At 41.8% G+C, this 72,089-nt stretch overlaps 2 protein-coding genes across 5 annotated transcripts; both read right to left on the bottom strand.

Moving 5' to 3' along the window:
- Positions 1-17,133: 17,133 nt before the first annotated feature.
- On the bottom strand, positions 17,134-19,823 carry OLFML3 (olfactomedin like 3; the record flags this gene model as incomplete). The annotated part of the gene is made up of 3 exons (XM_079698245.1): positions 17,134-18,409; positions 18,721-19,006; positions 19,710-19,823. The coding sequence occupies 3 exons, from the start codon at positions 19,821-19,823 to the stop codon at positions 17,589-17,591; spliced, it is 1,221 nt and encodes a 406-aa protein (XP_079554371.1). The 3' UTR covers positions 17,134-17,588.
- A 6,359-nt stretch (positions 19,824-26,182) lies between these two features.
- HIPK1 (homeodomain interacting protein kinase 1) lies at positions 26,183-61,349 on the bottom strand (the record flags this gene model as incomplete). Of its 4 annotated transcripts, none has more annotated exons than XM_079696985.1 (15): positions 26,183-26,671; positions 28,004-28,134; positions 29,815-30,056; positions 31,651-31,857; positions 32,350-32,532; positions 32,944-33,086; positions 35,718-35,852; positions 36,798-36,919; positions 40,720-40,945; positions 41,807-41,969; positions 42,328-42,512; positions 43,250-43,336; positions 44,117-44,236; positions 52,953-53,076; positions 60,274-61,349. In XM_079696985.1, the coding sequence occupies 15 exons, from the start codon at positions 61,347-61,349 to the stop codon at positions 26,183-26,185; spliced, it is 3,633 nt and encodes a 1,210-aa protein (XP_079553111.1). The 4 variants fall into 4 exon arrangements, with proteins under 4 accessions (XP_079553111.1, XP_079553112.1, XP_079553113.1 ...); XM_079696986.1 differs by having other exon boundaries at positions 32,944-33,083; XM_079696987.1 differs by having other exon boundaries at positions 41,909-41,969.
- Positions 61,350-72,089: the final 10,740 nt, after the last annotated feature.

Below are 72,089 nucleotides of genomic sequence, written 5' to 3'. Positions count from 1 at the left end.
GATGCTCTGTAGACTAGACAATGTCTTTTTCAACTCAGTGTCTCTAGTTCTTGGTACAATTCCTTGCACGTAGTAGCGGCTCAATTAAATTTTAGTTTTTAAAATGAGTGATCTCTTTCCTACCCTCTTCAATCCCAGCCCATTAAGCTAGAATTCATCTTTCCTCTGCTCTTCAGCACTTTCTTGCATTTGATTTTTAGCTGTTATCACAATCCAACCTTCATTAGTTATGTGTGTACAGCTGTTATAGCCCCTCCTGGGATATAAACTAACCGTTCAGGAACATTGGAATTAATTTTTGTTTAATTAATTAAACTTTCCACCCTCATCCCCACACTACCTAGAATGATGCCTCTCACAGGGAGATTCTAATAGAATTAAGAGCACAGGCTTTGGGATCGGACTGGCATTTGATTCTTGGCTTCCAGGCCTGTGTGGCCTTGTCCAGCCATTTTACCTCGAAGCTTTTTTCTCCTTTTTTGGAAAACGGGGATGAGGATGGGGATGCCTGTTTCATAGCGCTATTGAAGGAGTTAAATGAGCACAGGGCTTGCCGCTGATCAAGGGCTCAACAAAGGCAGCTGTGGTCATTAGAGGCCCTGTGCAGAATTTCTCAAATTTGTGTGAAGTTCTGTCCCTTTTAAAGGAGAAAAATTGTCCTAAGATCCCTTAGAACACATGTGCAAAGACATCGACTTAAAAATAAGTTGTATCTTTATAAATGGTGTCAGAACTTTTGTAAAGCTTACCATACCATAGAAAAGTCAAAATTCAAGCAATTGTTGGAGAACTTGCAGAAGCTCAGACTGTGTCCACAGACTCTAATGGAGGAGCCTTTGTTTACTTAGTGGCCTTGGGGCAGAACCAAAGGCAGAGGCCGGCGGAGCAGTTTCCCTCCAGAAGGCGTTCATCGTGCAGGTCTGCAGAGCTGGGAGCCCTTTGCTCTTCCTGTTGGGGGAGGGGGAGAAGGAGCCAGAAGGCCAGTGGTTTGTCCTTGGCGACTCTAGCCGGCTGTGGGGCTGGCCAGTGGGAATGAGTGACCTCCCACCAGAGCCCTGGAGCCAGCAGCACCTTGCAGAAGACTGAGTGGAGATGAACTCTGGACAGAGGCAGAAAGAAGTCCAGGGGAAATGATTTAACTCAGAAATCTTTTATCTGCAGCAGATGGGAAAAATCACCTCGTCAAGAGAGGGTCATCCAAGCCAAGAAGAACCACGGCAACTAAACAGAAAGCCAGACCCCTGTCCCCCACTCCTTCCTGGCCCCAGACCGGGCAGGGGCTGAGGAGCCTTTGGGGTCTGCTGCACTGCTGGTCTCTACAGGCACTTCCCAACCCCACGCCGCCCAGAGCACACTCCTCACCTCCCCTCTCCCCTAGCAGAAACCAGTTTCTGGGACTTACCCTGGCCACAGACCCAGCGTGGAAACATCCAGAGATTCTCAACTTGCATTTCAAAGAGATCTCGAGAGCTCCCTCCCCACCAGCAGCATATGGCAGCTTCTCCCACACAGTCAGACAGGCCTCAGCCTCTGTAGTAAACAGACCAACCACGCACCATTCCCCCTCCCCCAAACCTAAATAAAAGTCTACATGATCAAGACAGCGACTGGCAGACTCATTCTGCGAATGCAAACAGAGATCATTTTACATTCGGAATGAATCTGCAGAGGGCAGCGGCCTCTCCAGGCTCCTTTTTCTCAACCAGAAGAGGCTCTCAAGTTCCCAGCCTCCTTTTTCTCAATCAGAAGAGGCTCTCAAGTTCCCAGCCTCCTTTTTCTCAACCAGAAGAGGCTATCAAGTTTGGAATGCTTTTTTTCCTCCGCTCAGGAGACTTTGGAAGGAGTACAGATGTGAAGCCAAGCCTAGCTCCCTAAAACGTCCGCAGTAGCAACTCTGCAGGGGCAGACAGTGCCCTTGTCCTACAGCAACCGAATGTGACACAGCTCCTGGGAGCCCTCCTTCCGCCAGCTGTCAGATCGCCCGTGACAGCACTGGCAGAGGCAGGAAATACCAGGATCAGAACGCTGGAAATGTTCTGGATTAGTGGAAAACTAGCTCTGTTCCAAATCACTGTACTGTAGACCACGATCTGAACCTGAAAGAGAAACTCCGCTGTTGGCCCAGAGCCCAAAGGCCCAAGCAGAGCTCCCTTGTCTTCTATTTTCTTCCACCCTCCCTTTAACCCCCTCCCTCCTCTCTTCCCCACTGGAAATTGGAACAGTTTTCCAGAGGCCTATTTGTGATGTGTGCCAGAGGTCTAAGTCTGATTTCTAGGAACTATCCCAAGAAAATCATCTGTTTTGTTTTGTTTATATCTGTGTGTTCTCTTTGGAGTGTTATTTATAATAAACATAAAATGACCCAACAGTAAGGGACTGAGTAAATGACAGTATCCTTGTACACTAGAGTACCATAAAATCTGGGGGAAAAAATATGGGGAAAACTCCTGCTATGTTGGGAATTTTTTAAAAGCACTTTCCAAAACGTTATTTCCACATATTGTCAATGATATAAAGATAGAGGAAAACAAAAATATGTACAAAGGAGGACTGGAAAGCTATGCTGTCGTGTGGTAGGTATATGGATAATTTTTTTTCTTCTTTGTACTTCTCAATTTCTCCACAATTAACATGTATTATATTTTAATCAGGTGTAAAAAGCAATAAATTGTCCATCTTTCTAAAACACAGACACATAGTTTTACCTAATACACATATTTGTAGAGCAAACATCTTATCGTTTTTTCCTCTGAGAAAAGCCAGAGTTGGAAAGGGCAGAAGACACAGGGCAGGTGATGGATCAATGAAAGAATTACTGGTCGGTTGGTCTGGCTACATAATTTGTAAGGCCCAGTACGAAATGAAAGCGAGGGGGCTCCTTTTTCAAAATTAAGAATTTCAGGGCTTCCCTGGTGGCGCAGTGGTTGAGAGTCCGCCTGCTGATGCAGGGGACACGGGTTCGTGCCCCGGTCCGGGAGGATCCTACATGCCGCAGAGCGGCTGGGCCCGTGAGCCATGGCCGCTGAGCCTGCGCGTCCGGAGCCTGTGCTCTGCAACGGGAGAGGCCACAACAGTGAGAGGCCCGCGTACCGCAAAAAAAAAAAAAAAAAAAAAAAAGTTCCACTTTCTATTCTCAGTAGGGACTGTCATTAATTTCAGGGTAGAAGACGGCTTGGCATCTTTCTGGTATGCTTTTTCTTTTTATGAATTTATTTATTTATGTTTTATTTATTTGTTTGTTTGTTTGTTTGTTTGTTTTTGTGGTACACGGGCCTCTCACTGTTGTGGCCTCTCCCGTTGCGGAGCACAGGCTCCGGACGCGCAGGCTCAGCGGCCATGGCTCACAGGCCCAGCCGCTCCGCGGCATGTGGGATCCTCCCGGACCAGGGCACGAACCCGTGTCCCCTGCATCGGCAGGCGGACTCTCAACCACTGCGCCACCAGGGAAGCCCAAAAGTGGAATTTTTTAAAACAGCAATTTCTGATTGTTTTCTCTCCAGAATCATCAAGAACCCCTATTTGCACAGTTTCGTGGTCTTTTTCTGGTCCAACTCCCCCACTCCCCCCGCTTTTTTTCCCCAATCCCTTTATTTTGAGAGCAGAGAGGAAATTCATTAACAAATTCACTACAGAGCATTATTCATTCCACATGTCTCACTCAGAGGTTTTTAATATCAGGAGTTACAGTAAATCACCCCTGAGTTGTGATCCCATGAATCTAACGAGGTGCACAGAGCAGCATCCCTGCTAATGACCAAGCGAAGGCAAGGTTGGAAGAAAGCGTGTTGATTCCCCTTCTGGGGCGGTGGGGGGCGGGGGCGGGCGGCGGGCAAACTCATTGGATTAAATTATGTGCAAAGCAAATCTCTCCCTCTGCAATCAGTTGCAGCAGCCGCCTGCTGCAGAAATGCAAACAAATCAGATTCAAACCATAGCCAGACACCTGCCTGAGACAGAGCTTGTGAAAAATGGATGGGGAGCTGCTCAGGCAGAAAAGCACACACTAACTTCTTCCTCTAACTTCTCCAGGAGACTTCTCCAGGTCAGAGGTGGGTGGGGCAGGGCTCCAGTTCTACCCCTCGCCCCAGTGGCCAGAAGAACCCCTCTCATCTTCTAAGATATGGCACGTGGAGCTTTGACCCATGGCCAGCCATTCCAAGGCCTTTGAACGTCTTCCCTCATAACTTTTCTTCTTTTTTATCTTGCTGAAAACTGGAACAAAATCTGAATGTTGGAAAATATTATGAGGAGCATCTATTCCACTCCTCTAACACTTGCATCCTCCATAAAACCCCACCCAACATTTAACCAGACTTTGCTTGAACACCTCCAGAAACAGGGAGCTCACTACCACCACAGGTAACGCAAAACATACTGGCACAGGGCTGACTGTTCTTCCCTTTGTTAAGTGGAACTCCCTCTCTTTGTGTAACTTACCTCACCTCTATTGAGAGCCTTGTTCTACATTTTTGGGCTAGTTGGATAAAACGACTATTATGATGACCTTTCTGATATTTGAAGAGAGTGTTCTTACTTCCCATAGGTCTTCTTTTCAGTGGGTGTTAACCACACCCGTTCCCAGTGATCTTGGCCTGTGACAGCCTCTTGGAGGCTCAATTTTTTTGCTTGTAAAATGGAGATAATAACACCAACTTTTCAGGATTGTGGTTGGGATTAAAAAAGAACGCATGCAAAGCATCTCACAGGAGGCTAGCACACAGTAGGTGCCTAACAAATAGAAGCAGCTCTAATTATCCTCTTCACCTAGGACAGAAAAGAAGATTGCTTCTTGGACCTGACCACAGCAGAGCGGCCAGACTGTTTCCCCTCCTCTCCTGCTAACGCTGTGCTTTTATTCATTTGGCCTAAGGAGTATCATCTTTGGGGTCAGCCATACCACACACACAGCACCTACTAATATAAACCTTATATCAACCAAAACCCTGAAGTCTTTTTGCTTTAAGCCTATCATGCAATTAAAGATGGTTGTGGGGCTTCCCTGGTGGCGCAGTGGTTGAGAGTCCGCCTGCTGATGCAGGGGACGTGGGTTCGTGTCCTGGTCCGGGAGGATCCCACATGCCGCAGAGCGGCTGGGTCCATGAGCCATGGCCGCTGAGCCTGTGAGTCCGGAGCCTGTGCTCCGCAACGGGAGAGGCCACAACAGTGAGAGGCCCGCGTACCGCAAAAAAAAAAAGATGGTTGTGAAATAGGAAGATGCCTGTCAAGTGTGCATAGTAAGGGATCAAAAAAGTGCAGAGTTGTTAGCTGTTAGCAGTGGACAAACATCGTCCAGGAGGAGGAGGATAGGGGATGCTGGCCATGAGGCGACTCGCTGTGGACCCCGGCAGTTTCAGCTGGCCCTCACTTCCCAGCCATATATCTCCGCCATCTCTCACTGCCTTCATGCCAAATCCCCTTTAGCGCTGGCTATTTCCCCTCTTCTTCCTTCTCAAACTCGGAGCTACTTCCCAGCCCGTCACCCTCACCTTCCCAACAAGACAGGGATCCTTTCTAAAGCCAACTCTCTCCATGTCACTCGGTATCTCGTCTCCTTGCTCCTCTCCGAGAAGCCCTGTCCCCTCTCCTCCCCACACGTCTGTCCTCATCCTAAATAGGCTGGTTCTCTCTCCCCATCACACCGTCAGCCTCTGCCCAGACGCCTATCTTTCCCCTTCTGGAAACAAACACTGAGGAGAATCAGGAATGGAGCAGCCACACCACACACACTCCTCACTTTGAGGAGCCCTAGCGCCCGGTGAAACTGAAGACAGACGTACCATGATGCACAGCTTACCCCACTTCCGGGGTCTGTCGAGGACCCTCCCGCGTGGGCACAGGGAGGCCTGAGCAAGGATGCCCCACGCTGTGTGTAAGAGTGAGGAGTGGAAACAACCCTCAGGAGGGGAGGGTCATGGCTTATGAATATAGCGGTAGTTAAAATGAAGGAACCAGAGCTCTATGATCATCCTGGGCAGTCTCCAAAATAATGCTGGGGTTTAAAAAGATTGCATACATGTATTTATAGGAGATACCTTTTAGGTGAATTTTAAAACATACAAAAGAATTCTACAAGCTGCATTGGTACAGATATGTGCAATAAATATGCTGTTTTAAACACAAGGGGATACTCACTGAAGGACGGTAATCACCTGTGAGGAGGGAAAGAGGCCAGTGAGGATGAGAAAGGGGAGGGTTAGCCAAATCTGTAAGCTTACATGTCTTTTTTTTTTTTTTTTTTTTTTTAAAGAAAGAAAGAAAGGTCTACAGCAAGCATCAGAAATGTTAACATTTTAAGTCCGAGCGGTGGTTCGTGGTTGCCAATTATATTATTTTCTGTACATTCAAAATATTTCATAATTAAAAATACATTGAAGGGGCTTCCCTGGTGGCGCAGTGGTTGAGAGTCTGCCTGCCGATGCAGGGGACACGGGTTCGTGGCCCGGTCCGGGAAGATCCCACATGCCGCTGAGCGGCTGGATCCGTGAGCCATGGCCGCTGAGCCTGCGTGTCTGGAGCCTGTGCTCCACAACGAGAGGCCCGCATACCGCAAAAAAAAAAAAAAAAAAAAATACATTGAAAAAAAACCTTCCCTTCACCCTGCTTCTCTTTCTCCCTCCTGCCTCCTGCCCACCCCAGCTGCCTGTTGAGCACCCAGTTTCTTCAGTGAGCAGCCTTGTTTCATGGCCTCCCCTCCCCTCGCTGACTTGTGCTCCACGGCGAAAGCCTCCCAGCCCCGCTCCAGCTCTTTCCCTCGTCTTCCCAACCTCTCTGCGTGTTTGAGGGTCCTGCCTGCCCCCTCCTTCTTGGTCCATCCTCCTCTCTTGGATTTAGAGATGAGGACTTTTCCCAGTTCTACTCAGTCTCTCTCCTACACTGGCTTCTCTTCATTCTCCCAGCCCCTGAGTATGCAGTGATGCCGCCTTGAACCTCAGACCTTTTTCATCTGTGCTGTCTCCCTCGTCAGGCTCATCCACTTTCATGCCATCACCTCAGTGACAAAGGTCAAGGGCATGACCTTTGGTACAAGAGCCAGACAGACTTTGGTACAAGTTCTGGCTCTACCGCTTTCTAGGTGTGTGACCTTGGACAAATTGTGTATTTCAACCTCAGTTTCCTCATCTGTAAAATGGAGACATCAGTCCTAATCTGCAGGGTTGTTGTACTGTTAGATCAATAAATGTTAGCAATTACCTGCACAGCTTCAACAAGTTTACCTCAACTCAAAAGAGCTCCCTCAGCAATATGGCCTGATTGGGGTTTTTTAACTTTTATTTCCCTGTGCACCCTTAGAGGCAATTTATATTCTCATGAAACTAACCTAGTAGCTCTTTCCTGAATGCACTTGTACCTGACCATCTCTACACCTGGGGTCCTGCCAGTCCCCCTCCTGGAACACCCTCTCCGTCCAGCCCTTCCTCTGAGGCCACCTCAAATGCTACCACTTGATGGCGCCTCTTCAAAGCCCCCTCCTTGGAGTATGACCGCTTCCTCCTTGGAATTCTCATGAAGCACCCCTCTCTTAAGGCACTTATCCTAAACTCCTCAGGCAGTAGGTAGTAGAGGGAAACGCATGCCTGTCTTATCACCCTACCCTTGGCCGCCTCCCACTGCCCCACCCCAAATAAGTAGCCAGTTTCTGAGGCACAGAAGTCGTTACCATGTCTTCTCAGCCCCCAGCACAAAGCCTGGCTCTCATTAAATGCGTTGGGAATCATTGTTTTGAAGGCTGAAACCACTGCATTTGTGCCGTGTAGGGTGAGTGCCAAAGGCTCCGTAAACAGTGCTGCTGTTTATTATTTCTGTGGGTGGTAAGGCCTGGAGGTGAGTGCCCTGCAGAGGCTGCAGCCCAAGGCAAAGGTGAATTAGAGGGAGAATCCAGTGAGACTTGCTCCAGGGCACGCAAAGTTGGCAACAAGGTCCTGTTCCCAGGAGACCTGCAAAGAAAACTGTGTGCAAAAAAAAGGAGAACTGGCCTGGGTTCTGGCTGCTGGCCGTCCCATGAGGGAAGCTGCTGCTTCAGGGAGAGCTTACACCTGTGCAAACTCCCAGTGTCGGGGGCACTCACCTCTCAAGCTCATGGAGAACGAGCTCGGAAGGAGAGGACAGCCCTGGAACCTCCTTCCTCCCTTTGTGCCTTCCTGCCTTTTCCTCTCCCTGTTCTCCTCAAACATCTACTGAACCCAAGAAGTAGGTACCAAAGCTATAAAGAGGAAGTCACTGTCTCTGTTCTCAAGGGGCTGAATCCCCCCAGAAAGGGAGAGTTTCACAGTCTAGTCTGGGGAGATGGGTCCACTAACAAACAATGACATAGAGCGAGACATAATGACATGGGTGCTGGAGCCGGGAGAGACCCTGGGGCAAGGAGGTCAGTTGGGAGCCTCCTGCAGTGGTCCAGCTGAGTGACGATGACAGCGGTGGCAATGGTGTGCAGAGCGGTCCTGATGGGTGTCCCTCCAGCCAGGCTGAGGACCCTCCAGAAGTTGACCATCCCCCACTGCAAGAAAGGCTGGGTAGAAGGTCCTCCTATAGCACAAGCCCTACCGCACTGCAGTGTGGTTCCTGTTGATTCATCTTTTTAGCCACCAGTCCAGGAGCTGTGAAGACATGTGCATCACTGTCTTATTCACTGTTGTGAAGAAGCACTTAGCACACAGTAAATACTTCACCAATATCCATTACATTTTTCATTAATCAATTGTCTGTCCAAGTTGGCTTTGACATTGAAGGGTCCCCACCGATGCTACCTCTCACACGGGCTCCATTCAGACTTCAACATCCCTCAGTGACCTTCCCAGACGCAGATGTGCATCTCACCCCCAGATTTGCTTCCTGCTCTATAACTAGGCATTGGGTCTCATTCTACACAGTCATGGTGTTATGACTTTGCAGTCTGAACACCGTCTCTGACTTTGCATTTTCTGCTTGCTGATGACCACTCACAGTGATTCAATCCCATAACAGGGTCCAGGTTCCATAGGCATCATATCCCCTTTTTGAGTCTGATATACCTACAAGTTCCTTTTGTTTGTAATAATTAACTTTCCTAATGATGACTTTTCATTTGTGCAGCATCCCTTTGCTCCTTCTTGCTGGACGGGCTCCTCAGCCTGTCCCATTCCTTGGCTGCCCGAAACCCAGCACATACACAAGACACTCTACGTTGACTCTTAACTGAGTAATCTGAGCAGTGAGTACTTGTGTGGCTTTATGATTTACAAAACACTTTCACATGCATTATCTCATTTTAGTCATCACACTGCCCCTGTGAGGAAGACATGAATATTGTTGTTCTCTTACAGATGAGGAAACTGATATCACACAGGCAGAAAAGAGCTGAGCTACAACTTGAACCTCAGATGTCTGCTCTGTGCCCTGCCACTGCCCTCTCCTCAGGGAGAGGGTAAGCCAGGCTGATCTCTTCCAGACCATGAATCAGTAAGTGTTGAGCTGCCTCCCTTGCACTGATTAAAAACCCACAGAACATAAAATCCCAACTTGTGGCTGATCATTTGTCTGCAATTTACAGGCTTTCAAATGAATACTGAAGTCTGTTTAAATGAGATTACTCCTACCTCAATTTAAAAATCCAGTGATAGGGACTTTCCTGGCGGTCCAGGGGTTAGGACTCTGCGCTTTCACTGCTGTGGGCCCAAGTTCAATCCCTGATCGGGAACTAAAATTCTGCAAGCCGCGAGGTGCGGCCAAAAAAAAAAAAAAAAAAAAAAAAAAAAATCCACTGATAAAACAAACATTTCCCCTATGTCTCCCCTTACCTACTTAATTATTAAGCTAGTGTTTCTAGTTTATGTCTTTAAAGTTTCCCCTAGATATCTAAACAGTATACAACAGTAAAAAGTATTTCACGTCCATCAGGACTAAGGAGGGCTGGAAAGGACAGAAAGAGGAAGAGAAGGGAATTTCTAGGTCATAATCAGGAATGAGAGGAGAAATCCACATCTGTGTGTTTACCTCCCCTCTGCTGGGAGGGAAAAATGCTCAAGAATCCAGGTCATTGGGTAGAGATTCCAGGGGGTAGAAACCATTGAATCCTCAGTCACTGCCAGCATAAAACATGCACCTGCTTCACAAGTCACTGAGTAAACTGATCACACCATGCTAGAAGGCTCTGGAAGTATATGGCGAGTTAGAAAATACTTGCATGGGGCTTCCCTGGCGGCGCAGTGGTTGAGCGTCCGTCTGCCGATGCAGGGGACACGGGTTCGTGCCCCAGTCCGGGAAGATCCCACATGCCGCGGAGCGGCTGGGCCCGTGAGCCATGGCCGCTGAGCCTGCTCATCCGGACCCTGTGCTCCACAACGGGAGAGGCCACAACAGTGAGAGGCCCGCGTATCGCAAAAAAAAAAAAAAAAAAAAGAAAATACTTCCATGACTTGAGGGTCCTAGACCAGATGACATTAAGGCCTCTTCCAGATTAAAATAGGCTATGCTTCTAGTCTGTGGAATACTCTGCCACAGTCTTTGTGATGCCAGTAAAGGTACCTGGCCTGTGTGCCAACTTTACATCTTTCAAAGCCCTTTAACTCTTGTTCTGTCCCAGCCTGAGTGGACAGCCAACTGGAAACAGTAAGGGAGATTTCTCAGAATGGATCCAAAGGCTACAAGGTAAACTGACAGGTGACAGTGCGGGAGGAGAGAGGAGACACACAAAGAAGAGAAGCATCATAGCCACATCCTACACAACATAATTGGTTTTGAAGGCATCAGGGCACAGAGGCACAGTACAGTAATTGATGTTGATAACCCTGAGTCATCGAGAGGTTAAATCATAGACATGTCACTGCGAGCTGATTGCTCAGCTCATTTACAAAATATTTGTTGGACACCCAGTATGCGCCTAACTCTGTCTGTATCCCCAGGATAGAAAGATGAATAAGGTATGGTCCCTGCCCTCAAAAGGCTCTCTGGACTTCAATTTCTTCAATTGTAAAATGAGGGAGCTAAACTCAGTGATTCCTAAGATTCCTTCCTGGAGGTCCTAAAAGCTTTATGCATTACGACTTGAACTTCCACAGTCCTACGAGATGGTAATCCAGGTAATATAATCTTATTTTGCAGATGAGCACTGAGACTCAGAGAGGTTAGCATCTGACTCAAGGTCACACAGTTAATGAGGAGCAAAGCCAGGACACTCAGCCACATGAACCAGTCACACTGAAATACAAAGGTCTTCTTCCTCCCACCCCTGTGCTCTCTCCACACTGTCTTCCTTCCTCCAAAAGGGCAAGCAGACTAGATGGAGAACAGCTCATGCATTTGACAGCTGCCTGGATTTACAGGCCTGGAATACAATATTCAGCAGCCACAAAACAAAAATCATGTGCAACTGGACAGTAATAAATATCTGTAAGACCAAGTGCAACCAAAACGGCATCAAAGGATCTGGCAAAGTCAACAGCAAGATCAACAGCAAGATAAATCCAAAAAGTCAATAGTGATGGCTACTAGGGACACATGCTGAACAACTAGAATATCTCTGAGAGAGAAAACGTGGTAGAAGGAAAAAGGCAGCTTGGGAGCACTATATTTCAAAAAGAAAAGAAAAGAAAGAAAACCAAACACCAAACACACACACCACTGCTGGTGGAGTTGGTACGGGCACAGAGAAGAGGTGGGGATGTTCCCACACAGCCTGCTTTCTTCTCTCACCCCTGGCACAGGACACCTGTCAACCCCGCTGTTACTGATAATGTACAGATTATGTTGGGAAACAGGTGTCCTGCCTTCTTGTAGATAATGTACAAGTGGAGAGAGAAGGCTGCCAGCGAGCCACTGGATCAAGACAGAGGGTTGATCACCAAACAGAGATGATCAGCAGTGTACTGTCCAATATGAGACAGCAAGTCACAGGCCTGGGAATGAGTATGTCGTGAGCAACTTTATTGTTCTGGATGCTCTGCTAGGTATTTTACACACACTAGTCCACCCATCCCTCACAACAAGCCTTTGACGCTCAGACTCTCAGAGCATTGGTTTGCCCAGGATTACCTGGCCAGCGGGCGGCTGAGCAACGATTTGAACTCAGCTTGTGTTCAGAGCTCCAGTTCTCCCCGCTCCTCCACACAGCCTCCAAGACTAGGTTCTGGCCCCACTACACTTATTAGCTCTGCAACCTTAGACGAATCATTAAATCTCTTATAATCCTCGGGTTCCTGAGAATTGCCTGTCTCACAGAATTGTTGAAAGGATCCGAGGAGATAAAAAGCATGAAAAGACTCCTGCAATCAAGATGATATTGATAACAATAACAATACTTACTGAGCACCTACTATGTGCCAGACATTGGTTTACTGCTTTACAGGGATTACCTCGCTTAATTCTCACAGCAATCTGTGGAATTGGTATTCTCTACATCGTACATAGATGAAGAAACCGAGGCTCACAGAGAAGTAACTTGGTAGCAAGTGGCAGGGCCAGGGTGGAAACAGACTTAACTACTCCACAACCCCTGCTGTGAACCAGATGCTGAACAACAAAGGTCTTCCCACTGACTTCCTTCCGGAGTTTTATTGCCTTCCTCCCCCATGGCCACAGGGCTTAGCTGTGCTGACCTACTTTGAGACGTTCCCCTTAGATGTAGGAGCTAGAAATCGTCACTGTGGGAAGGCCAACACGTTCTGCAGTTGAAGAGAGACTGCTTTCTCTTTTTATCTGTAGCTTGTCTTTGTCCAGCTGAATTGAAAAATGCCACCAAGAACATTTACTGCTTGCTGGTCTGAGTTAGGCCCTGAGTTAGGAGACAAATCTGCCCAGAGTTCCAAGGGTTCACAGTCATCCTGGGGGAGCACGATACAAGTATTTATTGAGTCCCGTCTCTGAGCTAGGCTCTGGGTTAGGCTCTGGGGACACAAAGATGAGCAAGACACAACACACAGTGGTACCGGCTCCAACTGGGATGCACACAGGGTAAATCAGGGCCCAGAGGAAAGGCCCCTGACCCTGTCAGGTGGGATTGAGAACAGCCAGAAAAGCGTCCCAAAGGAAGTGGGGCTTGAGAACTACATTCAGATTGTCTGCACTGCCAAAGAGTTGGCATATACCATCTCTAATCCTCACAGCAACAATCCTGTTTGGCAGATATTATTACCTTATAGATAAGGTATTAAGTAACTTGCTTAAGGTATCAGAGCAGTAAGTAGCAGAGGCAGACTCTCACCCCAGGAGCTCTGACTCCAACCTTGCCAGACCCTAAAGTTATGTCAGGTTGCCTCAGAGAACACTGTGCTAAAAGCTACCATGGAGAAAGAAACGCCACACCATGAGGGGCCAGAACAGGAGAGGGTAAGTGAGCTGCGGTCTGTGGGGTGTCGCGGAGGATGAGTGGTGTGGCGAGCCGTGGTACAATGATTCAGGACAGGCCTGCACAGATTCTTCATTATTCTAGTGAGTCCTCTAGGTCATGGGCAGGGAGGAACACTCTAAAGGCTGAAGGCCATGCGCCCGGCCGTCCAGCGGATGGGGTGATTTTTTTGGTGGGAAGGTAAGGTGTAGATGAGGAGTCGGATTTGGGTTGTAGGAAACAGAAACCTACTCACATTAACTTGAGCAAAAAAATAAACACAAACCAACAAGAAAAGGGAGTATTTAGTTTAAGGATTCAGGCATTTTGTAGAACCCAAGGGCTAGCAATGTACTGGGACCACAGGAGAGCTGGTTTGAGATCAGACATGCACACTGGCCCTGATCAGTCACCCCTCACTCCTCTCCTGTCTCTGCTTCTGTCTGGTGTCTCCTCATTCTTTTCCCTCTGCAGTCTGGCTCTCACTGTCTCTCCGTAGCAGGGCAAAAGATGCTTCCAGACACTCTCTCAGACCTAACATCTCTGATCTGCAATTCTAAATCCCCAGGAGAGAGAATCTGATTTGTTCCCCTTGGGCCACACGGCTATGGATGGGAAGGAAGGCTGTCCATTCTCAGAGAAGGTGGAGCTGGGGAAGCTGGAGGTCATGACCCCAGAGGTCAGGCTGGAGTGTTCTGGAGATGTGTCCAACTCCAGATATTGTCAGACCCATGTTCTGGAGAGAGGGTGCTGAGAGGTCTTCGTTTTTACCTTCTCATTCTGCCCTTTAAAGGAATACACTGGCTTCCACATTTATAATTCTTCTGTGGAGTTATTAAATCCATAAATAAAGATTTAATCTTTTAAGCTCTGCATTGTGAGAGCAGAAGTTAAAGAGCAGGCAGAGGAAAGCTTACCAGCCTTGGTGGCCGGAGGTAGCAAAGGAAGACGCGTCCAGGCTGCTGGGGCAGAGGAGAAAGAGAGGCTGCAGCTGCAGAGAGGGGCGAAGGGCGGAAGGACGGCCCCTGCCCTCTGGCTGAAGGACGGAAACAGCCCTCCTGGAGCAGAGACCGCACTGCCGAGGCAGCCACAGAGAGGCTCAAGAGACCCATCCTGCAGGCTGGGAGAAATACCAGAACAGTCTCAAGAGCTCTCAAAATGGGCACGTTTTGACCTAAAGCAGGTAGAGAAATGTGGAGCAGTAGAAGGGGATGCTTCCAGGCGTCTCGGGGAAGGGCGCCTGTACAAGGAGAGGCATGAGAAGGAATCCAGAAAATCTGAGGCTGGAGGAGGAGGAAGAGGCAAAGGCCTCTGGTTCCTGTTTAGCTCAGAGCCCGATTCCAGAGGAAGCACTGACAGCTGAATCAACAACTTCGTTCCTTATATATCTCTGCCCTCTCCCTCCGCCACCATCTGGGGCTCTGACAACATTGGCTCTGGTTCCCTGATGAAAATGACAAGGTGAACACGTTCCTTTCTCTCAGGGGCAGACACAAAGACCAGCATCAGGGAGGAAAGGATATTGAGAACAAAACAGGAGGGCTGGGAAGTCAGGGTGGGGAGTTCTGAGGGCAGAGTAGGGGTAAAGGGAGCCCTCTCAACCCTGCCTTGTGACAGAGAGGGAGTGCCTGGACCAAAGGTCTGGCAGACAGCTGTCCCCACAGCAGCGGCCCTTCCTGCTTCTTGACGCTATTCCTACAACCCCATCCCTGGCTTTTACTGTCTTAGGGCCAGGTGTTGGGGGCACACGTGGAACTTCTCTTTGGACTCTTAGCGCCTTTTTACCCCATAGGGTCTCTGCTTCCCACTGTCTTCCCACTGTCAACTCAAACCAGAGGTCATACCTGTTTCTGTCAAGTGACATGTTATGGAGGGTCTGAGAAGGAGCAGTGAGGCTGCTTTTTGATGACAGGATTCAGCCACGGAGGCTCTCTCCTTGAGCAGCAGATAATTAAGCTTAATGAATTTGGACAGTTCACTGGATCTGCCCACACAGTTCCACTCACCTTCTAAAACGCTTCCAAAATAGCACTAGCTATTGTACACAAGCCAAAAAAAGAAAAAACAAAAAGGAAAAAGTAGTAAGTGACAAGGCCCCAGAGATTTCTGCCCTTTCAGAAAAGTCTGAGTGAACTTTTCCAAAGAAATTTTAAGCAAGAAAAAAAAAAAAAAAGCTGGGTCTTCCCTCGTTGAGGAACCAGGGAAAAAAAGATGCCACAAAGACAGGCACACACGTTGTGAGGTGGAAGGACCCGGTGTTGGGACTCACTCCTCACACTGACATCATCTACACACAGAGACTCCAAGCTATTCCCTCCTCAGGGTCGTCAACAAGCCGTTTCTGGCAACTGGTGCTGGATCAAGATGCCTGTACAGGCGGGGCCTCACCCTCTCACACAGTGGTGTCACACTAAGGAGACGAGCCCCCCCATGTGTGCACGTCCCCACACACCCCTCCTGGGGGTCTGGCCCCCTCTTGCCCAGGCCTCCACTGAGAACTCCCTCCCTCCTCCACGCCCTCCTCAGCGAACCACGCGCTGCTAGAGCTGAGCCAGATGTTCCGTGGGCAGACCCCTCTGTGGGCTGACAGGCGGTGATTACTGCTGCCAGCCCCATATTAGAGAGAACTGAATGGGAGCGAGCCTCCACCCGCCCAGGCTCCCCACAATAGCGCCTTTGTGAGGTGCTTCACTGCCTTTCATTTCCCCTGCGTCGCCAGCCTACGTCAGGAGCAGCTCTGCCTGGGGAGGGAAGAGAAGAAGACAAAAGGAGGATCACAGGGTCCTGACTGATCCACCCTACCCTGGGGGTGGGGGAGGGGGTGGGGGGAGAAGACCGGGTCCCTTTCCCCTCCCCCCCAAGGGGTAAATAACCAGGAGGACTCCCAGGGCTGCTTGAGGTCAACTTCACGGTCTAAGCAGTGGATCTTGTCCATCAGATGGCCTTGCTCCGGAGTGTTGGACATGAGGATGAGGCTGGAGTGGGGCCTGGTACAGAGCTCAGCAGATGCCTAGAGACTGGAGTCCGAAACCGGGGTCTCCTCCTGTTCTTTCTCCCTTCTCCCTTCCCCAGATGGCCTTCTGCAATTGCAGCCCAGAGGCCAGAGTGCTAGGCAGGAAAGGGTTAAGTTTCCAGGATTTCTGGACAGACTTCAGCCAGGTTCCAGGACTGGGGTAGGTATGTGGGGGTGAGGAGGGTGGTGGGAGGGATGTGTTGGGAAACTGGTAAGACTAACATCTGGGACGTGGTCACTGCCCCTCCTCCTCGCCCAAACCACAGACGCCGTGGCAGCAGGAAAATCAGAGCGGTTCAGACCAAGCGCGATTGTGCAACCTGGCCCTGGTGATGAGCTTGATGCTGGAGATGGGAATGGGGTTCGGTCCTGGGGGCAGAGTCCACTTCATGGGTGAGACTTAAAGTTCTTACAGAACCCACACGCATTCAGGGCTCTGGTTTCCACATTCGACTTCAGTGTGACTAAAACCCATTGTCTGCATCAAAACCTCGGAGAATTGGAATTGGAAGCTGTGCCCCTGGGCCTCAGTCTCGCGGTCGGAGGCGCGGTGCTGCTGGTGGTTCTGGGAGGGCTGCTGCGGAGGACGGTGGGCACCAGGGGCTTTCGCCCCAGCCTCTGGAAGTGCTGGGATTCTGCCGCCTCCCCAGGCACCTCCCAGTGAAGTCTGAAACTGGAGAAGCCCCTCTCGCTCGGCAAGGGAGCCCAGCCAAGTCCCTAATGCAGCTTAAGGGGCGGGGATGGGGCAGAGAAGATGGACGATCACGGGGAGAAATCTGATCTGAGGGCTACCCCAAACAAACACAGGCAAGGAGCAGTGGATTTTCCTTTTAATGCAAAACGCTGCAGTACAGAACGAGTCCCATCCTCTAGGGCACTGAAGGGAGAAGGGAGAGAGAGCAGAGTCTAACATCTCCTCCTAGCCCTCTCTCCCCTGACTCGCACTGAGGCAAGAAATATTCTGTTGCCTGTTCACTGGGGTTGCCCCCATATGTATAAGGGTCAGAGCCCTGGAACTGGCTCATCTTTCACCGGCCTGAAATCTGTTGTCATGGGGCAAGAGAGGAGTGAACATTTAGGGCTTTCTCTCTTTTAGCTCTAAAAGGATTCCTCGAGATCTGGAGTCCCAGGTGAAATGAAGGGGCAATGAGAATTTGGCTTCCATTGGCTGAAAATATGAGATGTGAATCACAACTTGCCCGGAATGACGAGCAGGGAATTTAGTCGGGATATAAATGTATGGAGGTGAAAGAGATTCAAAAAACAAGACTAGCTCCCTCAAACTTCTTCCTCTTTCTTCCTCATCTCCAGCTTATAGACAATCTGGTAGCCATCATCCCAGGCATAAAGCTGGCGCTCTCGGGGGTTATAGCGGAGGCTGGAGTGGGCACCATATCGGCGGGGGAAATAAGGGAGTGCCGCCCTTTCAGGGGTCAGGGTGCCACTGGCATCAAAGGAGCACTGGATGCGGGCCCGACTGGCAGGGCGGGTATTATAAACAACGTATAGGGTCCCACAGATGACAAAGGCAGCCTCAGCATTCTCTCTGGGACATGGTGTGTCCCACTGCTGCTCTGTGTCCAGTGTCTGCGGGTCTAACTTGGCCAGACACAAGTGCCTGTCGTCCTCCCGGGTGGCATAGACAGCCCAAAGGCCCTCCTCATCAGCCGCCAGGTCTATGTACGTGTCTGCCGTCAGCCCGTACGGGGGGATCAAACCCTCTGCTGGGAACACTGAACTGTCCACCACTGTTCGGTTTGCCAGGTGGAATTTGATGAGCTGCAAAGTGTTCTCCAACTCACCGCCCCCTCCAGGTCCTCCAGGGGGCCTCCGGGCATAGTAAAGAAAGCCACCATATACCAGCTGGCCTGTGCCTACCCAGGGGAAGGGCACCCGGACTCGGGAAGCTTTCCGGGCAGCCATGGCAAGGGTGAAGTCACGCAGCCTTGGGAAGACAAAGGCTGTGTCATTCTGGGTCCCATCTAACACGTAGATCTTCTCTGCTGGCCCCAGTGGATCCTTGGTCCACAGACCAGCTGGGCCACCAAACCGCTTCAGGATCTTCATTGATCTCACCTGAGAGATTGTGTAGCCACAGTCTGGTGGGAAAGGAGAAAAGCACAGGACAAGGAAAAACAGGCAAGAGTTAGATGCTCACTGCAGGAACTCCCCAGGGTGGGCTATTTGGAGAACAGTGGGCCTTTGCCCAGTGGACGCCTCCACTCTCATGGAGGATTGGGAAAAAGAGCACCACAGAGCCCTGGGTCCCCAGAAACTCTCCTTAATGAACCTGATAGTACAGAGATTTCCCTAAAACAGATTCTAGAAGATAGAGCCAAATGGACTGGGATAAGGAGAAAAAAGGGAAAGAACCAAGGAAGAATACGGGGGTCTGTTTCAGATTGCTTACCTGTCACCATATCGTACTTCTCATTTCTTCTGCCCTTGCCTTTGGCCCCAGGGCCTCCAGTCACCTTCTCATCAACCTCTACACAGGGTAGGGCTGGGTTCTGGGACTCCAGATAGTCCACCTCCCGCTCCAGACGGTCCACTCTCCCCGAGATGGTGTCAGCCTCAGTTCTGAGTGCCTCCCGCTCCTTCTCGGCCACCTCCAACAGCGGCAGCATCTTGTTCTTGAAATCCCGCAGCTCAGCAGCGTGCCGACTGCTCTGGTCCTGGCACTGGGCCAGCCGTTCCTAAAGGGATGGGGCAGCAGGAAGGAGGGCCGAAGGGTTACAACTCCCAGGCAGGGAGAGGCCCAGCCAGGGAGTCAGGAATGGGAAAAAGCAAAACTCAGCCAGGCATCAGCGTCCCCTTCAACCTCCACAGAGAGAAAACCAAATGTTCAAGATGCTAAAATGTGCAAAGAGCTCAGCTAAGATCCATCTAGGCCCCAATCCCGACTCTGCATCCTCCGGCCGTGCTGTGAGCAGTGCCACTGACTTCTCTTGAGCCTCTAGGGCAGTCTAAGTGCATGAGGGTGAGAAGGGATCTCTGCTCCATTATACAATCCTCCTCTTGGGAATTAGGATGATACAGACTCCAAGCTGTTAAAAAGGCAGAAAGTTACACATTCTCTGAGAACTTCCAACTTTTAATAGAATCATCAGCTCGTCCTGAGATGCATCCCCACAATTCTAGCTCTCATTTCCACTCTCTTCCCTTATCCCATCTAATCCCAGGGGTGAAACACAAAGGTCTATTTGCTTTGGAATTGCTTTATGTATGTGGGGAAAGAGGAGGACTTACAATTTTGAGGATCCTCTTATTAAAAGATGGAGTTTTATGTAGGTTCTTACAAGAGCCCTAATTTGTCAACCCCACATCCCTGACAAACTGGGTGAATCAACAGATGTGGAATCCTTCCAGGCTGGGCCAGAAGAGAAAGGAGACACCTACCTCTAAGGCAGCTAGTCGGCGTTCCATATACTCCACAAGGTGGTGCTGCTGTCCTCGAAGGGGTCCCGACCAAGACAAAAGGAACAAGATAAGGAGCGGGGTGCAGGGCCCCATGGCTACGGGAGAGTAGGGCCAGGGCAGACCAAGTGTGTAGTCGTGTGCACACGGCCTCTTCCACTCAAGCCGGCGGGTTAGCTTTGGAGGCCGGGCTGGGGGCGGTGCCTTCTCTCTTGCAGGATCTCAGGGCTCTCTCACTACTCTGGAATGCTTTCAGTCTCTTTACAGGCCCCACCCCCTCCTTTCCGCTTGGATTGATCAAACACAGATGGCCCTATTGCAGAGCAGCCAGAAGGCTTAACCGTCTCCCGCCTAGGCCGTGGGCTCCCCAGGAGAGGAGAAGGAGATTGGAAACCCTAGGGCAAAGGCCTTCTGGGCAGTCACCCAGGAAAAGGAGCTAGCAGGGGGAGGCAAGAGGCTCCGGAGGAAACTCAGCAAACTCTATTCCTGCTTTAGAATGCTTCCAATGCTGACTTAAGAACCATCCTTCGTAAATCCTTTCCTTTCTCAGCAATAACAGCATGGATTGTTTTCTGCCTTTAGTGGAAGCTGGAAGCAGGGGAGATGAGGTTTGAGGGGAAGGGGTGGGAAAAAAGGCCACAGTGGTCAAATCTGTAGTACCTTCTTCTACAGCTCACTGGCGCCATCTTGTGCTAAGCACCTGGTGTCATCTCAGAATTAATAGGGAAACCAAGTTCACCTCCAGTGGAAAATTTCCCGCAAAGCAAGCCAAGTAGATTGAATTTACAAGGGTCTTCATGATTAAAATGCAGCTTTCCCCACGGACTATCCAATTACTTATGGGGCTATCCCAATCTCTCTCTGATTTAGCCTAAGAAAGAGAATGTATCTGAGATTAAAACTAAAAAACAAAAACCAAAAAACCCAAAACAGGTCATTGAGAAATTAGTAAATTAATTCTTGATTATCTGGAAGTAAGACTGACTGCAGTCTTTCTATATACAGTCTTCCTTTGCCTGAAAGCTTCTAGGCATATTCTCTTACCCAAACTGGGGAGTGTCCAGTGAATTCACACTAATTTTACATTCATTTATTTAGGAAAAAAAAATCTGAAAAATATATATGTTGCAGTCTAAATCAAAATAAATGTACTCTGACTTCCCTACTAATGGGAGAGAACAGACTATTGATAACTTCTCTTGGTTATGGCTCAAAAGGGTGTTTCTAAATGTTTCTCATTTCCATATCCCAACTATGACTACAGGAGCCCAAAAATAATATTAATGGCCACTGTAAGATAGACTTGTCCTGAAACACATGCGTCAAAAGAAGTCAAATGAGCATAGCATTTATTCAGAGCCCCGCAGTGATGAATCTAGACAAATCTCTAATTCTTTATCAGGAGAAATTTTACTTTAATCACTCACTTAAGAGAAATCTGAGCCAAAGTCCTCCTCTAAAAAAAAAAAAAAACTATTCCTTGGACTTGAGGACATGGGGAGGGGGAAAGGTAAGCTGGGATGAAGTGAGAGTGGCATGGACATATACACACTACCAAATGTAAAATAGCCAGCTAGTGGAAAGCAGCCGCGTAGCATAGGGAGATGTGACCACCTAGAGGGGTGGGATAGGGAGGGTAGGAGGGAGACGCAAGAGGGAGGAGATATGGGGATATATGTATATGTATAGCTGATTCACCTTGTTATAAAGCAGAAACTAACACACCATTGTAAAGCAATTATACTCCAACAAAGATGCTATAAAAAGAAAAAAAAAAAACGATTCTTCTAACAGTGCAGCTTTCTGAAAGGAGGGGGAAATAGCATCGTCTTGTGGTTATTCTTATTTGCATTCTGGTACTTTAGATGTTTGGTGGAACATGCTAGGAAGCAAAGTTTAATTAGCCTGTGTCAGAAGTTTCTGCATCTTTCAAAGGGCCAGATCCAGATGATCTTAAGTTAGGGCCCTGGACACTCCATTCTTGGGAAGTATTCCCTACCGACCCGTTTATTTCTGGTGCGGAGATTTGTATGAAGAATGAAGTTGTCTCTAACACTCTACTGGCGTTCAGATGCAATGTATTTAGCCACTCCAAAGATACCAATTGTTGATCCCCTTTGTACCCCTATAAGAAAAAACAGCCACATGAATCAGAAAATTTACCCATTTTATTGATGCATTGCAATTGCTCTACATTTTACCATATTATGTAGAAAATACTGAAAATACAAGCTACTTTGTAAAACCAAAGACAAACATTGAATCCAAAGATAAACTATGTTTTTACACAATGGACCCTTTTCCCGTAGTTAGTATTAAATTTTAAATATCTATTTCTTTTTGTTAAAATGATTATTTTACATACTCCCTAAGTACATCTGCATTACAAACATAGCTCAGTAATTCTCAGAAACTGTTTCTAGAGGCTTGTCATAAAAGGAAGCGCACAACCAGAAAAGGGAGAAAGCAAAAAAAGTTTAAATCGCACACAATAACTAGCATATCAAATACATTTAATAAACTTGGAATTCCATTGCAATATCAAGGATTCAAAGCAGAAGTACTAACGTTACATATAATGTACATAAAATGTACTGCTACATGTAGTGAGATTATTTTTCAGGCTGAATCAAAACCACATATTATATAAAGTTTAGCAACAAACAACCATGTAGACATGCTGCACCATCCATCAGTTAAAAAAAAATTGAAACAGGAAGCAGGCTTGGGTCATTCCTGTCACTGAGAGGCAATTTCCTATCCTAAAACAAACCATCCTAAACAGTGGGTTTTTGCATAATAATGCTGAATAAAACACACACTACTGCGCTTGCCTGGCTAAGGGCAGTCAAGTTTAGCCCCTCTAGTGGAGGATGGATGGATGGTCAGAACTGTTTAAATGGAGTTCTCATTCCTGGGGCTGGGATTTTAGCTGAGCACTGACCATAGTATCACTTCCTGGAAGATACTAAAAACTCCGGAGTGATCAAGTGTCCTGATGAGCCTAGAGTGGCTGTACCTAACCCGTCCCATTTTCTCTCTCACCCTGAAGGGGAGAAGCTGGAAATACAAGTTCTGACAGGACTTAAAGCCTTAAGCTGGTCTGAGGTCAGGCCACTGTGACCTGGGCCAGCTGCTCACTTTATTCTTGGAGCTTCCCCCATCCTGTCAGGGCCAGCAATGTTAAGCCCCAGAGACAGAATCTAAAGCCACACTGAGCACATACACATTCAGCAGACACAGGTGGATTTTTATCTTGGTAAATCTGAAATGCCAATGTGCAAAACTAAGACTGAAGATCTCTAAAATTCTTAAAGCCACACACTGCTAGTAAGGTGATTATGGTAACAATATAAGCTCTTGGTATTGTCTTCTCCCCGTGAAGACTCCTATCTTAAGTGGTATCCACTTACTGGACTGGGGGTGGGGGGTAGGGTGCGCAGGAGTGGAGTGTTTTTTTCCTGCATCTCATTTCTTACAAAAACAACAAATCTTATCCCTTGTAAAGATAAGGAACAAAAAATATTTCCATTAGAAACTAGATCTGCCTTTGAGCAAGAAAATGAGAATGCGCTTGGCAAAAAGAGACACAAAGATTGCACACGCTGACCAGAAAACTGTATAACACTAGTGACAGAAACTATACAAACTGCTTGGGTATCTTGACCAATATAGTGCTGAAAACCCAAAATAATGCTAAAAAAGAAAAAAGTAGAAAACACCAACATGTTCCTGGTAGGCTGTACTGACTATCTGCCCCATCTTGAAAGCCCTTCCTCCTTACAATGAAGAAATTCCAAATACCTTGACAGCTCCTCGGTGTTCAACCTGGTACAGAGCTTGCCGACCAGGCTCCATGAAATCTCCCATCTCCATCCTGCACCTCCTTGACACCATCTCTACAAAGAACCAGTCCTAGACTTATCCCTCAAATACGTAATTTTCAGTTCAGATGGAACATGTCTACATCTTAGGGTTAACCTTCTTCCCCCAAATCTTTAATGGGCAGGAACTTTGCCATCCCCAGTACTCTCTACTTGACCCAGATCCGTGTAGGAGCTGAGAGTACAAGGACACTTTCACAGTTTGAAGGGCCCCAAGAATACACAAGTTGTTAAAAAGAAACCTCAAAAGCCCGATGGCTCAACAGGCTTTGGTTCCTTCTAAATATTCTTCACCAGCTAAGAAACCTTTCTTTGAGTTCCCTGTCACCAGTGGCTTCACAAAACTCCTCCTCATAGTATTGGGGATGTGGGAAGCAATACAACAGGCTCTTTGGTATAAACACATCTGTTACATGTTTTTTTCAACAAGCAAATATTTTACTAGGAATATCAACTATTTGCAGGAAGGACTGCCACATGGGAAAAGGAAAAAATAAATCTCATCTAAAAGTGATTGCACATACTTAAAAAAAAAAGAAAGAAAAAAGAAAAAAATGCATATTTAATATTGGCTTGACTCCTCTCACCTGCTTCCCGAATTCTCACAGAAGCAAGGTAGCAATGCACAGTGAGAGAGCCACATGGGGAAAATGCTTCTGTGAGAATTCGGCTGAGAATCCAAAATGGAAAGGGGTAGAGGTGGCGGTAAAAAAGAGAAGCTGCTGTTTTTATTTTTCAGTGTCGGCAGGGAAACTGAGAACAATGCATATACACAACACAGCTATTAATCCTGTTCTGATAAATCCCAGTGAACAGCTTAGGGTCCACGGGGGCTTGCTGGTCCGTCCTAAGGCAAGCTCACTGTAAACTCTATTAACCACTACATTATCATATAAGGCACTACAATAAGGGAAGGAGGAGAAAGGGAAGGAAGAGACACACACTGAACAACTCCTCACCAGACACACCTGTGCAAAACAATTCCAAGGGTCTCCTCTCCTTGCAGGCAATGCCCCTGCTCACTCAGCACTACAGTAATATGCTCTAATATAATTGCAATTAGTTCACATACATTCCAACAAGTATCAGTTCATTTTGGTTTAAATACAATGGAGACATCAATTCCATCTCCGGGGTAACACTGGAGGATCAGAAACACACTAAATACACAATTCAAGTGTAATCACTACACATCTGATTACAAATAACATTTTGGGTTAGCAGGAAAAATTGCTTGTTATATTCTTCTAATCAATATGTACATATTTAATTATGCAAAATATTAAAACACCACCATTACAAAACTTCTAAAATATTTTTAAATTCAGTAATAAATTTTTAAAATATTTTTTGCAATTCCTACATGCACTTATTATATAAGTCTTAATAAGAGAGCATTCAATTTGCTGCTGGCATACAAAGAAAGCTACTTTAAAGTATAAAAGCTATACACAACGTTTCTTATCTGGTTTCAGATCCTTTAGCTTTCTCCCCAAATAAATCACATAGAATGAAGGGAGAGCTGAGGCAAAGAGAGAAAGAGGTGTATTATTGAAAATTCATACTAATATTCAGGCAAAGCTCATCAATGCCAACAACCTTTAGGCAAAGCTCATCAATGCCAGTATCGCATAATACAAAGAGATTTTGCATATAATAAAACAACTACCACCATACAATAATAACCACCTTAATGGCTTTTCCAATAATAAAATTTAAGCTAAATCAGAGAGAAGGACTTTTTAAAAATAATTTAAAAAGAATGCACAGGGCTTCATTTAGAAAGAATACCTGGTGCTTTCACGGTAGGTATGGATTCTCTCACACTAAGTTACCAGCAAATGGTGAGCTGCCTTTTTAACACTACTTTAATAATAAACACAGGAGCAACTGAGAGAATCCCAACAGTAACAGAGAGTAGTATGTAACCAGTTTTGCAAAAATAACAATTTCCCACTAAATATAACAGGACATGAAAACAAAATTAAAACACTGTAAGCTTAAATGTCCCATTAGCAAAGGTAAAATTTTGAGGAGAAATGCGAGATAGTAAAATACAGACTTGTGCAAGCTGCTCTTAAGATAAGCAATTAAGTCTTGGTTTTTAAACAAGCAGAAAGTAATGATTTTTCTTTTCTTGTTACCAGATTTCAAGTTCTTCTATCAGCATTTTCCCTCTGACCAGCAATTACAATAAAATAAAGTTAAATAAAGAGGAACTTCACTTGTTTTTTAAAAGCATTTATAGAAATCAAGTCAGAGAGAGAAAATATTTTTCAAAGGTTAACTTCAGAATGATCTCTCTTCCTTGGTAACTGCAGACGATGGGCATCTGAACTCTTCCAAATACCAAAAATGCTGTCACAAAAATAAAGAATTAAAAAATAGGGCAGACTTTGGGAGACTACAACAATGCAGTCAACACTGAGACAGGTTCCCCAGAGAAAAGCCTTCTGCTTCAGTGGGCCCCTGCAGAGCAAGTTGCTGGCTAAGGAGTTTCAGGAGAGGGTGAGGGAGGAGCTCATCACAGCCCATTAAGAACGCTGACCCCTCCTCCCTCACACTCACCAACTACAAGTAAGAATACTGGCTGATCTTGGTAGGGCTCAGTGGGTATCCAGTGTAAATGGTTGAGCCTCGGGAAGACCCAATGTAAGACTGGGTGGCAAATTGGTGTTGGTACTGAGCAGGGGCCACGCTGGCAGAAGTGAGGAGACTGGGCCCAACACTGACAGGGACCTGGTGCACCAGAGTGCTAGGGTGGGTGGTATACGCTGCAGCATGCCTTGAGGAGCCCTGCGGGGAGAAGAGATGAGCAATGGAGCTGGTGGAGCCCAATGCAGCAGCAGAAGTGGGGGCAGCATACGTATACAGGTGAGGCTGGCTTGGCAGGTGAGCAGGGGCTGGGGCCAGGTGTGGGTGCCCGGTCGAATGTAGTGGGCTGCCATGCTGGAAGGCGTAAGGGGCTTGGGAGAGTGGGGTCACAAACGCCTGCTGCCTGCGGGGGGCAGGGTTGCTGCTTCTCTCCTGCGAGGTTGGAGCTGACGATGACTGCTGGTTCTGGAAGGAGGAAGAAGGGAGTGAGGAATCTTGAGGTCACCCTGGCTCAGGGCACCAAAGGCCAATTTGAGAGTTGAGGTTCTAACTCATACTGCTTCTGGGCTGCCATAGCATAGAATCTCCCAGACTGACAATGCTGTCAGAAGTGAGCCATCCATCCCTCTGCCTCCTGGCAGAATAGACCCTAACCCAGCCCAGACAGCAGCAGTCTGCTCTCAAGTATGACAGAGGAAAGGGGGAAATCAAGAGTTCATAGGGGGCTTCCCTGGTGGCGCAGTGGTTGAGAGTCCGCCTGCCCATGCAGGGGACGCGGGTTCGTGCCCCGGTCTGGGAGGATCCCACATGCCGCGGAGCGGCTGGGCCCATGAGCCATGGCCGCTGAGCCTGCGCGTCTGGAGCCTGTGCTCCACAACAGGAGAGGCCACAACAGTGAGAGGCCCGCGTACAGCAAAAAAAAAAAAAAAAAAAAAAAAGATTAAAAAAAAGAGTTCATAGGGTTACTCACTCCTGCAAGTAAATAACTGTCGACTCAATTCGCCCTGTTCTGGCGTCAGTGACTGAATTTTTCCTAACCTTTCTTCCTTTGTCATTGTTTTCTCTTGCTCTCCTCTAAGTTCTTCATATCCCTTCATATCCCTCTTGAATTGTGGAGCCCAAGACACATGCACTAACTCGAATTTGCACTTGCATGTGCTCGCTCTCTCTCACACACACAACACAACCACACAATTATACCCTCATATTTACACTTTCTCACTACTAGTAGACATCATACAAGCATCAGAATTTCAGCTGAGGAAAAAGTGAACACAAATAGAATAGTGACCCTCCCCGACCCATCAGAGGATCAGATGGGGAGAAAAAAGCCCCAAATCCCAGACTCAGGCACCATGTAAGACTAGAACCAGTTGATTAAGTATCCAGAAAGCTTTTTCACTGTCTCTTGCTTCAAGTAAACAGTGTAAGGCTCAGGTTATTTATGACCCAGGAGATAAAGAAAGAGAATCTGGTCTCAATGCATGTGGTGGTGCAGAACCAGGCAAGAACTAAAGCATCCTAAGCACTTTCTAAATTCCACACATTTCTCTAATCTTCCAGGATAGACTAGGGAGGTCTGATGGAAAACCTGGAATGTACATTCTGAACACATTTACAGAGGGAATGAAGAGACACAGCACATACAGATATGACATAGGCCATGGAACACCAAATTGTTTTGACACAAAAGGGGCTTCATTTGGCTTTATTCAGCAGTCAAGCCAGAAGCAGGGTTCTCCAGGGAGTAACAATAGCGGGGGCCCCAAACAGAAGGCAGCAGCCCCTAGTGCTTACCTGGCTAAGGTTGAGTGGCTGTGCTGCGCTGGTCCCCCCGCGCTGAGCTCGATATCCTGTGGGGGTGATACAGCATCCAGATGACTGCCCGCTCACTGAAGCCACTGGCTTGGTCTTACTGCTCAGGAGACCTAAGAAAGGGTCAGGCTTTAGTTATGAGTAGACACAGACTCAGTATCACTGAGCTAAACCTCAGATGGCATCATATTAATCAGTCCATGTTTGTATGAGGTTTGTAAGAGTTAAGGTTTCATGTGTATCTTATTTCCTCAATTACATTTACACTAGAAGAACAAAAACTGTATTATCCATTTCTTTTCTGTTTTTCTACAAAGCTCCATAAAGATCTTTAAAAGGTTCACTTCAGTAAATATTATCTAATCTCCAGTAATGTGAAAGGTACTATTAGAAATATAAACACAAGTAAGACACGGTCCCTGCTCTCAAGGAGCCTAGAGTTTATGTAGGAAGGGATTAAACAAGTACAGAAATGACAATGTGAAGCTGAGTAAGATATTGGTAATATTTAGGAACATTTAGGTGTCAAAGGGGTTTAAAGGAAGACAAGATTATATCTTCTTGGGCATTCACTGTCTTCAAATTCTAAGAAACTGCAGAAAGTGCAGCTGAATATAAGCACGATCAATTTTCAAAATTTTGCTTCCTTCTGTGGTCCCACTAGGAAAACTGGAGCATTTATTCAGTGACTTAGGGAGCAACCTATTTTCTTTGGACCCAATAGTGGACAGAGCTCCTAATAATGTTTCTCAGTAGCCTGGCATCAGGAAGTTTTGCCCTGTCTGCATTGGGCAGTTGTCTACTTCTCAGGAGGAGAACCACACGTCACCCTCAAACTAGAACACTGTTTATGTCTTCGGCAGTATTATAATTCATGGTAAAACACTAATTTATAAAAGTACGAAGAGATGGCTATATCGATGCCAAACTTTCACAGTCCTCGCCTTTGGTGTATAGAGTTGCCACTGGAAAAGAGCTGCCTAGACAAGGACTACATTTTTCTGGGCCCCCTTGTCTCTAGGTGGAGCCATGTGATGAGTTTTCACTATTTCCGGGGCTAAAGAGGTTAAAAACTGTGTGTGCCTCCTCCATACTTTCCTTCTCCTTCTGATTGGATGCCGAGGATTCCAAGGCTCTGATCCTTAACTCGCTGCCAGGCCTACCAACCAGGAGCACTTGCACTGGGAACTCATATGACTAAGAAATAAATTTCTATTATGTTAAGCCACGAAAACCGGGGCTTGTTACTGCAGTTAGCATTTCATTACCCAATAACTGAACCAGGGAACCTAAAACCAGCATCTCACAAAGCAAAACAGATGGAGGTAATTTGGTTGATAATACAACCCACAAAAGCATCACTGCTATGCCACTGGGCAAGAAAAGACCTAAAGTACATATTGTTTTCCAAAAAAACTTTTGCAATCACTTTTAATATTATCAGTTCCCGTTCATTACTGGATTGTCAAATCTGAATCACCTGTGGCAAAAAAACCTGCCTGTTAATTCTCCCTGCCATCTAACAAAAGTCGTATCTACCTTCTCCCATCAACAGTGAGTGTATTACTGTGTCTACAAACTCACTTTTATATTGATCCAAGCAAAATAAACACAGGAAGATAAACTGATGGCCAAAAATAATTTCACATCACAAGGAACTGATTTCTGAACTAGGCAATTTTTAGGAAAAATCTATGCCACTGGTCTGTACCATTGGCAAAAATATATTATAGCAAAATACTAAAGATACACACATCAAAGGAGCATTCAACTCCAGCTGTGAAGAAACTCACCTGAGGCCTGGGTTGCTACAGTGCAGTCACCAAGCTGAGTTTTCAGTGGAGGTACAATGATGGTGCGGGTGCCAGTGCCATCCCCCACGACTCTGCTGGGACCCTCCGGAAGGGGTCCACTATTGCCCCGGAGAGCACTCAGGGTATCAGTGGAATATGGGCTGCTCAAGGAAGAGTCAGAGTCTGGAGAATCATTGACAGTGACATAACTGATGACATTAGACCGTGCCTTCAGGCCAGAGCTGAGGAGAAGAAAATACATGAAAATTCAACCCCCTTTTAGCAATGTTTCTTTGCTGGTCTCTGGTCTTCCCATAATAAAAATGATGATAATCATAATGCTAGTAATAATAACAACAGTAGCAGCAACAAATTTCTGAGTGCTTATTATGCATCAGGCACTATTCTTACACTCTACACATATCTCACTGAATCCTCACAACACTTCCATGAAGTAGGTACTTTATCCCTGTTTTGCAGATAAGGCAACTGAGGCAGAAGGAGATGGAGATTAAGAAACTTGACCAAGGTCACACAAGTGGTAAGTCGTGAAGACAGGATTCAGATCCAGGACAGAATGACTCCAAAGTACACACCTCTAGCAACTATTCTATGTTGCCGCTTAGCCATTCCCATTCGCAGTTATTTCACCAGTATTCTTCAAACACCACTTTATTTTCATATCACCCTGCTAGACTATAAATGGTTCTTTACTGTATCTAATCAAACTTCTCACTATAGGTGTTTCTAAAAAAAGTTTCTTCACAAAATGATCCCTACCTTACTAACTTTACCTTTTCCTTAATTTTTAATAGGCTTGCCTCAGGTCAAAGCAATCCTGCTGGTTATATAATTTTTGCCAGTACTAGGCCCCTTTTCTTCACTGGAAAGTTTACTTTTTTCTTCCCCAAATCAGTTCAATAACCACTTTCAAAACTTAGTTTCAAGTCTATTTACCATTTGTAAATAGCCATTTGTAAATACCATTTGTAAATAGCCCTTTTGAAGTATTTCATTCTAAAGTTACTCTTTCAAGTTCATTTAAACTTCATTTACACGTGATGACTCTGTTAAGTCTCCTAAGTTACTTTCATGCATGAATCCTTCCTCCTCAGGTAAAAGTAGAGTTATTGCCTCTTCTATATGCCTAACACCAAAAACGCAATGAAGAAGAACACAGAACAATGAAGGCAACTGACTATGTTCACACCAAGAGAGGTGTGTATCACAGTTCTTAAATGTATCCTATCTCTCTTAGTTAACTGCCCAATTAAGGACTTGGATTAAGGTGCTGGGATAAGAGGAAATAATCTGGTACTTAAATTCGTAAGCTGAATGACCATATAGCAGAGGGGGGAAAAGAAGGTAGCCCTACTTAAAGTTCTACCTCTTCCAAAGAGGTCTGTTCAGATTAAAAAATTGCACGAATTTCATATAATCTCACATCTACCAACTTGTTCCAATTAATTATTTTTTACATGCTTCTGTTACAGTATCTGTTTTCAGACTCTAAAGTTCCTTAAAGGCAGGGGATCATGTCTGTAGTATATAATGTGCATTCCAAGCCAGAATAGCCTGACAACGTAATCTATACCTTCCATCTAATGTATCTGAACGACTGATTTAACTGATGAACATGTATAATATTACAGAAAACTTGACAATGCTCAGTTATGGAAACTTGAGTGTTCTGGCTCACTCATCCACGGCCATGCTTCCTAAATACCCCTTTTTAGTCCTTCCTTTCATAGCCAAAATTGAGCCACTTGTGTGAAGCCAACAGACTAAGACCAAGGGCAGGAGCCACAGAGCTAGGGAACCATTCACCTGCCTTACCTATTGGGCTTGTATTTGTTGTCCTCTTCCTCATCAGTGTCACTGCGGATAGTGATGACACTCACAGGAGGGCTGGGAGTATCTGGAATGATGATTGGCTGATGCTGATCTTGTACAGGGACTAGGGAATTATAAGAAGATGTGGTACGGAGGGGGCTGCTCCCAACCAGAGAATAGACTTGAGAAGGCAGAACATCCAGAGAGGACCTGTAGGAAAAGGTCACAAGAAAGATCATTCAGTGCTTGGTCCCCAAAACTAGATATCTTTTCCCCAGAACTCTTTCCAATTTGCTCTTTGATTCCTTCTTACCAAATCATTAAGCCAATACACTTAACTATAAAAGTTCCAATAAAAAATAAACTAGCCACTCTAGCCAGGGTTTCCAGGACAAGAACACCAAAATTAGAATATAGATTTTATTTTTGTATGCCCTTTACCCCATGGTTAAATTTCACTCTGTGAAGTGGGCAGAAAAATAAAAGCATCAGCCAAAAGAAGGCTGGATTCAAAGTGGCAGCAGAGAGAAAGGATTAGCATAACCAGAACACCTTTGTATGCATGCCCGAAGGTTAGCTCTTTTCAATTTGGCAGCTTCTTGCTGCCTCATACCAAAAGTGTCTATACTCCAACACTCTAAATGCCAGGCGACATATCTTTCAAACTGGCAGTTTTAACTATCGGCCCGAACAGAGACTTACTTAGAAGAGACTGGAGCAGACTGCTTATTCTTCTTTGAAGGGAGGGAACTGGATTGTTGTTGTCTGACAACATGGGCAACGCCAACATTAAGGGGCTGAGCAGTGGCCAATGTCACATGGTTAGTCAGCAAGGATGGCTGCTGCATAATAGTGCTGTACTGGTTGCCATGAGAGTGGGCATTCCTGTATCATCAGAAAGAGAAGCATGAATGCTGAAAACGCTGGGAAGTCAGGACGAAATAGGTACTAAAAGCAATTAAAACAACCAAATAAAGCTGTGTTTTATTATTGTAGTTGGGCACCTGGATTATAAGGCTTTAGGGGTTTTCACTGTATGGTTTCTTATTGCATAAGACTTTCTTTAAATCTGAAGTAAATAATTCCTGAACTTAGAACCTACTGTTTTCCTGTATTCAAAGTTTTCTTATAACTCTGTCTCCTAGCCTGATATGGATTCTTTTCTTCAAGGATTTCACACAGAGATAAATCTCTCCTTTCCTTTACCTTCTTCCCGTCTCACCAAATCCTCAAGTGGTCCTTCCCTAAGGGATCTGCCCTTGCAAATTCTCCCAGAGAGGAACATAGGGCACTTGCCTCCAGTCTGTGAGCTGCTGGCCACTGCCCATGGCCTCTGGAATCACTGCAGTGGGCTGGACTGAGTTGTGTAGAGCTACCCCAGGCAACTGTTGCCAAGTTGAAGGCAGGAGAATTTGTTGGGTTCCTCCAGGCCAAGCCTGCTGTAAGGAAACAAACACAAAAAGATCCAGACTTGACTCACTCTTGGCTTTTTCTTCTGTTTTTTAGATGAAAGAAAAATTCATATCTTAAAAGAAGTTTCTTGTAGATTGTTAACTTGCAGAGATTAAAAAAAGAAAGGTCAGAGGGGCTCAAGGTTACAAGTCTTATGAACAGGGAAAAAGAACACGCTGCCTTCTCTTGGCCACCTCCATAACCTGACCACCAGGGTATTAAAGAAAAGAAGATCCCTGTGGTTAAGAGTCTATTATACTGCAGAGTAAAGGAGTCTGAAAGTTCAGAAGTAAGCTCTAGTTAAATGCTGGAGTAACATTTTTGCAAAGAGTCTAAAAACATCCCAAGAAAGAGTTAAGACAACTCCCTTGAGATTAAAAATAGGAATTTAAAAATTTGAGTGCCAATCAGATAAAAGACATCAGGTCAATTCAACCCATAAAACAAAGAGGAGAATTGTTCCTTTTTAAAAGGGTAGTACTTGGAAAATGGAGCCAGATGTGGATGACCAAAGGCCAAAATCCTTTGGCAAACAAGCTTAATGCCAGCAAGAGAAAGCTAACTTCATCATTTATAGCCATGTGGTAGCATTTTTAAAAAATGCAATAAGAAAAATATTTAAGAAATAGATGCAGAGAGTACCATATTTTGTTCTTAGTAGTTTCCTAAATATGCATCATTTGTAGAAACATAACTCGACATAAAAACTAATCACTAAAGGAAAATACATTGTTTGTAGTTCTTAACAAGCCATGCCACTTGCAATAAATAGCAACAAATATGTTTTCTGTACTTCTTACGGAAATTGTGGCATTTCCTAGAAAAATAGGAACAGATTTGAAAGTCTGCTTTTTAAACCTGAATTCCACAGTACAATCACCTACAATGCTTGGGTACATATGGTTCTGTTTCTTGAATTCCAAACTGCAAGGCCATCAACACACTGTTTTAAAAATATTTCTGCAAGTAACAGATCCACTTGTTACAAATACCGGTTCCAAACAAGAAGCCTTCAAATCAGAGAAACTGCAAACATGTCTGCTACCATAAGCAGAATTCAAAACAAAACAAAACAAAACAAAACAAAAAATAAGAGAAGTATGTTAAGTCACACCATGCGTCTTTCCATAAGCCAACACCTGCACAAGACAAAGCATGTAGTTTAATACAAAGCAAGAAATAACATTTCAACGTGAGGCAGAAATCTGGCGTTCCAAGCGACGAACTGTTTTGACAGAGGAAGAACAAAAATATGCAAAGCTTAGCAAATGGCTAGTGCAAACTTAAGAGAAGCAGCAAAGGAGAAGTGTCAACTAACATTCCCAACCTCAAAACTATAGGTGTGCAAGTTAAAACCAGTGGCTTGGATCAATCAAGTTGGAAATATATCTGACTCCCTCACACTCAGGGCTTATGCTTATGATGTAATTAATTTGGCGGTGACAAAGACCCTTAAATTGAAAACCAAAGAAATTCCAGCAACTAAAGTATGTATTCTGAAAGTGTTTTTCACTCACACGAGTCCTTGAGAAACAACAAGAGAAATTTAAAGCCACTCTGAAAGATGGAGAAATATCAGGGGTCAACAGTATCAATTAGGTTTTCGAATGCTTATCTAATTTTAAATTTTAAATGATAAAATGCCAGATGTCAAATAAATAATTCTAACTCCCCCAAGTAAACCAAACACATCCAAAAATCACTATTAAGGTTACAAATGCTGAAATATACCTCAAAGTCCTATTTGTTTGTTTTCCTATCTCTAAAACCCACACTATATTTGCTGCTATATTTAATAAATTTTCCCCATGACTTTTGATAACAAAGATATTCTTGCATAAAGTTTTTCAGTCATATCCTCATCTTTGTATAAAGACCTATTTGTAAAATAATTAATTTCTCCAAAACCCCTATAAATGAGTTCACCTTTGATTTCAACCAACAAATGAAATATGATCTAAAAAGGCTCTAAAGGAAAGATGTTTAAATGGAAGATATTAGCTGCCACTGATCATAAGTAGCAAAGAGTTATCTTCATGTGTTCATAGAGGGAAAGTTAATGTCAACTAATAAGGAAATAAAGTAAGAGCATCTTAAACATTTCTACATACACAAAAGTTTTAGAAGCTTAAAACAGTCAATAAAGAAGGAAGCTAACTTGCCAAGGAGTTCCAATTTTGGCCATCCGGTACCTGTAGCAGAGCCAAACTAAAGGCCATTTCCTTTATTCTCAAGGTTCAGAGGGTAAAGGATAGGGCAGAGAAACAGATAACAGTGTTGAAGCTCTTCTGAGGCTACGCCAAGAGCTTTTATCACACTAGGCTGGCAAAGAAGAATCAAGGGGTCTGACCCCTTTCAGAGCCACACTGAACATCAGAGTCAAACAGTGCTTCAGCAAATGTTGGGGAGGAAAACAATGAGACATTAAAGATGTAGCAAGAACACAGCCACAAGATGGCACATGCTTCCATGCCCTCTGCAAAGACTAAGTTAAAAAAATTTTTTTTGAAAAATGAGAAAACCAGAAGAAAACAGAACAAAAACAAACAGGAAAAAGTAAAAAAAAGAAAGAAACCAAAGAAACTCCGTTAGTAACACAATCAAGTGAGGGGAATTACCAGTACAGCGGCAGTCTGTTCAACCAGCGCCGGCCGGCCGGCTGCGCAGCTCAGAGTAAAGGGCACCGCATACTGCGGTGTGATGGTGGCTACTTGAGGGTGGAGAGTTGCTACCATTAGTGGTGTACAGCTTCCCTGAAATGTAGATTAGGCAGGTGAGTGAAACAAACATGGAGGCAGGTTATCTGGATTCAGAAGGGTTTTCATTTCCCCCAAGTTATTACCAACAATAAGCAGTAATTTCATATCACTTAAAATGCATGTACCAAACACAACTTTCCCCTTCAACTCCGCACAGCATTGGACCACTAGGTCAAATGTCAATGGCCTAAAGCAAAAAAGTATGGGAATCCTTCTTGGGCTGGATTCAGAGGATCAGTTCTAAAAAACTCAGTTAACAAAGGCATGTATTAAGAATTCTTCCTCTTCCTACTCACAAAATCAGGGTTTTGGATTTCAGATTTGCTATGTGTTATGGGCCACAAACATTTATACACAGAATTAAAAATATAGTGTTTGTTGCTTATATGAATATTTCATGAGTTTCTTGACCATCTTAGCTGCATTTTGCATGGCAGGGATAATGTTTTAAACCTTTCTACAGCCTAGTTAAACACAAGGAATGAAGGAATGTAATACTCGAAGAGGCATCCTGATATAATCCAGCCTCTCAACTGTGATAAAATTCTCAAAGAGTGAGTAATGGGGACACTAAGAGAGCAAAAGGGGAACCTTTTACTTTTAGAATCAAAGTGTTGTTACATGTGTCCTATACCTTTAAGAACATCAAGATAAAAAAATAACTTCATCCCACAAAATTAAATTTACTCAGTAGACAATTTCTCAAAGTCTGGATATTTATGTCTCCAAGTCTAAGGAAGTCACTGGCAGAGTTGCAATAGTGTTAGGAATGAGTATGTCATTCCATTATAGATGTTTCATTTTAAGTCCACTGAATCGTGACCAAGAAAGATCTTACAGTCAAAGCAAATACCATTTCCTAGGACAAAATATCTGATTCTCAACAGTGCTTCAGAGAACTTCAGCACTATTGAGTATCCAAGCTGCTCTGTCTTTTACCTGTGTAAGAACTCCCGACTGTATCTGTAGTGGCTGAGCAGCTGGTGCCTGGGGTACAATTGGCACAGCATTATCCATCCTTACAGGGAATCCAGAATGCTTTGTTGTTGCTTGTAGTCCAGCTGTAAAAAGTAACATCACAGTTATGTTGCTTTGCTAGGTCTGGGGGTACTGCTTGTTTGGGGGTTTCTGGGTTTGTTTTTAGCTTTTCAGTTCGAAAAATCTACCACCCAGGTTTTAGTTCTAGACACTTAAGACAAAGGAGTTTCACCGAAGTCTGGGAAGTTAAGGAAAGGGAGACTTGATTCCCTTCAGGTTGGATTAATGGAAAGATGCCTGACAGAGGGAGGGCTGGCTTCAGGAAATTCAAAATTTTTTTTTTATCCAACAAAGCTTAAAACACAACACTCATCCCACTTCCATTAACAGTAGAGGTAAAAACAAACAAACAAAAAACCTTCACTTAGTAAGTTATGTTCAGCTTTTAATCCTAGAGGGAAAAAAACTTAAGCATTTAAAAAGTGTAATCTATTAAAAGCAAAGACTTTATAACTTCTGGTTAATTAGATAAGAAACATTATGAAAAGCTCAATAATTTATTATCTTAGCTACGCTTTTATTTAGAATATTTTAAGGGGATGTTTTTACCCAACTCCTCAAAAATATATAACCTAGTTCACAATTCAGTCATATATTTTATCTTTAACCAGTATGTGAACTGAAGGAATTATGCCTAGGACAAAAATATTTTAAAAGTAGACATTGTGGTTTACAGAAACACTTTTTTGTACTTATTTTAGAAATCTGCTCTCGTCACTGACAGCTTTCTAAAGCTCTTCTCTAGCTAATGGAAAGCTAGGAAAATTAAGAAATTTTGCTGCCTTTAGAACAGTGACCATGTCTCTTTATCATTTTATTCATTATCCTCTGGGCACAAATGTTGAATAAATGTTTCGTGCAATCAGGAGTATCTCATTCTGGGGAAAAGAGGGGATCAAGATAGTTCTCCCTTCTGCCAAGACTTGAGAAGAGAACCTTCAAAACTTTCTTTTAAACCTACCCTATCAAAGCTTTCAACGTAAAGAATTTAAGTTTCTATAATGCCTCTGATTCACTGATGCTTGCGTTTTGTTAAGTGAGGATACAGCCATTTTAATTAGAATATTCCTTCAGTGACAATTTCTAGGCTATCACCAACTAATTTCTCTGAATATTACTATGGAGGTATCAAATGAGCATAACTCATAAACTCTAATATTGTTGTTTTCAGCAAGTTAAGTCTTCCAAGTTTGCATTTCAGTAATTTAATTTAGTAACTAATTGTCACATAGGAAAACATAATCCAGAAATGTACAAAGTAAAAGAGACTAGTAAAATCAGAATTACAACACTCTAATAATAACTTTTTTAAAAGTGCTACTTACATCAAAAGAAAAGGAAACAAATCCAGGTATCCAGATTGAAAAAAAAAAAAATTGCCAGCCGTTCTTCCTAAGGCAATGCTACCTAATCAGAAAGCTAAGTAACATCAAGGATTCTTGTCTATATTTCCATGGCTAACTACAAGACAACATTATTGCAATAGCCTCCTACGGCAAAATTTAGGAAGAAATGTTCACTATAGAAGCTCATCTTTGTGTCCCAGGGTGATGAAATAGAAGAGGACAAAATTACAGAATTATAGTTTCCACTGAGCAAAATGTCTATCTATTTTGGTCAACTGGAATACTATAGAAAGTAGTATTTATATACTGACCCACAAATGTGACTCTAAATAAGTATTAGATTGCTATAGTAATTTAGGCTAAGCCACAGCAGCCAAGCTAGTTTAAAACTAGCTTTTTCAGGGAACCCCAAGTGGAAACAAAGAATTAACAAAAGGCAACACTTTGGGAAGGTTCTCCCTGAACCCTGAACTAAAAGGATTAAAGTTTTGTTTTTATTTGTTTTGTTTTTTGTTTGTGTTGAACATAGCCCTTTAAATAAATAAAAAACCATGAAAGTATGGCAAGAAGAGTAAAGCTGTCAAATGGATGAGGGTCTATTCTCCTCTAAGTGTAGGCATCTTGTGAAAGAGCAGATGGTGAAAGAAAAGTAGGCAACCTGGTACAGAGGCCTGCTGGGCAGAAACCAGCATATGGCTATGGTTGGCAAATGAACCGACAACTCCCTACAGCTCTTTGAGTTTAGACACTGAAAGGCAGTACAGAGTATAACACTTCAAGATGTATAAGCTATGGGCCCACTGCCTGGGTTCAAATCATGGCCCTGCCGCTGACTGGGCATAAAAACTGGGCAAATGAGGGAATCACGATCAGTTTTCTCACCTATAAATTGGGCATAATGACATTATCCACTTCCCAGGGTTGTTTATGAGTATGAATACATGCATGTAAAAGCACTTAGAACATTTTCTGGCATGTAGTAAGTAATACATATCAGTTTTCACTACTGTCATCACTTTAATTTTAAAACTCCCTTTCATTTGTAAATTTTAAAATTTGCTCTATCTAGCTCCTAAGGTTATTTAGACTTCCCAAATAGGAAAAAAATTTCCAAAGCTTATACTTACCTAATTATACCAAAAGGGGTTAAACCACTTTTCCCCTCTACCTCTTCTCCTTACAATTTGTTTTGTTAAAGGAACTAAAAGTTCTTCTGCCTCATCTCTTAAATATCATCTGAGAAGAAGCAGAAAACTTCAGTCGCACATCTGAAAACTGTTCCAATGAAACTCACTTTGGGAAAGGTGAAGGGGAGAGGGGTGGCTATTTGCTAAGTTCAGTAGAAGAATCACTCAACATATGACAACCCAAAGTATAGAATTTACTATTATGAAGCATACGCAAAAAATAACTGGGTATATTAGGCTAAATTTGCATTTACGGGTTTTGAATCTGCTCCTCCGCTCTCCCTGTGGTTTCTCCCTGATTTACATTGCTATCGCTCTCCTGTCCTCCCGGTAATCTGTCTCCCCTAGCCCCTCTTTTCCTTCTGCTTGCTCTGACTCTGTCAGAAACCACACAAACAAGAGTCACAGTCAATAAGTAACTGAAGTAAAAAGATAAAAATGCTAACTGCTTCTACGTGAACTGCTATGAGAAGCCTGAATCCTGGTTTATTCCCAGAGGGCATGACATTGACTTTCTATTGGGAAAGTCAAGATGTCATCAGAATATATCCTTAAAATAATTTATTTAAACTTTTAAGTAGCTCACCAGATCAATAAACACGGAACAACAATGAGAAAATGAGGAAGGATGGAAATGTGAAAATTAAAATCTTATTGCAACACATCAGGTGAGAGCCCCCTTCTTCAGCTATTCTGTTCCTCTACTGATAGGAGTTTGCAGGAACAATATAATTCATAAGCTGAAGCAGATAATGTTAATGCCTTACCCAAATACCTCAGCTTGTAGAATTTTTCAGTTCAATAATGATCTTCTGAATGTAACTTAAGAGGTTTCTACATTCTTAAACATGATTTTTACATTTTTTAATAAAATTACCTTTTATTTGGAATACTAATTTTATTTTATAATGGAATGATACAGGGAATAAGATTCAATATATAGCAGTTCTGTTTCCAAAGTTTTTTCAAGATGTATATACTCTGCACATTGAGAGATACGTGTTTATGCTAGATGTAGGACATCAGTACAAGGTCTCAATGGGCAAGAAAACTGGTTATCAGGCAGTTCAAATAAGGAAACATTAATTGAATGCCTACATGTCAGATAGTATCATAATTAGACAAATAACCAATGTAAAAAAGATCAACCTACTTCAGTTATCTTCATAATCAAAGACTGAGTTTAAATTTGTCAAAGATCAAAACTAAACAACTAGATACTTACTTAGGATCTGCCTAAAGCAGGTAGGTCTGATATATACCATATGATATAGGAGTTTCCCCACTTACTTTGAAAAGCAGGTGGACATACTATAAATGTTTGTTGGAATGGATCTGTCTGAGTGCAAATCTGGGTGGTTCCAGGCTGCAAGGAAACACCCTGCTGGGCAACTCCAGGAACTGGTGCTGCAGATGATGGGTACAAAGCCGACTGGTAGTTTAGCAGTGAGACATCTGAATTAGCCAGAGAAAGAGTAGCAGCTGCTGCAGTAGAACTGGAAGCTAGAACACTGGCCTAAAAACAAAAGGATATTGGCATAAACATTTTTACATACATAGATTCTATCCAGAAAAACTAAGAATGAAGTTTTAAAATGTAATGTTAACTGTCTTTGAAATAACTCTCTGCTTAAGAAATTCTTCCTATCTCTTAAATTTAAGGTAGATTATAAAGCTGAAAAACAAAGAATAAAAAAACAGTCCTGCTCTGGTTGAGGCTATATAAATAAACCCCTACCTCTTCTTTCTTTGCAAAAAGTTACTGGATGTGAGATCCCACCAAATCTCATATGATCTTCCATTTAGAAAGTAGACCTAGCTAAGAAATTAGGAAACTTACATCTTCAGAAACAAACTTAAATATAAATATCACTGTTTGGCAAACAAATGCAAAACCACTCTTAAAGTTAATTATTGGAATTCATAGAAACAAAGAGTAGATCAGTAGTTGGTGGGGCAGGGTAGGAGATGGCTGGGGAGGTGGTCAAAGGGTACAAACTTCCAGTTATCAGATGAGTAAGTTCTGAGGACCTAATATACAGCATAGAAAAAAATGATTGGGAACACCTTTCGATACATGTAATGAGAGCTATCTAACAAAAAGAGAGTCATTTGGCTGAAGTCAGTACAATCAACAGCAGTAAGTAGTATAGAAGCCAGGTTCCACTTAATTTGGCTATGCTAAGACTATGAGGGCATGGATTAGGCCTTTGTATTTAATTTTTGTCAGCACATGATGTGTAGGTATTATCAATCTGAAAATTCTTACGAAGCAACAAGACCACCAAAGCAAAGACTGGTTTCTTTACCTCACCCTGTACTTTTACTAGTTTTTATCCCACTTAGGTCTGAGTTTCCAAAATCATTTACTGAATACCTGATTGTGCACTGTATTGAGTTGGTTGCTGAAGCTCATGGTTAGATTTGTGCTTGTATTTGGGGCAACATGCGTGGTGAAGGGACTCTTGATCTGACTCACTGTATCATACATGTGAACCCTCCGTTTGCAGATCTCCATGTTCTGAAAACAAGACTTAACACTAAAAAAAGAGATTAAAAATTCAATTAAATAAATGCCGAGATTTAAACAGATAGCAAATAACTCAAGATAAATACAGATCAATGGTTTTTTACCCCTGAGTGCTTTCAGAGAAAATGAACCAAGAGTTTTGAACCATAAAAAGGAAATGAACCATAAAAAGGAAAAATACACATCTAATTTTTTTTACACATCTAATTTTTAATCTCATGATTTTTCAATGAGAAGGAAAAGCATCAGTAAGCCAAATATGCAAGTATCAAAGCCACTACTCTTGTGATACTTCCATTTAGCTGTAAGATGGTAACTCAACAGAAAACCACATCATGGCAAAATGCCGCAGACCATACTATACTCACTGATTGCTATGTGGAAAATCCAGAAGGTGAGTCATTGTCACAAACTGATGGTTAAGAGTTTTCAGAGGAGTAATTCTCTTATCCGCATCAATTGTTAGCATTTTTTTTAACAGATCAATGTATTCTCTTCGATCTGCCTTCTCTGCCAACATATCTGTTCCCTCTAAGTCTGTGGACATGTTCACCTTACAAGGAAAATTTAGAAATATTATACTTCATCACTCAACCTTTAATGCAGACATTTTACATGTGCGCTATGTATACATATTTATATATATATAATATTCATATGTATTATATGTGTGTGTATGTGTGTGTGTATATGTGTATATATATATATGTATATATATATATAGCTCAAGAGAAAAACCTGAGGAAATTTTTTCACAAATGGAGGCTCTTCTTATACTGTCTAATTAAAACCTTCAATTTGGTACAGTCTGTTGGTAGAATAAAGCTGAATACGCTCTTTTCATTCAAAATCCAGATCAAAGAAGTTAAGCAAAAATGATTGTTATTACTTAAATATAGTTTCTATTGCTGAAAAGATTAAATGACATAGTATGTGTTTAAACAGAGTGTGGAACAAAAGCACTAAATAAATGTTAGCTCTTATGTAAGTATTTATTTAGTAGAAAAAATGGACAAGAAAGGAACCTTCGTAACTAATATTTCAAAATCCTGACACGCAAAAGACTAGTTAAGCAAAAGCAAAGGAGAAATATATAATTCTAAAAATATCCTTTGCTAGGATTCAAACATTCTTTTAATATGTGGAAGAATATTAATGTATTTATGTAAAAAATGAAAACATATATTAGACGATAACAAATTGAATCTATCTTTAATATAACCAATGGAACTGTATCTCTGATTAAAGAGATACATAAATGTCTGGCTTTCTGAAACTTTCCATACTTACCTGAGCCATATCATCTAAACAATTAAAAATGTACTTTCGAGCTTCTTTTGATTTGATCCCAGTCTCCAATTCATGTTCTTCAGGTGTCTACAAAATACAGATTTAAAAAAAATTCCATCTGTATGTTTTCACCTTTTATTCTAAATTAAAGTCAGAATACAGAGATACAAGTGTTGTCACCTTGCCAACCAGAGATCACAAACGTGAAAGTAATTTACAACAAGAAAATCTTCCAGTAGAGAGATGGGACCTTGATACCTGGCCACCCTTTCAACAATGATAAAATAAATGTGCAAGCAATGATGTAGCACAGTTCCTGAAGAATGTCAATTAAGAAGAGACATTACCATTTTTCTTTAAAAGCTACTTTCAAATGAAACAATATTTCAAATACTAACTATTCAATAGGCTCAGAGACAGAGTCACTGGGTTAATCAAATTACTCAGACATCTATTTGTTTTAAGAAAATATGTAAGGTCTTAATATGGGCAGTTATAAAATTGTGTTGTTTTGTCATATTTATTGAGAATTCTCTAAAAAACAGCCACTACTAAATTACTCTAGTTCTTCCTATCAATTAATGATAAGCACTACTCTCCATAACCCCTTCTTAGCTGCTGATTCAGATCTATAAAATAACCTCAGCCAATTGAACTGGCATTTAATGTTTTGTTTTTTTAACTAAGGATAAGGCCATACGGGTACAATGATATAATTTCTCAAAGTATTTGCTCCTGCAAACGAACATTCCCACTGTCCCCCCCTGTGCCCCCCTCCACCTCAAGAATTTAATAACTAAACTTTGAATTCAAATTGGAATTAAGGAGTACAGGAATGAATAGTATAGTATAGCAAGGGAGTCAGACCTTAAGCCTCCACAGTGGGTACCCCAAATTAGGATCTCTGTTGAAAAACCTGGTTGTTTTTGTTCCGGCACTGAGAAGATATTCAGCTGGCAGGCCTTGTGTTTGTGAAATGTAACGAATCTGAAATGTCAAAACCATCAAAACATTGATTGGAGTGAAAAGGTAAAGTATTAAAAACTTTTACACTAAAATATTATAAATATTAGCTCTAGTCAAAAAAAAAGAAAGGTACTGCAAAGAAATTAACTATTTGATCAATACAAATGAAATTTATCTGTAGATAAATATATATGCTAACCCACTCACAGATAATTCCCAAATATTTATTCAGTAACTTCCTTGTTGCTATACCTGTTATTTACAAGGAAAACTCAGTTTTGAAAATTCTCTGTGTGACCTTTTTTGTTTTTTTGTAGATTTCTGATACAGAGTTCAAAAAACTTTAAGAGATTTCTAGGACAGAATAGTTTCCAACAAACTATTTCATGGATTACCAAGGTTTTGTTTGTTTGTTGAATCATTATCAAATTTAAGAGATTAGGAAAAAATTTCCATAAACCTCTTCCTTCCTTGGCTACTCTAGCTCTTGTCAATTGTCCCCACTCTAAATTGCTCATACCATAAAATTAAACAATTTAGTTTCTCTATCCCCACATCAATAAAGGTCAGGTACTATGTTCATTCATTCAATTTTTATTTTTATTTTTAGTTGCATTAGGTCTTCATTGCTGTACACGGGCTTTCTCTAGTTGTGGCGAGCGGGGGCTACTCTTTGCTGCGGTGCACGGGCTTCTCATTGCGGTGGTTTCTCTTGTTGTGGAGCACAGGCTCTAGGCGCACAGACTTCACTAGCTGTAGCACGCAGGCTCAGTAGTTGTGGCTCGCGGGCTTAGTTTCCCCGTGGCCTAGAGAAATGTGGGACTTTCCCGGACCAGGGGTTGAACCCATGTCCCCTGTATTGGCAGGCAATTCTTAACCACTGTGCCACCAGGGAAGTCCCCATTCAATATTTATTGAACACCTACTTTGAACTAGACCAGCAGTTCTCAAAGTGTGGTCTGGGGAACACTGAGGGGCCCCCAAGATCCTTTTAGGGAGTCTATGAAATATAAACTATTTTCATAATAATACTAAGAAGTTATTTACCTTTTTCATTTCTTTCTCATGGGTATAGAGATTTCCAGAGGTGATGTGTGATGATGTCATTGCTCTGATAGCTAATGAGACACGTGCCTGTATATTCTTGTGTTTTAAACGTTTCCCAGTTTTGGGACTTCCCTGGTGGCACAGTGGATAATACTCTGTGCTCCCAATGCAGGGGCCCCAGGTTTGACCCCTGGTCAGGGAACTAGATCCCACATGCATGCCACAACTCAGAGTTTGCATACCACAACTAAGGAGCCCACCTCCCGCAACTAAGGAGCCTGTGTGCCACAACTAAGGAGCCCACCTGCTGCAACTAAGGAGCCCACGTGCCGCAACTACGGAGCCCACCTCCTGCAACTAAGACCCAGTACAACCAAATAAAATAAATATTTAAAAAAATAAAAATAAAAGTTTCCCAGTTTTATTGTTCACATTTCTGTTTGCTTTCACAATTCTCCCTATCCAAAAAAGCAATCTGATGCTTTTTTGACCTACTGAAAGTAAAACAAGAGGTAATTTTTTAACCATCCCCCCTCCACATAAGAATGGCTATATTTAATGATGAAATTAGAAAGAAACTTTTAAGCAAGGAAATCTTACTTCTCACCTCTCCTCCCCAAAAATTTCAGTTTTAATTTCTAATGCAATATATATTAATAGATATAAGCTATATAAACAGGGCTCTTTGGGGTCCTCAACAATTTTTTAAGAGTGTAAAGCAGAGGTCAGCAAACTATGGCCTACAGGCCAAATCTGGCCGGCCGTCACAAGACAATTTTAGAAAACAGCAGGATATTACTCTGAATCTGTGAGAGGTACCTAACTGGAAGCCAAAATACAGCATTGGCAAAATAGAAAAAAAAAATTAATGTGGATGAGAACATTTTAAATGTGAACTTCTTTTCCATACAAAAAGGGTGAAACATTTAAAATCCAGGATAAAATCTGTACAATGAAATACTATGCAGACATTTTAAATGATAGGGTAAAAGTGTATTTATCGACATTGTAAAGAAAGATATTTCATAATATACTAAGTGAAAAAGCAGATTACAAATTAAATATGACCTCACTTAAAAAAATTACACTTCACTGATTATAAGAGGCACATTTTTTCACATTAACATCTTTGAAATTAGGATATGTCTTAAAATTGATAGCCATGATAAATCATGGTTTAATTGGAAGCATTCTTTCTTAGAGGTACAGAAAAGTAGTGCATCTCTCAATGAACGGTGTCTTAGATTTGATGAAACACAGTATATGTATTCCTCTATGTCCGTAAGTTTATATATGAAACATAACTATATGTAGCACATATTCATTCATTCTTTCAGTAAGTACTTATTGAGCCAGGCAGTGGTGATTGTTAAAATAGACATGGTTCTTGCTTTCATAGACCTTGCAGTCAAGTGAGGGAAACAGACACTGAATGCATAATTCAAACTGAATTGGCATCCTGAAGAAAATAAACAGGCTTCTATAAAAATACATAACAAAGGAACCTGACCTAGGCTGGGGACTGGTGAGGAAAACATCCTTGAAGAAGTGACACGTTAGCTAATAAATGAGTAGGGACTGACTAAACAAAATGAATGGGTGGTGGAAAAGCATTCCAGACTAAGAGAACAGTATGTGTGAGGGCCTGTGCTAGAAGGAAACATTCTTAACCAGTGCTGAAATGATGCCAGTGGGGCTAGTGCAAGAAAAGCAAGAAGAAATGGTGTAAGATCAAATCTAGAAAGGAAGAGAGGAAGAGGAGAACAACCCAGGTAGAGGCTCAGAGGCCATATTAAGGATTTAGCCCTTAATTCTAAATCATGGGAAACCACTAAAGAGCATGGGAGTGGCATGATCAAATTTGTGTTCTGAAAAAAAATCACTCTGGAAAAAAGACTAGAGGGAGGCCAGAGTAGATAAAAGGGAGGTTGTCTAGTAGCCCATGTAAGTGATGAAGACAGCCTGGATGAGGGTAATAGCAATAGGAAAAAATGAGTATAATCAAGAGGCATTAGGACATACATGGTCAGGAGATACATGCATGTCCATACATGCATGTGTGCGCGTGTGAGCGCATGTCTGCGCTCTCTCTCTCTCTCTCTCACACACACACACACACACACACACAAACTGCAAAACTACATTTCCCTTCATAGAATTTATCCCAATTGTACTATATAATTATTTGTGTGATTATTTATTTAATGTCTATTTCCCACCACCAAACTATAGCCTCCATGAGGGCAAGGACAATGTTTTATTCAGCACTGTATCCCCAGCAACCAGAGTACCTATGACAGTAGTCAATAAATACATAAAGAAAATTAACAAATTAAATATATAAATAAATATAAAATATCCCAAAACGTAACAGGTTACCTTTGAGGGGTAGAACCACTAAAGGTTGAAATTTTTGTCTCTTAGCTTACTGCATCTTTTCTAATTTCTCTACAATAATGCACTTACAAAATTAAAACATTAAAAAATTTTAATATTATAGAATGAAAAGAGTTAAACTGTGAAAGTAGAATGGGAACTATCATACACTGCTTTTCACATAGCTTAAAATAAAGCAACAACAAAGGCCCTACCTTTATGCAAACAGAAAGTATTATTGTCATTTGTTATTTTATTTTATTTTATTTTTTTTTATATTTTTTTTCGGTACGCGGGCCTCTCACTGTGTGGCCTCTCCCATTGCAGAGCACAGGCTCAGCAGCCATGGCTCACGGGCCTAGCCGCTCCGCGGCCTGGGGGATCTTCCCGGACCGGGGCATGAACCCGTGTCCCCTGCATAGGCAGGTGGACTCTCAACCACTGCGCCACCAGGGAAGCCCATTTGTGATTTTAAACAATTGAAATGTTTCCAACAAAGGTGAAGCCATTAACTAATATCTAGAGAGGGTAAACATATTTGACTTCAAGACTCACAAACATCTGCTGTAAAATCTCAGCTATCGCATTTACAAAAAATCCACAGCTGATACCATACTTAATAGTGAGAGACTGCTTTCCCCCTAAAATCACGAACAAGACGAGAACATCCACTCTTGCTATTTTCTTTCCAACACTGTACTAGTGTGGTTCAATGCAAAGCAGTTAGGCAAGGGGGAAAAAAGCAATCCAGATTGGAAAGGAAGATGTAAAATTATCTTTATTTGTAGACGACATGATCTTGTAGTTAGAAAATTATAAGGAATCCAAAACCATTAGAACTAGAGTTCAATTAGAAAACTATCAGAAAAAGAGTTCAAGGGTGCAGAATACAAGATTACAAAACTCACTGCATTTCTATACACTAGTAAAGAACAACTGAAAGTAAAATTAAGGGATTTCCCTGGTGGCACAGTGGTTAAGAATCCACCTGCCGCAGAGCAACTAAGCCCGTGCACCACAACTACTGAGCCTGCGCTCTAGAGCCTGAAAGCCACAACTCCTGAGCCCGCATGCCACAATTACTGAAGCCCGCGCGCCTAGCGCTCATGCTCCACAACAAGAGAAGCTACCACAATGAGAAGCCCACACACTGCAATGAAGAGTAGCCCCCGCTCGCCGCAACTAGAGAAAGCCCATGCACAGCAACAAAGACCCATTGTAGAGATAAATAAATTTTAAAAAGAAGGATCTTTAAAATAAAATTAAGACAATAATTCTACTCACTATAGCATCAAAAAAAATACTTAGAAATAAAATTAACAAAAGAAGTATAAAACTTGAACTCTGAAAATTATAAAACACTGCTAAAGAAAACCGAAATAAATCTGATCATGTTTATGGATCAGAAGCCAATATTTTTAAGATGGTGATACTTCCTAAAGTGATCTACAGATTCAAGCAATCCCTATTAAAAAAAAAATCAATAACTTTTTTGGGGCAGAAATAGAAAAATCCCTAAAATTTATATGGAATTTCAAGGGACCCCAAATAGCCAGAACAATCTTGAAAAAGAATAAAGTCCTGGTTTGAAAACTGACTACCACCAGAGAAAGACAAATACATATGATATTACTTATATGTGGAATCTAAAATATGATACAAATGACCTTATTTACAAAACAGAAATAGACTCACTGACATAGAAAACAAACTTATGGTTACCAAAGGGGAATGGGAGGAGAGGGATAAATTAGGAGTCTGGGATTAACAGATACACACTACAGGTAACTATATTCATTATCTTATAATAACCTATAATGGAAAAGAATCTGAAAAGAGAATACACACACACACACACACACACACACACGGGAATCACTTTGCTGTATACCTGAAACTAACACAACATTGTAAATCAACTATACTTCAATTGAAAAAAAAAAAGAAAGAAAAAAACTTACTACCAAACTATAGTAATCAAAACAGTGTGGTACTGACATAAGTATAGATATAGGATATAGATCAATGGAACAGAATTGACAATCCAGACATACATCATTATACTTACTTATGGTCAACTGATTTTTTTTCTTTTTTCTTTTTTCTTTTCTTTTTTTTTTTTGTGATACGTGGGCCTCTCACTGTTGTGGCCTCTCCTGTTGCGGAGCACAGGCTCCAGAGGCGCAGGCTCAGCAGCCATGGCTCACGGACCTAGACGCTCAGCAGCATGTGGGATCTACCCGGACCAGGGCACGAACCCATGTCCCCTGCATTGGCAGGCGAACTCTCAACCACTGCATGACCAGGGAAGCCCTGGTCAACTGATTTTTGACAAGGATGCCAAGACAATTCTTGGGGAAAGAACAGTCTTTTAGCAAGTAGTACTGGGATAATGAACACCCACATGCAAAAGATAGAAACTGGACCCTTTCCTTACAACATGTTCAAAAATTAACTTAAAATGACTCAAAAACCTAAATGTAAGAGCTAAAACTATAAAACTCTTAGAAGAAAACATAAGAGAAAAGCTTCATGACACCTGATTTGGCAATGATTTCTTGGATATGATACCACAAGTATAAGCAACAAAAGAAAAAATAAGCAAATTGGACTTCATCAAAATTTAAAACTTTTGTGCAAATACTCTAAACCGAGTGAAAAGGCACCCCCATGGAATGGGAGAGAGTATCTGCAAATCACTTATCTGATAAGGGATTAATAATAAGAATACAGAAAGAACTCCTACAACTCAACAACAACAACAAAATTCAAAAACGGGCAGTGGACTTAAATAGACCTCTCCAAAGAAGATATACAGATGCCTAATAAGCACATAAAACGATGCTCAACATCACTAATCATTAGAGAAATACAAATCAAAACCACAATGAGCTACCACCACACATCCATAAGTATGGCTATCATTTTTTTTAAGAAGAAAGAAAATAACCAGCGTTGACAAGGATGAAGGATGTAGGGAAACTGCAACTCTTGTACATTGTTGGTAGGAATGTAAAATGGTATAACCACTGTGGAAAACAGTTTGTTGGTTCCTCAGAAAGTTAAACATAGAATTAGCATATGACCCAGCAATTCTACTTCTAGCTTTATACCCAAAGGAACGGAAAACAGGGACTTAGACCCTGGTACACCAATATTCATAGCACCATTATTCACGACAGCCAAAAGGTGGTAACACCCCAAGTGTCCATCAACAGATGAGCCCATAAAAAAATGTGGCATATATATATATATAGATATAGATATAGATATATATAGATATAGATATAAACACACACACACACAGACACACACACACTTATATACATATATACATACACACAATGAAACATTGATCAGCCATAAAAAGTAATGAAGTTCTGATACAGGCAACAGCATGGATGAAAAACATCATGCTAAGTGAAAGAAGCCCAGCACAAAAGACCACATATTGTATGTGATGAATATGCTATGCTAGAATAGGCAAATCTATACAGACAGAAAGTAGATTACTGGCTCCCAGCGTGGTGGTGGGGTAGTTAGGGAAGAATGGGTACTGACTGCTAGTAAGTACCGGGTTTCATTTTAGAGTCATGAAAATGTTCTAAACTGATTGTGGCTATGGTTCACAACCCTGTGAACATACTAAAGACCACTGAGTTGCACACTTTAAATGGCTGAATTATATGGTATGTGAATTATATCTCAATAAAGTTGTTTTTAAAAAAACTCAGCTGTAAGAACAAGGATCCTGCCACAGGAACCTTTTTGTATAAGCAAAGATGCATAAAGATAAAGTATTCCCAATCCTGCTCTACAACAGCAACACCCTATTTATTCATTATTAAGCATGGGGAAAAAACAACTTTCTCCTACAACCCAGTTTCGCATCTGTGCACGCACCAGGCAAAAATTCTCAAAACTACCATATCATTTCTTTACAAGGTAACCCCCCATTGTACCTTAGCTTCTAAATCTTATTTTATTTGGTTCCACTTCCTAGGAATATTTACAATGCAATCTGTTTACTAAGGTTGAAGAGATACCACAAAACATTTGGCCTAGGAATGGCACTTTAGAGGCTATAATTGCTCGGAGCAAGGTTTCTTAATCGGGGGTTCCACGAATTCCCTAGCTTTGTATATAAAACACTGTGAGCATATTTTTCTGAGAAGATCCATAGCTTCCTCAGATTCTCAAGAGTCTAAAACCCAAAGAGGAGAATCAATGGATTGGTTCAAGTAACTGTGGTTTTGCATCATTTAATCTCCCTCACACTTCTTTGTTGTTGTTGTTAAAATAAGGAAGGTGGTTCATGTCTCACAAGGTGGATGAAAGACTGAAAAATTACAAAGCTCAATGTAACTGGTTACTTATCGTAAGGACAACTCATTTTTTATGTCTCACTCAGAGACAAATCCAGAGTCAAATTTTTGAAAGTTGGTAAATGTTACATCTACTCTAAAATGGACTGAGGAGTCAAAATTCCAGGTTGAATAGGGAAAAACACTATTTTGCTCTTTTCTCTTTTAATGGTTCGAAATAAACATTCATTTCTCAAAAAAACTAAAAAAAACCTGATGTACCTACTGTGTCCCAGATGCAATGTCAGCAGCTGAGGATACACTGGTAGAATCAAACAGTCTCTGCCCTCAAAGAGCTTATAGCATAGTAGTTAGAACCATTTTTTTGAAAGAACAAAAAATGAGAATTCACAATTTACTTCCATGGCAAAACTTTTTTCCTCAGGACCAGTTTCTTAGGAAGTTGTAGCATATCTTCTAAAGCTTGTCCGTTTTGAAACATAATTTGTTACAATACTTTTCAACTCATAAGATTTCCCTCCTAAATCCTATGTTACAGAAACCTAATACACATCACAACTTCTAGGGTCCAATGTGTTTCAGTATGCAAAGAGTAATTACTTCAGTGTGTGTCATGTATAAAAGGGAATAAGCAGCACTGAATGAGCCAAAGTTTGCTGTTAAAATTCCAACTTCACATCCTTACTCTACTTTCATATCCTAATTCACAAGACACATTGGCTGACAAGTTAAGTCTCTAATAAATCATTACAGATCTGGAAAAGTAGGAATCTAAAGTAATATAAAATAAAATCCTTTTTAAAGTTTAGAATTGTAAATATAACTTCAGACTAAGAAGCAGGTAGAGAAAATTCTATTCTTTAAAGAATTATTTTTAATTGGACTATTCTTTCCCTACAATCTAAATACTTCACTAGTACTTCTATTCCTCTAGAATCTTTCACCAGTAACTACTTGCTTTCTATTGTCATCCAAATAAACACTCTTACCTGATCATATTCTGAAGCACCAGGATAAAGAGGCCACCCCAGGAACAGCTCAGCTATCACACAGCCCAATGACCACATATCAATAGCTTCACAAAATGGTAATCCAAGAATAATTTCAGGGGCTCTAGAAAAAACAAAAATAGCAAATTTAAAAAATTACACATTATTTTGGGAAACTAACTATGTTAAGTCTTGGTTTAGTATCAGGTAAAGGTACATTGATTTAATGAAACTGAAAACAATCTTTGGTATAAAATCCATAATTCGAAACTCTTGGCCCCAGATGTGTTTTGAAATTGAGCTTTTTGAATTTCAGAAAGGTACTACCCATGCATAAACTACATACTTCATAATAATCCCAATGGAGTTTAGGGAAGCATCCCATAATCAAACACATTAATACTTCTGCAACAAAACATATGAGCAATCACACTAAGCCAGACAAATACTTTAAACAGCCTTACATTGATTCAAGTCAGGTCTTGCCAATAAATAAGTTTATACCAAACTTAGAAAAAGATTTTTAGCTTTGAAAGCTTTCTGAATTTAGAAATTACAGATAAGGGATTATGGATTTATTCTTTTTATTCTTAGAAACTTTTTAATTACAGAAAAATCAATTAAATGGCCTGATCAATAAATACCCCTTTATGACAGAAATGCCTTCTGTAGAGACACAGTGGTTCAAATCCTAATTCCATTATTTAACAGCTGTAGGCAATTAATCTTTCTGAGCCTCAGGTTCTTTTTTTTTTTTTTAACGACTTTATTGGAGTATAATTGCTTTACAATGGTGTGCTAGTTTCTGCTGTATAACAAAGTGAATCAGCTATACATATATCCCCATATCTCCTCCCTCTTGCGTCTCCCTCCCACCCTCCCTATCCCACCCCTCTAGGTGGTCACAAAGCACTGAGCTGATCTCCCTGTGCTATGCGGCTGATTCCCACTATGAGCCTCACGTTCTTCATTCATAAAATGGAGATGAGTACCTCTTACTACATAAGGTTGTGGTAAGGTTAAAATAAATAAGTAAAAAATAATGATGATGATGATAATGATGTCGTTCAAATATTAAAGCGCTTGACCAGCGCCTGGCACATGGTTAGCATTATGTAAGTGTTAGATAAAACAATGACTATTATTATTATACCACCACTCTTTTAAAACTTTGAACTCTCTGTGTGCTTTCAGAAATATTCATTTCCACTAACACTCCATGTGAGAAACCCAACCCTACGAAACCTTAAAGAGAAAACTATGGTAATACCATAAACTAAGAGCTCTCTATATATGAATATATCCAAGGCAAAATTATTATCCCCTCTATATTATACTTATAGAGGAGGTAACAGAGGCAAATAGATTAAGTAATTTGCCCAAACTCACACAGTTAATAAGTGGCAGAGCTAGAATTTGAATCCTGGTAGCCTAGCTCTCAAGTTGAGTACATTATACTGTCTCTAAATAAGTAAAAGTTAAATACATACCCATCTATACTCATCTATTTGGCATGGTGGTATACATGGTATTTTTCAAATTGTAACTAAAATTAAGAGATAAATGGATTCAAAAGGGGGATGCTAATAATAGGTAATATTATATTGATAATAATAGATGACACTTATATAGTACTTAGTATGTGCCATGCACTAAGTTCTTTATAAATGTGGGGTTCACTTAATTCTTACAACAATCGTATGAAAGTAGATATTATCACTGTTAAGTCATCAATTATAAGGTACACATTTTTCACATTTTAACATCTCTAAAATTAAGAAGATTCCTGCAGATGATGGTATATTTTAGTTTAATGGCAGTGCCTTTACTTTCTTATTGGTACATAAATAATATTATATTTCGTCTTATAATCAATGGCACCTTAGATTCTACGTAAGAAAGTATTATTTCCATTTTACAGATGTAGAAACTGGGCACTGGCAGTTTAAGTAACTTGCCCAAGGCTGGAGCCCAGGCAGTCTGGATCCAAGGTCTGAGCTCTGAAACACTTTATCATCTCCAAATAATTTCCTTTCCTTCTTACAAGTCACACAATTTGAATCTGTAAGGACACTCCAGATCCAGATCCCTCATTAATCAGGAGCTAAATGGAAAAGCAGATCTCTCCATTAGGAACCATCTAATAGGCCATGTCTCCTCATGAAGTGCCTAGGTTTCCCAAATTTTATTCTTAAGCAGTATGTGCTTATTGCTGCATTGTGTGTATGGGGGGGCAGACAAAGACTGAGTGGGGAGGGTATAAAGATATTTCCCCAAATAAGAATATCCTCCCAGAGTAATTTTCTAAGTAGCCCCTAGAAAATGGTAAATTAGAGGACTCCATAGGGTCTAAAAACTTTCCTGATCCTTGAACAGAAACAGCAGAAGATCCAGGCCTGCTGGGACTTACACTATTTGACAGCTAAGGGTGAAACCACTAATACCATCAATTTTGGGGCTATTTGATGTGAACTGTGGTTCTGTTAGCCAAAGAAAACAAAAAAGTGATATTCCTGTCGCAGGTGGCTAGAGCCCCATATTACTGATGGAATTTCAGAGTTCAATTAAATACAACCACTGTGGCATGTTTGATAGCATTAATAAACTAGAGGGTAAGAGTACCCAGAAACATAAAAGCCTTTCTAAAATTGAAAAGGAACAAAATTTTTACTTTCACTGAGCAGACTCATTAATTTCTAAGTTCATGACAGTGCCAAAAATAGCTGGCAGGGAGAATGCAAATGGCTTTGTGCCAAAATAAAAACTGGGCTTAGAACATTCCTAAACATCAACTGAAGAGCAGCAGATTGATTTTGCCATTCCCACTATACCAGGAAGACATTTTAAAATCCAAAAGGCAGGTCACAGGGAGGGGCCAGGCCACCCAATAACTTACTTCTTTAAAAAGGTAGCCATAAGATGTGATAACTGTTAGGCTTCTAAGGCTTAAAGTTTAAGGGAAATTAAGAAAAACACTAATTCCATCTCCCAAGCCCCACTAAACAAAAAACCCCTTAAGACTGACTGGAATCAGTTTTTCCATTTGGTCTTCCTCTGCTTCTGGAGTAACAAAAGCAGCTAAGTATTTCAAGTAAAAGCTCAACCAAAACAGTTAACTCTACCACATCTACCATGCAAAAAGGTAAGTATCAAAAGAAAAAAAAAGGAAAGCAGTAAAAATAAAGTAAAATAAACTAAGGCTGCTCAGTCTATTGAGGACTTTTCACTTTCATTAGAGCCTAAAAGTGTTAGACTTATGTAAACTCCAGGAAGCAAAAAGACTTAAGTTATCTTCTTTTACTGAACATCATTTAGAGCAGGTTCACCTCTAAAGACTGAATGTTTTAACCTCTGAATTCAGATCAAAATTCTTGACAATATTTTCATTACTATATCATCTTTCCCCTTGGCCTCCAATATTTCTCAATCCCTCAATATAAACTATACACTGAAATTCTTGTTCTATTTCATCTATATAATAAGTTAATTACTCTTCTAGGTCCCTTTCCAGCTCTGACATCCTAACAACTGGGCAGTAAAAAAGATTACCTATTAAAGCACAGGAAAAAGGAAAACAAAACTAGCAGTCTTCCCTTTAGTAGGAAAATGGCATTAATTGTACTTTGGACACGGTGACTCTCCTCTTTGAAGATACATCCCATCCTTTGAGAACAAATACTAAACAGGCTCTCATTGCTATAACCAGGAGGTAGAAATAGCAATCCTTGCGTTTTGATTTCCCAACTTCAAACTCCTTTAAATTGAAAAATTCCACCTAAGTCATAAAGCTCTATTTCACTGGAACCCAGAGCAAGCTGAGGTTGGAATCACTTAACAGCACAAATCACTCTCTGCTCATCTTCATGAACACTCTTGTTTCTTCCCACCCATCTCAGAGGCATCAAACCAAATAAGAGATGTTACATAAAGTCTAACTTCCTACATCTGTGGCTTAGGTGTTAACTGTGGTTTCAGTGTCAGATGAAATTGGATTGTTTGTTTGTCTAGGATAAACTGAAAATATGTTTTCCTTATCTAGATCTTGTCCTTCCATACATAACAAAGTGATCTCAGCATTAAGGCCAGCTAGCCTGTTCAGAATGGAAAAGCATTGAGCTTATAAGCATGACAAACCTTTGTGCCTAAAACTCAAGCCCCAAAGACGCAACTTTTCTTGGAATTAGTCTACATTTACATTTACAGTGGGCTAGGAAATAAAGTATTTTTACTGCCTGAGTCATTTAGCCGTGCCCATGGCCAACAGAGGCAGCATGGTGGCAAAAATTTACGTCAACTGATAGTACTTTGCCATGTTATCAGCAAGATGAATCAATGTAAACAATGCAATGTAAAAAGGAGGGTAAGAGGAAGGCTGGCTCTGGAGTCAGAATGCTTCAATGGTCAAAAGGATTTCAGAGAGGTTTTCTGAAAGACAAGAGGGTGAGGATTTAATGGACTCTAATAAAGCAACAATGCAACAAGCACAGGACCACTGTGGATAAAATTTATATAAAGAAGGAATGCCTGAGCTGCTATTCCACTTGCCCTAGGCTCATCATCAAGTATTACTGTGATAGAGTTTTAGAAAACTATAAAAAGAAAAGATAAAAATAGATTAGGGTGGATTGGAAGACAATGTTGTTAAGACGTCAATACTGCGCAAAGTGATTTGCAGACTCAGTGTGATCCCTCTAAACACCAATGAGGTTTTTTTCAGAATTAGAAAAGTCCATCCTAAAACTCATATAGAATTTCAGGAGACTCCAAAAAAGCCAAAACAATCTTGAAAGAAAATAAAACTAGAGGTCTCACACTTCCTGATTTCAAAACTTATTACAAAGCTACAAGTAATCAAAAAAGCATGGTACTGGCATAAAGACAGACATTTAGAAAAATGGAACAGAAGGGAGAGCCCAGAAATGAACCCTCACATATATGGCCAAAGGATTCTGACAAGAGTGTCAAGACCATTCAATGGAGAAAGGACAGTCTTTTTAGCAAATGGTGCTGGGAAAACTGAATATCCACATGCAAAAGAATGAAATTGGACCCATACTTTATACCATACAAAAATTAATTCAAAACGGATCAAAAGCTTAAATATAAGAGCTAAGCTATTTGAAGAAAACATGGGGAAAAGCTTCATGACATTGGTTTGACAACGATATCTTGAATATACCAAAAGTATAAGCAACAACAAAAAAGACAAATAGGACTTCATCAAAATTTAAAACTTTTGTGCTAACAACACTATCAATATAGTGAAAAGGCAACCCCATGGAATGGGAGAAAATATCTGCAAATCATGTATCTGACCAGGGGTTAATACTCAGAATATATAAAGAACTCCTACAACTCAGCAACAACAAAAGACAATCCAATTCAAAGATGGACAAAGGACTTAAGACATCTCTCCAGAGAAGACATACAGATAGCCAATAAGCACATGAAATGATGCTCACCATCACTAATCATTAGGGAAATGCAAATCAAAACTATATGAGATATCATTTCACATACATAAGGATGGCTATTATCAAAAAAAAAAAAGAGAGAGAGAAAGAAAATAACAAGTGTTGGTGTACTGGTGAGGATATGGAGAAATTGGAATCCTCATGCATTGCTGATGGGAATATAAAATCGTGCAGTGGCTGAGAAAAACAGTTTGGTGGTTCCTCAAAAAGTTAAAGAATTAACATATGACCCAGCAACTCTACTTCTAGTTTTATACCCAAAAGAATTGAAAACAGGGACTCAAACACTTGAATGCCAATGTTCATATTACATCATTATTCACAATAGCCAAAAATGTGGAAACAACCCAAGTGTCCATCAACAGATGAATAGATAAATAAAATGTGGTATATACATGCAATAGAATATTATTCAGTCCTGAAAAGGAATGAAATTCTGATATACGCTACAGAATTTCAGAGATTAACCTTGAAATCATTATGCTAAGTGAAGTAAGTCAGACCCAAAAGGAGAAATATTGTATGATTCCACTTATATGCAATATCTAGAATAGGTAATTTCATAGAGACAGAAAGTCAAATAGAGGTAACAGGGGTAGGGGGTAGGAGGGTGGAGTAGTTACTGCTTAATGGTTACAGAGTTTCTGTTTTGGGTGATAAAAAAAATTTGGATATAGCGGTGAAGGCTATACAACACTATGAAGATACTTCACAACACTGAATGGTACATGTTAAAATGGTAAACTTCATGTTAGGTAGGTTTTATCACAATTAGAAAAACAAAAATATGTAGATGGCATATTTTCTGAGGCCCTATACAGGTTAAAATGTCTTTACATTATTTTCACACATAATATAAAATTCTTAGTTCAGAATTTCTATTTCCTCAAAATTTATTATAGCCATTTGGCATGCTGGACATATCTCTTGATAAAACTTATTTTGTGGGTTATCTTTTTTTATTGTTTCACTTCGTGATTGGGTGAGTGTACAATCTGTGTTTAATGCATGACCATTAAAATATCAGATTCCTTAAAATTAATAACTAGACAGATAAATGACGTACTGAGAAATAAAAGCTCATTTAAAGACTTTCCTGTCTTCTCTCTTTCAGTAATGCTCCTTGGTTACAGTACAGACAGACTTCTACATACCAGCATTTAAGTTCTGTCCCAATAATTATTATATATTGAAAAGGTAGCTTTATTAGAAGTATCAATATGGAAATATAAATCACTAAAGTATAAGGTGTTTGGGTCAAGGCCATTTTAGGATAACCAAATAAGTTCATATGCAAATAAGTTCAAAGGACTATGGAGAATATTAAAACAAGAAGAGACCTTAGCAATCATCTAATCCAATTCTATTATGCAAGAAAGAAAATGTAAAATAATAAAATGTTGCTAGAGTTAAACTTGGAATTATTCCCAAGGCATCTTACCTGCCAAGATAGGAACCTGGGAAAAATAGCAGCATATGCCCAAATTCATCACATATAAGTAAACATCTTATATATTTAAACATACTTTATAATGGGAAAATTAGGTATAATGGTAGTAAAGAAGGAACCAGATGCTACTATAATTCAACTAGGAACAACCTTCAGAATCAGACTGAATTAATTTTTCTAGAGTTAAAATTTCAGAAATAAAATGTTACATATAGGAATGCCACACACATGGAATATTAAATACTAAATATATTTAGGATAACACCAAAATATATTATTCTATTCTGTGTTGAAATCTGTAAATAAATTCATTGTTATATGTAGTCCTTTGTAATATATGTTAAATACAAAGACAGATCTCTAGTTGAAGACATGCTTTTTAGCATTTGCCACTTGCCTGTAGTAACGTGACTGTAAGTAGGTTGAGCACACAGCTTTGGAAACGTGACTAGCAGAACCAAAGTCAATGACCTTCACTCGGTAGGGTTGGCGCACTGGATCGACCAGCATTATGTTTTCAGGCTTAAGGTCAGCGTGAATTAGACCAAGGCTCTTGAGCTTCATCAGGGCTGTGGCCACCTGCTGCAAGATTGGTCTGATGTACTTGAGTGGCAGTGGGCTAAACTTGTTCTGCTTTAGAAAATCATATAAGTTCTGCTCCAGCATCTCGAACACAAGGCAGGTATGATTCTTATGCTGAAAGCACTCATAAGAACGGACAAAATTATACTCATCGGCATTTTCACTGCTTAGGCGGGAAAGGATGCTCACTTCAATCTGTCCTTGCCTGGCATAGGAGGGGTGGTTCTTCAAGATTTTAATAGCCACAATTTCCTTGGTGCTCCGCTTCCAGCACTTAGCCACCTGTCCAAATGTTCCCCGGCCTAAGAACTCCAAGACTTCATAGCTGTTTGTCATAGAGCAAAGGATCTCATGCTGGACCAGCTGGTAATCCCCTTCTCCACTGGAACTGCTACTTTTCGTGGTCACCGTGGTGGTCGTGGCAGCAGCACCCACCACAGTCCTGTTTTGCAGCATGAGAGGGGGATGTTCTTCTATGATTTGCACGCTACCGTTGCTGTCAACTTCCTCACTTTTTCTTTTCAATCCACATTTTTGATATGGCTCAAGCAAAGAAACGTTGCTTCTGTGAGTCAGGGTCTGGCTGCTTTGGAAGGTTGATGTAGCAGCACTGGCAGAGCTATCAGCAGCTGTTACAACAATATGCTCCACTGCAGGAGCTGGGAGGAGGAGGCCCTGGTCGTAAGCAGGGATGTTGAAATTTGCTACCTGGTGAGAAGAGCTGGTTTGCCCTTGTGTGGCTGGGAGGGTTTTGCTGTGGGTATAGTATTTGTCGTTGCTGCTCTGTCCAGAAACATCCCAACCAGAAGCCTCTATTTTCAGTTTCTTTGCACTGCAGAAGGCACTCGACGACACTGATGGGGGGGAAAACACCTGCAGCTGTGATGCCATACCTACACCAAGAAAGAGGAAGAATTAGGCCCTCAATTTTATACAACCCCTCAATTAGCATATCAGAAAACTTCCAGTTTAGAAAAAACAAGTAAACGTATATCTGGCTGAGATTTTATTTTATACATTTTCCAAAACATGTTTCCTATTATAGAAGGATAAACTTTTTGGTCTAATTACACATCCTGAATCACATTTTTGAGACTCAGCAATAATAGGACATACTGTTAAAAGAGTATGAACATCTAAGATGGTTTATAAAATAAAAACAACAACAACAATAGCTTAGATGATTGATCACTTAGTATGTGCCAAGTGGTAGTCTAAGCACTTCATACACATAACTCATTTAATTCTCACCACAACCTTTTGAAAAACATACTATCATTATTTCCATTCTACAGATGAGGAAACTAAGACACAGACTGGTTAAAATAATTTGCCCAAAATAACACAGCTCTTAAGTGGCAGCACTAGAGTTCAAACCCAACCTCTTTGGCCCCAGAGCTCATTCCACAGCTGTCTTCATTCCTGCCCTGATTAGCTTCTTTTTTTTTTGCTGTATGCGGGCCTCTCACTGTTGGGGCCTCTCCCGTTGCGGAGCACAGGCTCCGGACGCACAGGCTCAGCGGCCATGGCTCACAGGCCCAGCCGCTCCACAGCATGTGGGATCTTCCCGGACCGGGGCACGAACCCGTGTCCCCTGCATTGGCAGGCGGACTCTCAACCACTGCGCCACCAGGGAAGCCCCCTGATTAGCTTTTTAATCAACTATTTAAATGTAGACATAGATGACATGCTTATAAAATTCATAGATGAACCAAATTTGGGCAGAATACTCAATATTGCTAAGTAACAAGTCCAAAAAGATCACAAAGAGCAGAAACCATAAGGTAAATCTAGCTGATGACATTTAACACAAATATTGACTTCCTACTTAGGTCCAAAATCTGGCTAGCACAAAGCACAAGGATAAGAGATACAAGGTTTCACAGGATCATATAAGAAAAACACTTTGTTAGCAAGAGAAACACTATGCAATAATGTTCCCCTCCCCTCAAAAGCTAATTCAATCTTAAACTATATTCACAGAAAAAGTAGTGTCCAGAATGTAGCAAAGTGAAGGCAACCCACTCTGCTCAGATCACAAATAAAACAGTGTCTAGCTCTGCCCACTACATTGTAAAAGGACCATTAATAAACTGACCAGAAGAAAGTAATCAGGATGAGGCAAAACCCAGATGGGATCTTCTGAAGAACCTCGGGAAGTCATCCTTAGAAAAATATGGGGAAAGGTAATAAGAACTGCCCACCTTTCTGTGCCTGAATGTCCCATAGACACCTCAAGCTCAATAAGCCCAAAGACTAATCCCAAAGCTAATATTTTCAGAATAAAGTCCAAACATTTGACCTAGCATACAAGCCATTTCATATTTATCTTCTTCCTTCTGAATCACATAACCCTCAGGTGCCTCGGGGCTCCACACTAATCCCTCTTCTCTTGCTCCACATGTTCCCTCTTTTCACTACTTCCCAGCATTAGTCATCTGCGAAAAAGTAACAAATTTCCCTCTCTAATCCAGACTTCTCTCTTGAACTCCAAATCCTTACTTTCAAATAACCACTTCACACTTCAACTTGGATATCTCAGAGACAACTCAAATTCAAGATGTCCAGAATTAAACTTCTGAGCCTCCACCCCACGCCCAGTTTTTTACCTCAATTATGAGACACCACCATGCACCTAACACCTCAAGCTAAAAAATCAGGGAGGCAATGAGTCTCAGTTTCCTCATCTATAAAACGGTGAATTAAATGATTTAATACACGACATGCTTAGTGCCAAAAACTCACTTAATATTATTATCCTGACTCATTCCCCTCCCTTGTTCACCTCCCTTGTTCCCCTCCCTTAATCCCCATATCTAACCTATAACAAATCTTATCTACTTCCTAAGCATATTTCAAATCAGCCATTTTTTCTCTACCCTTATTGGAACCTTTCTAGTTCAAGCTGCCAGTAGCCTCCAAACTCATCCTGAATACACTCAGGGGACCTTTGCTTTTAAACTATGTATTATATATTGGAGGACTGCTCTTTGTTAACCATCTCCCTCCTTCTGCCTCCAGGGTCTTTCATTGCTTTAGGGATAAAATCCAAAATCCTCAACTTGCCTTAAAAAGCTCCCCCCAAATCTGGTTGCTGTCTTCCAAAATCTCCCCACCTCGATTCCTCCACCACTCCAGCCATACTGCCCCTTCTTTCAGTTCTTGGGAGGCCCTCTATGTTGGAGACTTTCTGCTAGGAAAACTGTTTCTTCTCTCTCATACTCTCACACACTCACACACTCACACACACACACACTCCCCACAATCACCACCACCACTGCATTCCCACAACACCCTGTACCTACCTACCTTATAACATTATTTATTTAATGTTACATCCCCGGATACTGTAAAAGTTCCATGAGAGCAGGTACCATATCTGTCTTGTTCTTTTGCTTATATCACCAGAACCTACCACAGACTCTGACAATATACAGACACTCAGTATTTGCTGGGTGATTTGACCACTGCCTACCAACTTCATTTCTACTCTCTACTACTCATGTTAAACTGCAGGATTCTCAAATGTTTCTTTTGTTTTGGTTTTTTGACGTCCCTCTCTTTTATCTGTGCAGTCCTTGAGATATGGGGAAGTCTCCACTCTAGTACACACAGTGTAATTTTATTAGTCATAAGAGAATAAACACACACAACTAGAAAGGAAGGAAACGTGACAAGGGATGTTACAGAACATAAAAAAACAAAGTATACATTTCTTTGTGCTTGAATGCAACTAAAAACCATCTGCACTGGAACAGATAGCTAGAAGGAAGAACAAACCCTCAACCTTCAATTTCTAAAATGCTGTCTGGATTTACTTTAAACAAGAGTTTCTATAATTTATATGAACCTTGAAGAGAAAAAAAGTATAAATTAAAAAAATGTTATTGCGGGACTTCCCTGGTGGCGCAGTGGATAAGACTAAGTGCTCCCAATGTAGTGGGCCTGGGTTCGATCCCTGGTCAGGGAACTAGATCCTACATGCATGCCACAACTAAGAGTTCACATGCCACAACTAAGGAGCCCACGTGCCGCAACTAAGGAGCTCTGGAGCCGCAATTAAGACCTGGAGCAACCAAAATAAATAAATAAATATTTTTAAAAAATGTTATTGCAATTTAACTTCTAGGTTACAGATTTACAAATCGTCTTATTCTACCTATATCACTGACATAATACCAAACTATAAGAGAAAAACTGAAATCAAGTAGTGCCTTTACAAAATTTACCTATTAATATATGCAAAAATATTTCTTGCCATAATATCAAACCAATTTCTGAACAACGAAAAGGAAGCAAATTTTTGAAATTTGTTTTCCATCGTATATTTGTTGAGTTACTACTTTTAACAATCTATCAAAATACGTAAGCACAACCTTCATGTACCTAAAAGTATTTAGTAAAAAATTTGAATACTATACAAAATTTGCAGTTTGTAGCTATGTATAGGAATATGGGGGCTTAAAGTAATAATACTGAAAAGAATTCATGAAATGTAACTCCAAGTTTTTAAAAGTATGATGATCATAACTGGACACTTTTCAAAAGTATTCTGTTTACCAGAGGAATGTTAATGACAACCTTTCACCCAGTGAACAAAATAACAGATACTGATGGCTTCAAATTCACACTGAGCACTGCAAAAAGCACAAGTTCTAGGAAATTGCTCCAAAAGTTTAAGTATATAAATAAATATAATAATTCTTACTCAGTAAGACAAACTTAAGTCCACCCATAGGGAAATAACAACCCAGAATTTCACTGGCCTTCCCCCCAGCAAGGGTGTATGGTACTGAAGTCAATGTCATGCCACCAGGACTCTTACAGTGTGGCTGAGACTCAGCCTGACCTCAACAAGCACTAGGTGAGAAGAAAATACAGAATCAAAATTGCCTAGAAAAATCTATACTCTTATTTATATAACACTCTGAAATTCAGCTAAAAACAGCCATTTCTAAACACGAAATAAAGATACTATGTCCCCCCCAAAAAATTTTTTTTTCTTTTTTTTGCAGGGGGTGGGGTGGCCGGGTGAGAGGAAGTTTTCTCCCTAGGCTGAGACCCCAAACAAAACCATGGAATAGAATTAACATCTGTGGGAAATTTACAATGTATCACACTCCGTTAAGCACATTACACTATTTTCAATTCACATGAGAACAGCTCCCAATAAATTAAAAGCTAACTTCCTGAAAATGTTTCCCCTCTTGACTCTAGCAATAAACTAGTCTTTTCATTTCAAACCTGACTTTCCAAGGATTTAACCATCTAAATATAATGACAAACTTTCCCACTGCATTAATCCCAAACTAGAACAAAAGGCAAAAGGCTACTGGTACTTGTACTTATTGCTAAAAAGAGAATTGAGTCCTGCTAGACTCGAAGGCTTTCAAAAACAGTCAAATTAACAGCTTCCCCACTCCCTGCCATGCGCACATCTATTTAACAACATTTACTGGGTGCCCCACCCTCTGGGCACTACAGTTAGATAATCTTACCATAAAGAATTCAAATATTATAACTATGAATGAAATAGTTGAGTATGACAATGGAGGTAATCATTTATCAGTGTTTTGCCCTTAGTCTTGACTAACTTCCACCTTTTCCCGGACATACCAATAATAAATTTCTAATGCTTTTGCTTGGAGCCATCTTTGTCTTTTTGATACAATTTAACAATTGGTGACCTAAATAACCTACCATCAGTACTGCATATTGATTTCTTCCTCTAGCACTTGTCCTCAGCTGACATGTACACAGATGTACATATTCTCCAGCACACTGATATACAAAGAGTATTCATATCATTAAAGTGGGTAAATAAGAATACACATTCTGGAAAAAGATAAGATTGGGAAGAAAACTCTTTCACTGGGATACCAAATATCTCCCACCTACTGCACAATCCTGCACTACTTAGTTCAACAGCCTAACTTTCCCCAAATGGTACCCTCTAGCCCTTCTCAATTCATTCTTCACCTTACAAATGAAGCTTTTAAAAATGCATATCTATCCCTCATTTAAAACTTTAGGATAGGGACTTCTCTGGTGGCCCAGTGGTTAAGAATCCGCCTGCCAATGCAGGGGACACGGGTTCAAGCCCTGGTCCAGAAAGATCCCACATTCCACAGAGCAACTAAGCCCCTGCACCACAACTACTGAGCCTGTGCTCTAGAGCCCACAAGCCACAACTACTGAAGCCCGCACAACTAGAGCCCATGCTCCACAACAAGGAAAAGCCACCGTGATGAGAAGCCCATGCACCACAACAAAGAGTAGCCCTCGCTCGCAGCAACTAGAGAAAGCCCACGTGCAGTAATGAAGACCCAACGCAGCCAAAAATAAATAAATAAATAAATAAAATAACAAAATAAAATAAAAACTTTAGGATAAAGTTCAAAATCTCTAATTTGGATTGTCAGGCTTTATAAGATCTGGACCCTGATTATTTTTGTAGCCTCGTTTCACTGATTCTTTCCCCCAGGCACTCTCTTTTCCAGTAATTCGAAATGTTTCTCCTGCCCCAGTTCCTTCATACATAACATTCTCTCTCTGAACTTCATTTTACCCTGTCTCCTCTTCTTTTAACTACTACTTATCCTTTCAGCCTTTACTTAAAGCTCACTTTTTCAATGTGGCATAGGCTGTTGGTCTGGACCACAATCTACTTTCTCCTTCATCCCAGGCACAAGGCTAGACTACATTTACCAGTCCCTCCCTCCAATAAAAAGTGACGTATGAGCCTTTAGTGTTCCATTCCCTTTACACCAGGAGGAACCCATGGAGATCCAGTTTCTGCCCTAAGACAACACTCAAGGGTTGGCAGAGCAGCAAGATGTAAAGAACATGGGTACCTGAATGATCATGTAGAGCAGAGCAACCTGCCCAGCAGGAATGCTCACTTCAACCTAGAACATTTACTTTAGGCTGTTTCATGAGAGAAAAACAATTTTCCTTCAGCAAGACTGTTTAGCCAGCCCTACACTGACAAATACATTCAGGAAAGCCTTCTCCAGACCACTAGGTTAGATTTCCTGATAAAGGCTCCCACAGCATCCTCTACTACAGAAGTAGTAGCACTTACCACACTTGTACTTATTTATTTCATTTATTCATTGAACAAACGTATTTTGAGCATCTAGTATGTCTGCTGGCACTGTTCTAGTTCCCAGGGATAACAGTGGTTCCGGAAGGACAAGATCCCTTATCTCCTGGAGTTTACTTTCTACTGGGGAGATAAACACCTCTTCCCCAAGAAAATGGCAGCTAGTGATAAATGTTATGATGAAAACAAACACAATGACATGATAGAGATGGTGGTCAGGGGAGAGATACTCTTTGGTGGTCAGGGGAGGCACTGTAGCATGGTGGCACTTAAAGCTGAGACCTAATTGACAAGAAGAAGCCATCCCAGTGAGAGAACAGTTAGTGCCAAGATACATTCTTGGCCTATCTGAAGAAGAGACCAGAATGGATGGAACGGAACAAGGGAAAAAATAGTAGAAGCAGAACCCAAAAAGGCAGACAAGGGCCAGAATTCATACTGACTTGTGGTCACTCTGGATTTTTATTCTAAGTATGACTATTTGTAACTACTTATTTAAAAGTTGACTTCTCTTCTAAACTGCAACTTCCATGAGGGCAATTCCCAACAGCAGAATAGGTATCTTCTTCTTTTGTATCACCGGCATCAATCACAATGGCTGGCATACAGCGTGTGTCAAATGTTTGCTAGAATGAATGACTATAAAGAGATCACATTATTGCTCCATATATAAATGTAAGGGGATCTCAGAAGTCATTCTGACTAAATTAGAGAAATACTCACATGAGATAGAAATTATAGTTTGTTGTCTACAAGAGAATACTTATTCTAAGTATAGTGATACAGAAGGAGAAAAATAAGCTTGGAACCCTGAGAACAGTATTTGAATCAAAGTTCCCCACCCCCTTTCCTGTAGCACTTCCTTCACATGGAACCATGTGAAAGAGCCAGTTCCTCAACTAGTATGCAAAAATAGGGTGTGGAATAGGTGGTGGTAGCTGACAAAGAAGGAACTCTACAATTCTATGTGATTTACAGCCATTTAAACCAATTTTGTAATATTTTGGTAAACTGGCTGAGTGGCGTTTTCCTTCTAGGCAGTATATTTTTTCCTAAATTTCAACTGCTCTCTTAGATTTATTTGGAATGAAGAATCTATAGCAACAGAACAAAAGAAAAGTGTTTTTTGTATTTGGTAAAATGGCACTATCTTAGTATGTGCACAGGACAGTCTATAAGGTCTATAAAGTTTAGAATAAAGAAAACTATACCTCGGAGTTTCTATCATAAGAAAAATGACAAATTAACAAAAATGACAAATTAGCAAATCAATATGAAACATAAACACTAAGATAGAACCCTGTTTAGATCAGCCAGAAAAGGCCTAAGGAAAACAGGACTCAACTAAGGTAACGACAGTTTGGCAGATGAGGAGGTCTTAGATGAATGAGATAACTTTTGCCAGTATGCTAGGGGATATGGAAAAATGAAAAACCATTTAGAGTAATGCATCTGATTGGAGCAGAAGACACTGGCAAAAAAAGTACAGGGATTCTTACGGCTAAAATGAACCTTAAAAGACTTTCTAAAACCCTGTAATTCCAAGATGAGAAAAAGTAGACCCAGGAAAGCCAAACAAGTTTTACACAGAGCTAATGAGTAGTAATGCTGGTGAAGAATTCAGGTTTTCTGATTCTTTTTCATTAAGTATGGTGGGAAAGCACTGTACAAGGCGCTCTTAAAGAATCCAAAAGAAATACACCTAAGTTTCCCTATCTTCAAAGAACTTAAAATGTTGCTTAGGTGATATGACACATAAAAAAGAAAAATATAAAAACAGGATGTAAAAAAATTTTAAGTGCCAAATTATGCTCTACAAAGATACGTAAGGCATTTAGGGAGATGGGAGATTAGGAACAAAAAATAAAAAACAAAAAAGGAAGCGAAAAGCAAATCAGTGATTGTTGAAGTGATACTTGAGAGAAAAATTATTTTGATGACTTGTGTTCAGAATGGCATAAAATTTAAGGGAAGAACCTGGGGAAAAATTAATAACTGTAACTTTTTATAAAATGGATTGCTTTATATAGTCATGAAAATGAAAATAAAAGGGCCAATCAGGAAGTTCATGTTTGCAAAATTACTTCAAATTACAAAAGAACCAGTTACGATATATAACTAACAACAAGCTGCACAAGTTCCAACTGTAAGAAGTTTATAAGGCAGGTTTGGCTCACTGATTTCTACCAACACAACCACTGACTAAGCTGTGCTTATGAAAACAAAACCAGAGAATAAAAGAAGTCTATTTTCCAGAGAATTGTGAATGTTGAGATTATCTTTTTTTCTTTTAGGAGAGAGTTCTGACTTGGTTTTCAATCTCAAGTTACCAATCAACTTGCTCTGCAATCCATAAAACTACAATGTCCAAAGATAGGATAAACTATTCATGAAGATATCGCCAGCAAAAGTCCTACTTACTAATCAGACTCAGTATGTTTACAACATCTCATTCACCATTTTACTGGTAAGATGTTTTACTGGCATGGCTGCCTCCAGTTCCAGCCACAAGTACTTTACCAAAATATCCTTCAAGCCTGGAACAGTGTCTTAAAGTCAATGATATCTTTCATCATACCATCATACCAGTTTTATAACACAGAGCCCTGAGACTACAGGTATCTCCAAAATCACCAGCTGAATTAACAACTATTATATGACTTGTTAGTAGATTTTTAGATGTTTTACAGAAAGCTTTAGACCTACATATGAAAAAGAGCTGGTGAAGATTTGCATTCTCTATAATCTTAAAAAAAAAAAAGAACCCACTACAGACCAGGAATCAAAAATAGCTTTACACAAACAAGAGCAAAATTGTAGGTTCTACTGAGGGCATCAGCCACTTAATTTAAACCCCACTTCATCAGAAGAAGGAAGCCATGCTGCTATTTTCATCAGTTACCAGGAAACAAATAAGATAAAGGACAGATTGGGCAGAAGAGTCTATAGCTGAAATTAATATTTTGATGCAATGACTGAAAATTCCCAAAGTGTCACTAAGAAAAAGCATCTAGGGCTGCCTCAAAGAGTATCTACAACTGAGTCACGGGGTTAAGTGGAGGAAAGACACTGGAGCTTGGGGTGGTTTTTTTCCCCCTTCTCTAGCTCCTCCTCCCTTCCCCCACCTAAACAGGAAAGAAAGCGCGCCGAGCGTAAACACAGGCCAGAGCTCACGGTTTGTCACCACAACAAATTGGACGTTAGTCTCGCGCTCTTGGAGACCGAGCCCCAGGTCTTGGTTGCTAGGCAAAAAAAAAAACGGCCTCTTTCCCACAGACCTGTGAACAGCGGGGGGCCTTACCAAGAGTTTCGGTTGTTTCCCCGCCCCCCGCCCCCCCCCTTTTTTTTAAACGAAAGCTTTGGGAAAGTGGAGTCAGACAGCAAAAGTTTCCTTTTGAGCCAGACATCTAGATCTGCCTTGCATAGATATACATTAGGTGGGCCGGTCCCACGCAGTCTCCACCATCATTACAATTTACCAACCTAACGATTAAAGAACAGCAGTGGAGAGCATAGGAGGACTCCCACACCCACCTCTCCGCGGCCGTCCGTTCCAGACACCGCTTCCTGGTCCCCAACAGCACAAATAACCCCAAACCACGGCACTAAGCAGAGCTGTGAAATTCACACGCACAAGCCACACACTGGGAACCGGCCACGACAGCCGAGAAAAAATCGGCCGGGTGAGAAGACGCCAGGCGGCCCCCTGTCATCTGAGGACAACAACACGCCCAGGAGAGAAGTGGCAGGACACGGGGGAGTTGCCCCGAAAACAAGCCCGCAGCCTCCTCACTTTCCTGGGAACGCTATCCCCTCCGCGGCCGTCACCGGCCGGGGCGCAGGGCTCGGCGCCGGGTCCCGGGTGGGGGCCGCTGAGGGAGGTGCCCCCCGCAGGCCGGGCGCCCCGGAGAGCCTGTGGCCGGCCCGGCCCCGCCGCGGGAAGCCGATGGGAGTTCGCTCCCTGCCAAGGCCACTGCCCCCCCGCCTCGACTCACCGCCGGTGTGTCTGGTTCTCAGCCGCGAGCTGGGGCTGCAGTGAGGAGGCGGCGGAGGAGACGAGATCCGGGGCCCCGCCGCCGGGTCATCATATCCCCCGCGCGAGCCGGCCCGGGCCCCGGCCCCCGCCTCCCGGAGCCGTCCCCGCGCCCGTCCCACGGGGGGAGCCCCCTCAGCCTCCCCCCAGCTCAGCCGCCCGGCCTCTCGCCGCCGCCGCCGCCTCAGCACCGCGCGCTCCCGCCTCAGCCTCCCGCTGCCGTCCGGGGCCACCGCCGGGCCCCTGGCTCCGCAGCCGCCGTTGTCGCCAGACTCGACGAGCTGAGCGCCGAGCGGCCGCCCCATCCGGCCGGCCCCTCCTCGCGGGAACTAGTCCCCAGCCCCGCGCCATGACACCTACTGAGGCGGAAGTGTTGGAGAGCGGGCGGGTTAGGATGACGTCATAATACTGGTGGGAGGGGAGGGGAGGGGAGGGGAGGGGAGGGGAGGGGAGGGGGAGTGGGTGGGCCTCCGTGGGGAGCCAGCGTGGATCA

This window comes from Hyperoodon ampullatus (assembly GCF_949752795.1).
Source record: "Hyperoodon ampullatus genome assembly, chromosome: 2".
Taxonomy (NCBI): Eukaryota; Metazoa; Chordata; class Mammalia; order Artiodactyla; family Ziphiidae; genus Hyperoodon; species Hyperoodon ampullatus.
This window is presented reverse-complemented; position numbering and strand designations above follow the sequence as displayed.